The sequence below is a fragment of the Saccostrea cucullata genome, unplaced genomic scaffold (genome assembly GCF_032062105.1).
Source record: "Saccostrea cucullata isolate Sc308-1 unplaced genomic scaffold, CSIRO_AGI_Scuc_v1 ctg1190, whole genome shotgun sequence".
Lineage (NCBI taxonomy): Eukaryota > Metazoa > Mollusca > Bivalvia > Ostreida > Ostreidae > Saccostrea > Saccostrea cuccullata.
This window is the reverse complement of record NW_026925953.1, coordinates 55-72143: the sequence shown is the minus strand read 5'-3', so window position 1 is coordinate 72143 and position 72089 is coordinate 55. Positions and strand designations below refer to the sequence as shown.

The 72089-nt window shown below is 32.9% G+C and overlaps 4 protein-coding genes across 7 annotated transcripts; 2 read left to right on the top strand and 2 right to left on the bottom strand.

Annotated features, from left to right (window-relative positions):
• Positions 1 to 32896: 32896 nt before the first annotated feature.
• On the top strand, positions 32897 to 35290 carry LOC134270150 (probable serine/threonine-protein kinase DDB_G0271682). Its single transcript, XM_062752325.1, has 4 exons — positions 32897 to 32900; positions 32990 to 33239; positions 34527 to 34782; positions 34907 to 35290. Exons 1-4 carry the CDS (start codon positions 32897 to 32899, stop codon positions 35288 to 35290), a joined length of 894 nt encoding a protein of 297 aa, XP_062608309.1.
• A 4205-nt stretch (positions 35291 to 39495) lies between these two features.
• Positions 39496 to 45999, top strand: LOC134270149 (PIH1 domain-containing protein 1-like). Its single transcript, XM_062752324.1, has 10 exons — positions 39496 to 39582; positions 39835 to 39904; positions 40005 to 40072; positions 40409 to 40526; positions 40742 to 40885; positions 41938 to 42031; positions 42218 to 42301; positions 42492 to 42579; positions 43116 to 43259; positions 45762 to 45999. Exons 1-10 carry the CDS (start codon positions 39523 to 39525, stop codon positions 45798 to 45800), a joined length of 909 nt encoding a protein of 302 aa, XP_062608308.1. The 5' UTR covers positions 39496 to 39522; the 3' UTR covers positions 45801 to 45999.
• Positions 46000 to 48375: 2376 nt separating this feature from the next.
• LOC134270152 (transmembrane protein 39A-like) lies at positions 48376 to 55677 on the bottom strand. Of its 3 annotated transcripts, none has more exons than XM_062752329.1 (9): positions 55525 to 55677; positions 54450 to 54660; positions 54113 to 54196; positions 53654 to 53808; positions 53170 to 53440; positions 52132 to 52152; positions 50261 to 50445; positions 49052 to 49172; positions 48376 to 48878 (listed from the first exon to the last, which is right to left on the bottom strand). In XM_062752329.1, exons 1-9 carry the CDS (start codon positions 55599 to 55601, stop codon positions 48654 to 48656), a joined length of 1350 nt encoding a protein of 449 aa, XP_062608313.1. In that variant the 5' UTR covers positions 55602 to 55677; the 3' UTR covers positions 48376 to 48653. The 3 variants fall into 3 exon arrangements, with proteins under 3 accessions (XP_062608313.1, XP_062608312.1, XP_062608314.1); XM_062752328.1 differs by lacking the exon at positions 52132 to 52152 and adding an exon at positions 51170 to 51199; XM_062752330.1 differs by lacking the exon at positions 52132 to 52152.
• Positions 55678 to 56479: 802 nt separating this feature from the next.
• On the bottom strand, positions 56480 to 70976 carry LOC134270151 (radixin-like). Of its 2 annotated transcripts, XM_062752326.1 has the most exons (13): positions 70833 to 70976; positions 69211 to 69294; positions 67620 to 67715; positions 66243 to 66347; positions 65062 to 65231; positions 64692 to 64775; positions 64366 to 64512; positions 64160 to 64256; positions 63635 to 63908; positions 63171 to 63331; positions 61305 to 61521; positions 58745 to 58848; positions 56480 to 58295 (listed from the first exon to the last, which is right to left on the bottom strand). In XM_062752326.1, exons 1-13 carry the CDS (start codon positions 70839 to 70841, stop codon positions 58131 to 58133), a joined length of 1713 nt encoding a protein of 570 aa, XP_062608310.1. In that variant the 5' UTR covers positions 70842 to 70976; the 3' UTR covers positions 56480 to 58130. The 2 variants fall into 2 exon arrangements, with proteins under 2 accessions (XP_062608310.1, XP_062608311.1); XM_062752327.1 differs by lacking the exons at positions 69211 to 69294; positions 70833 to 70976 and adding an exon at positions 68952 to 68985.
• Between the last annotated feature and the right edge of the window lie 1113 nt (positions 70977 to 72089).

The window sequence follows — 72089 nt, the reverse complement described above, 5'->3', positions numbered from 1 at the left end:
GGACATCAAGCAGTCAAACTGTTGGTATGATTGTATTCAGCATTGAGTCCTCTACCAAAATTGTGAAATTCAGGGTCCCAGGGTCAGGGGATCTAGTGCTAGGACGGGGCTATAAAGATTATATAGTGAAAATGCATTATTTCTTTGAAATTCTACGTTTCCCGCATTGTCCATATACAGCACCGTTGAAATACCACGCCGCGGTGATTCTATAGTCTTCACTGAGGTTGGATATTAACAAATTAACTATTAACTGCGACTCTCCATCCCTCTTTTAGTTCTTTTATGTCGGATCTCTTTCTCATTATAAACGCTTCAGCTTGAGGGCTGCGCAATTTGACGGTTATTGGTTGAGGCTGGTCCTTTTGGGTGTATCGCCAGCACATCAGTTTCCGATACAGCCACACCCACCTCTCATAAGGCCTCGTTAAGCTTTTCTTTTACGTTTTCGTCTTTTGTCTCGAGAAACCCATGAAATTTTATATTTGTCTTTATAGAATACCGTTCATTATAATTTGCTTTTGTGGCAGCGATTTTAGACAACTTCTCGACTTCTTCCACTCTATTATGCACATCGTTTAGAGCGTCATTACTTTCATTTAGCTCCCTCTTAAGCTCCCATTTTTCTTTTTTAAGTTGTTCAATACCCTGTGTTAGCTTCTGATTGTCTTGTTTTAGTTGCAAAATTTGTTCGTTCATTTTCTTTTCAAAAATTCTTAAATAATCGCAGAGTAGCTCCTCTACAACATTTTTGATGATATCATTTATGTCGTCAACTTTGAATGATTATTTCAGATCGTTTTTTTTTACTTCAGTAAGTTGCATCTGAATTGAGAGCATTTACTTTGACGCTTTTTCCAACGCTTTTTCAGATTTCTCCTGTTTTTTTTTTATTTTTGTTATTTGGAATCTGAGTTGTTTTTAGAGACTGTTTAGGACTGTTTGTTGACTTGTGTGAGTTAGAATCTGAATTTTGGATAATAACACCACCAGCCGACATAGTCAAGTATTTGTCTATCGTGTTAATATTCATATATCCGGTTGTGCTCCTGGGCGTTAAAAAAATTAACCAAGTATATAGTGAAGTTGAATATGACTGCTTCTTTCAAAATTGTGAATCTCATGTCCCCAGGGTCATGGGTTCTAGTGCTAGAGCGGGGCTATATAGATTATAAAGCTAAAATGCATAATTTTTTGTTATTCTTCTTCTCTGCGCATGGGCACTAAATAAACTAACCAAGTGCATAGTTATATTAAATAAGGCAGCCTCTACCAAAATTGTGAATTTCATGGCCCCAGGGTAGGAGTTCTGCTGCTAGGGCAGGGTTATAAAGAATATTTAGTGAAAATGCATAAATTCTTTGAGATTCTTATTCTCTGCTCATGGGCATTAAGGTACGCCACAATAGATAGGCCAAATTTTTTCTCAAATTCAATTTTTTTGAAACTTTGATATTTTGTTCTAGGATACAAAATCTCTCTTTATATATAATATAAAAGAAATTCAAGCACACATATTTTGCCCACATTATCTGAAATATGGCCTATGAAACCCTTGTAAGAAGATTGTGAAATCAGACACTCGACTTGAGAATGAGCCTTATTTTAGAATAATCAATTGATCTTATGCAAGTTTGTGTTATAATTTTGATAAAGATAACCTTTTTTGTACTTTAACTTAGTAAGTCATATTGATAATGGACCATTTGAGCAAAATATTAAGTAAAAAATAGAATATACTTAGAGTCGGAATTGAAAATTCAATGTAAATATCCTAAACTTAAAGTTTTCTAAAAAAAAAAATGTATCGTTCAATTTTTGCAAGAAATTAACAAAATGATTAAAATGGGTCCCAGAATAAAATGTGTATTTATATAGAAAATTGAACCAGCGGTTTCTGATATTTTGGCGATTGAAGAAATTTAAATGGCAAAAAAATTTGAAAGATTCAGTAGATGACGTTACAATATTTGACCTTTGACCTCTTGATATGACCTTGACCTTTATAGTACACAAAGAACTGAGACTCCGTATATGTGTGTCCAAATATTAGCCCTCTACTTTTTATTGAACAAAAGCTACACAGCATTTTATATCAGACCGTTACATGCTTGTTTATTGCACTTAGATAGCGTAAACACATTCCAAAATGTAAGCTCCCAAGTGACCTATATATAGGATTCTCTGATTTTTTCACAAAAAATGACGCAGTCATAACAAAACATTTTATTTTTCTTACAGGGGTCTTTCATTATTGTATATATTGTAAAATTATTTTTTTTTCTCCAGTATTTTAGAAATTGGTAAAAATAGAATCCAGGGGTGTTTTGTACAACCTTAAATAAACTTACTAGGTGCATAGTTATTATGAATAAGGCAGCCTCTTTCAAAATTATGAATTTCATTGCCCCAGGGTCAGTGGTTCTATAAATGAATTATTTCTTTGAAAATCCTCTTTTCTGCGCCTGGGTTTGAAACCAATGAACTACGTACATAGTTGTACATAGGAAGGATGCTTCTTTGAGATTTCTGAGTTTCAGGGCCCCTGGGTCAGGGCTTCTTGTGTAAGAATGGGACTCTTATGTTTATATAATGAAAATGCATGAATTATTTGAAAACTCGTTTTGAAAACGGACTTTTTTCATACTAATTGTTAGTCCATTATTTATACCCTAAATTGACGACAGATGTTTCCTTTATTTCCCGATCGTGGCAAGGAGCACACGGCGGGTGTGACCGGTCAGCAGGGATGCTCACTCCTCCATGGCACCTGATCCCACCTCTGATGTTTCGGAGATCCGTTTTTGCTCTGCTCCTAATTTGTATTGTTTTATGGACTTTGAGATTGAATACTGTTTGTTATATCCATATCCTTCTTCCTTTGCTCCTGTTAATTATGCCAATGATCTAAGTACATATTTATGATGAAGAAAGCTGCCTCTTCTAAAATGTTTAATTTCCGGGCCCCTGAGTCAGAGGTATTTGGAAGGGTGGGGTACATAGTCTGAAAATAAATTAATGCTTTGAAATTTGGTATTAATCAATTATATATGATGAAATAAATTTCGTGATAAAATTTCTAAAATTTTGAAATATGTAGCCCCAAGGTCCATGGTTCCTGTGGGATAGGGTGCACAATTGGTTACAAAGTGGAAATGCATTTTCTCCCTGCTACTCTGATCTACCTCTGGGAATTAAGTAACCAAAGTAAGCATTCTAAGTGTATAATATGATAAGCAATGGTGTCTCTTTCAAAATTGTGAATTTCATGGCCTCTGGTTTAAAACTTGAATCAAATTCAATAGTTGGAAAGTTGTTACGGGATACTCAGGTGACCTATAAGGCCCATGGGCTTCTTGTATTTCATCCATTCAAAAGCCAGTAGTGATGGTCATTAAGATGTGACTTTATTTTGATGTTTTGGAGGTCCATGTTAGGTCTGGTCCTATACTCACCGTCAATAGAAACGCAACACCCTAATTTAAGGGTTGAAAATTATGTATGGGATATAACTATGTACCAAAAAAGTTAGGACATCTTATACTTTGCCAAATCAGTTATTTAACGGTTGAATGATTTTCATTCCATTACCGGAAATTGATTTTTAGCCTCCTGAACAGAAATCAAAAATTAGCATTTTTAATAAAATTATTAACAATATTTTGGGTTTACAAGGTTTTGTACCTGTTAATCATAAGTCTTGTACTAAAATTCCGGAAAAATATCCTTCTTTCTTTTCCGGATGTGATGCCTGTATTTCCTCAAAGTAACTGAAAGCACGCATTTTCATTGCTAATGTTGGAAATTCTCCAAATAAAGAAAAGGGAGAGCTACAGATGCAAATATACACTACATGACGACTTTTCGGGCTTGTATGTTTCAAAAGCATGAATGACAGTTCCTCGTCCGGAAATCCAAGGTTTACTACACTACGCCAAGTTAGAGAAAATTCAACCTCAGTATCTGAAAAACAGGCATTTGAAGATGCACAAAAATATTTATTTCGCTCAGATTAAGACATTGATAAACCTACTGCATGGTAGATTTCAGGATGTGTTTGTTGTATATGGCGGACTAGAAGGTTTTAATTGAATGGTTGGAAGGGGGCATGTTTTAAAAGTTATGTGTAACTTTCTAAGGTCTAAAGATATCATTTGTAAAGTTTAAATGAAGTATCATTGTTTTGTAAATTTACTTTTTACATTAATGTATTCATTCTTAATTTTATCTTTAAACCTTATTAAGTAACACATAACTCTAAAACATCCCCCTTCCGACCATTCAATTAAAACGTGCTAGTCCGCCATGTACAACATAAGCAGCCCGAATTCTACCATGCATTAAGTTTATCAATGTCTTAATCTGAGCGAAATAAATGTTCTTGTCCTTTTTTAAATGCCTGTTTTTCAGATACTGAGGTTGAATTTTCTCTAACTTTGCGTAGTGTAATAAACCTTTGACTTCCGGTCAAGGAACTGTCATTCATGCTTTGAAACACACGAGCCCGAAAAGTCGTCATGTAGTGTATATTTGCATCTGTAGCTCTCCCTTTTCTTTATTTTGAGAATTTCCATCATTAGCATTGAAAATGCATGCTTTCAGTTACTTTGAGGAAATACAGGCGTCACATCCGGAAAAGAAAGAAGGATATTTTTCCGGAATTTTAGTACAAGACTTATGATTAACAGGTACAAAACCTTGAAAACCCAAAATATTGTCAATAATTTTATTAAAAATGCTAATTTTCTTTCTGTTCAGGGGGGTAAAAATCAAATTCCGGTAATAGAATGAAAATCATTCAACCGTTAAATAACTGATTTGGCAAAGTATAAGATGTCCTAACTTTTTTGGTACATAGTTATATCCCGTACATAATTTTCAACCCTTAAATTAGAGTGTTGCGTTTCTGTTGACGATGAGTATATTTTGTATTGTTTTATGGACTTCTGGTTTTGAATTCTGTTCATTATCTCAGTATGTTTTATAAATTCGTTCTATTCGCGTTTCAATTTTGAAGCCTCTAAATAACAGCAAAGACCCTTAAAATCGGCGTTGCATTATGATGATAACTATTTTACTACCACGGGCATACGACGTTTACATTTCTCAGCTCATTCGATATTCAACATCATGTTCCGAGTGCGATCGGTTTTTAGCTCACCTGAGCCGAATGCTCAAGTGAGCTTTTCTGATCAAAATTTCTCCGTCGTCGTTGTCGTCGAAAACTTTTCACATTTTCATCTTCTTCTCAAGAACCAATTCTCAAGGCCAATTTCAACCAAACTTGCCACAAAGTATCTTTAGGTGAAGGGGATTCAAATTTGTTCAAATGAAGGGCCACGCCCTTTTCCAAGGGGAGATAATTATGAATAAGAGAAAAATTAATGGCATTTTAAAAAAATCTTCTCAACAACCAATGGGCCAGGAAAGATAAAATTCATGTGGAATCATCCTCAGGTAGTGTAATTTAAGTTTATTCAAATCATGACCCCGGGGGTTAGGGTGGGGCCAAAATGGCCGATCAAAGTTTTACATAGGAGTATATAGAAAAAATCTTTAAAAATTTTCTTCTCAAGAACCACTGGGTCAGGAAAGATGAAACTCATGTGGAATCATACTCAGATAGTGTAGATTCAAGTTTGTTCAAATCATGACCCCCCAGGGTAGGGTGGGGCCAAAATGGCCGATCAATGTTTGACACATGAATATATAGGAAAAATCTTTAAAAATCTTCTCAAGAACCACTGGGCCAGGAAAGCTGAAACTTATGTGGAATCATCCTCATTCTGTAAATTCAAGTTTATTCAAATCATGACCCCGGGGTTAGGGTGGGGCCAAAATGGCCGATCAAAGTTTTACATCGGAATATACAGGAAAAATCTTTAAAAATCTTCTTCTCAAGAACCATTGAGACAGGAAAGATGAAACTCATGTAAAATTATCCTCAGGTAGTGTAGATTCAAGTTTGTTCAAATCATGACACTCGGGGCTAGGGTGGGGCCAAAATGGCCGACCAAAATTTTACCTAGGAATATATAGGGAAACCTTTCAAGGATATCCGATCCTCAGCCAGGAAGGATAACTCCAAAAATTAATATTTAATTTGAAATGCATCAAAATGAAGCTTGAAAATTAACTTTATTCATGCAACGATTTCCATTTTATTCATCTTTATAAGATTCAAGGTTTTGGAAGTCTTAGAAAAGGTCTTATAAAAGTTGACATTTGTACACTTTAAAAGGAAAAAAATTAATACAGTTTTAGAGAAACAAGATTTTCTTGAATCCAGCCTCAGATACCAATGCTTATTAGCATTATATGAAATAAGATGTGATTTATGGTGTCTTGCAATGATAGCAAAACCCTTTTACACTATGTATTATGCAATACATGACGGATACAGAGGACAAAAAAAAAACAAATAATGATAAAAATCATGACAATTTCTCTAAATGGTTGGATACCTATCATTTTTTAACCTAAAATATATTTGTTGATCAATTTGCAATTAGAAAATGCATTGCTGATATCCCAATCCGCTTTTTCTGCAAAAATATTAGAGATTTAACAATTTAATCAAATATATGATTAACTATAATCTTTAACATTAAAGAAATACTGTGGATAAATTTATATAACTTTGTGTATTCAGAGATACTTTTATAAGTATTTTTGATTACTTAACTGCTAATTTTAAAAATATGAGGATCGGACTACCTTAAAATCTTCTTTTCAAGTACTTCAAAGCAATGCCTAGTAATATTTATATGGAATCATCCTCAGGTAGTGTAGATTCTAATTCGTTCAAACCATGATTCCCTGGGGTATTAAAATTCAACCCCCAAACTCAGTAAACTTTCAGTTCTGATCTGATATGTTCTTTTTCCTAACCGATGTGCTCAGTTGAGCTCTGTGGTCTCTGTGCCTCTTGTTAAACTGACGATGGATCCTGAAAGATCAGTTGATATTACAGGGATTTAATCAACGTAGTTTAAAGTTTTGTATACACTCTCTTCAGATCTTCAGTCACCAAATGACAGCAAACCCCCTTAAGGACAGATGATACAAACAAAAAATGGATGCCTGGATTGGTATATATTTTTGGCCTAATTTCAAAAACTTGCAAAAAATGATTTTATTCATTTAAACATGCAAATAAAATTTTTTGGGAAATTTGTTTGTATCATCTGTCCTTAGAATTTTTTGACTGTTATATTAATTGTTTAAATTAAAAAATCGTAATTTCTTGCAAATGATGCAAATAATAAATTTCTAGAATACAAAGAAATTGTAAATCTTCTGTGATGTTCAAAAGTCTGCCCTTCTGAAACCATCCCTATTAATCCATACAAATATTTTATTATTTTTCATTTTAAATTCCATTTTTGTGCCAGTTTAAATATAAAATCAAAAACTATGCGGTAAAAAATATTCATTTTATTCATTTAAACATGACCCAAATTGTTATTTTCAAATTTTTTGGGAAAAGTTTGTTTGTATCATCTGTCCTTAACGAGGCCGAGTCTAATTATTTCTGCCCTAGGGATTTTGCTAATTTTTTGATAATTAATTTTTACTGTTATATTAATTGTTTAACGATTAAAAAATCGAATGTTTACCACCCCAATTTCTTAGTGGATCCCCTGGGGTGTTAAAATTCAAGCCATCTGATATGTTCTTTTTCCTATAATATTTATAAGCGCTGTGGCCTCTGTAAACTTTCAGTCTCTTGTTAAAACTGATGGATCCTGAAAGATCAATTTTGCAAATGATGCAAATCTTCTGTGATGTTCAAAAGTCTGCCCTTCTGAAACCATCCCTATTAATCCATACAAATATTTTATTATTTTTCATTTTAAATTCCATTTTTGTGCCAGTTTAAATATAAAATCAAAAACTATGCGGTAAAAAATATTCATTTTATTCATTTAAACATGACCCAAATTGTTATTTTCAAATTTTTTGGGAAAAGTTTGTTTGTATCATCTGTCCTTAAAATGTTGTCAAATTTTACTATTGGACCCTATGGGAATATGTTGGAAAATCGCCAAATTATTACATTTTTTCCCATATTTTTTGTACTTCTGCCCTAGAGATTTCTTTTTAATTCCAGTAAATGAAAGTAAATGTAAAAAGTCACCAAATTCTGAAATTTCAAAAAAGTTCACCATCTCGATTGGTCTAGGTACTTATTACTAAGTTTTTTTTAGAAGCCAAATACCTCTAAAATTGCCATATTACGCTATAAATATACATCTTTGCTGATGAATATCGGTGCATACAATTTTTTTCGGCATAAATAGCAATTTTTAGATTGCTAGTATGTTTCTTGGGAAGTTATGTCATCAGTTTTTAGTATAATATCCATGGACGTCTTGAACATACAAGCGAGTCCTGCGTCATTCTTCAGCGTCATGCATTGCTTACAAAATCCGAAAATGTGACGTTGTTAGAGCCATTTCAAAGTTCTTTTTCCAATAATTGTCGTAAAATCACATTTTCAGATCAGTAGGAGTTGCAAATAATGTTAATTTTGTATAAAAATTAAAATAACTTTCAAAAGGTGTACTGTCACACAAATGACTGCATGAAATTAAAAAGCTGCGCAAAGTGATGCGCACTCGAATTAGACCCGGCCTAGTTGAAATGGATGTCAAAGTGTAATATTTTTTGTTCTATATTGAGAAGAAATGGTTCATTGATTTTCTTGAGCAACCTCTTTCTTTCAGAGACAGGACATCCAAGGCAGTGTGGGGAAAAGTAGTGATTTTGTAAGTTTTTTTTTTCTTTTCCCCCGAATATTGTTTATTGAATCCCTTAAAAGGCAGTAGTGATAGACAGTATAATGTTAATTTTCTTTGATAAAAGTATAGTTCGTTTAATATGAGTAACGATTTGGTTTAAGTTTAAGGAGCCTCCAAATGGCATGACCCTGCTTGAAAAGTGGGAGGGTATATAGTGATCAGGATGTCCTCCGTCCGTCTATAACATATACAAGGACACCTTTAAAGGATATTCGATCCTCAGCCAGGAAAGATAACGCCAAAAATTAATATTCTATTTGAAATGCATCAAAATGAAGCTTGAAAATGAACTTTTTTTCATGCAACAATTTTCATTTTATTCATCTTTATAAGATTCAAGGTTTTGGAAGTCTTAGAAAAGGTCTTATAAAAGTTGACATTTGTACACTTTAAAAGGAAAAAAAATAATACAGTTTTAGAGAAACAAGAAATTCTCGAATCCAGCCTTAGATACCAATGCTTATTAGATGAAATAAGATGTGATTTATGGTGACTTGCAATAATAGCAAAAACCTTTTACACTATGTATTATGCAATACATAACGGAAACAGAGGACAAAAACACCAAATAATGATAAAATCATGACAATTTCTCTAAACAGCTGGGTACCTATCATTTTTTTTACCTAAAATATATTTGTTGATCAATTTTCAATTAGAAAATGCATTGCTGATATTCCATTTCGCTTTTTCTGCAAAAATATTGGAGATTTGACAATTTTCCCTATATAATATGATTAACTTTAATCTTTAACTTTAAAGAAAAACTGTGGATAAATTTACATAACTGTGTGGATTCAGAGATACTTTTATGAGTATTTTTGATTATTTAACTGCTAATTTTATAACCTGAGGTTCGGACTACCTTTAAATCTTCTTTTCAAGTACTTCAAAGCCATGATTAGTGATATTTATAAGGAATCATCCTCAGGTAGTGTAGATTCTAATTGGTTCAAATCATGATCCCCTGGGGTGTTAAAATTCAAGCCCCCCTACTCAGTAAACTTTCAGTTCTGATCTGATATGTTCTTTTTCCTAACCGATGTGCTCAGGTGAGCGCTGTGGCCTCTGTGTCTCTTGTTAAACTGACGATGGATCCTGAAAGATCAGTTGATATTATAGGGATTTAATCAACGTAGTTTAAAGTTTTGTATACACTCTCTTCAGATCTTCAGTCACCAAATGACAGCAAACCCCCTTAAGGACAGATGATACATACAAAAAATGGATGCTTGGATTGGTATATACTTTTTGGCCTAATTTCATTGCAAATGATGCAAATAATAAATTTCTAGAATACAAAGAAATTGTAAATCTTCTGTGATGTTCAAAAGTCTGCCCTTCTGAAACCATCCTTATCTAGATAAATATTTTACCATTTTTCATTTTAAATTCCATTTTTGTGCTAGTTTAAAAATAAAATTAAAAAAACTATGCGGTAAAAGATATTCATTTTATTCATTTAAACATGACCCAAATTGTTATTTTCAATTTTTTTGTCAAAGGTTTGTATCATCTGTCCTTAAAATGGATGTCAAACTGTGATATTTTTTGTTCTATATTTAGAAAATGCTCCTTCCAAGTGAGCGTATATTCCAAGATAAAATTGTTTTTATTTGATTTATGCGCTATCTTTCAGATTATGCCAGAATCCATGGACGTGAGTTCTTTGAAAGTAGGAATTCCGTAAAAAAAAAAAAAAAAAAAAAAACAAATTATCAAAATTCACTCCGTTTAAATGATAAATCTAATGATAATCTCAATGTTAAAGATTTCAAGTTGCTCAAAGGAGGTTTAAAGACTAAGGGAGATTTCTGACCAAAATTTATATCACCGAAATTAGAAAAAATTGTTCATTGATTTTCTTGAGCAACCTCTTTCTTCCAGAGACAGGACACCCAAGTCAGTGTGGGGAAAAGTAGTGATTTTGTAAGTTACTTTTTTTTTACTTATTTTCCCCCGAATATTGTTTATTGAATCCCTTAAAAGGCAGTAGTGATAGACAGTAAAATATTAATTTTCTTTGATAAAAGTGTAGCTCGTTTAATATGAGTAACGATTTGGTTTATGTTTAAGGAGTCTCCAAATTGCATGACCTTGCTTGAAAAGTGGGAGGGTATATAGTGATCAGGATGTCCTCCGTCCGTCTATAACATATACAAGGACACCTTTAAAGGATATTCGATCCTCAGCCAGGAAAGATAACGCCAAAAATTAATATTCTATTTGAAATGCATCAAAATGAAGCTTGAAAATGAACTTTTTTTCATGCAACAATTTTCATTTTATTCATCTTTATAAGATTCAAGGTTTTGGAAGTCTTAGAAAAGGTCTTATAAAAGTTGACATTTGTACACTTTAAAAGGAAAAAAATTAATACAGTTTTAGAGAAACAAGAAATTCTCGAATCCAGCCTTAGATACCAATGCTTATTAGCATTATATGAAATAAGATGTGATTTATGGTGACTTGCAATAATAGCAAAAACCTTTTACACTATGTATTATACAATACATAACGGAAACAGAGGACAAAAACACCAAATAATGATAAAATCATGACAATTTCTCTAAACAGCTGGGTACCTATCATTTTTTTTACCTAAAATATATTTGTTGATCAATTTTCAATTAGAAAATGCATTGCTGATATTCCATTTCGCTTTTTCTGCAAAAATATTGGAGATTTGACAATTTTCCCTATATAATATGATTAACTATAATCTTTAACAATAAAGAAATACTGTGGATAAATTTACATAACTGTGTGGATTCAGAGATACTTTTATGAGTATTTTTGATTATTTAACTGCTAATTTTATAACCTGAGGTTCGGACTACCTTTAAATCTTCTTTTCAAGTACTTCAAAGCCATGATTAGTGATATTTATAAGGAATCATCCTCAGGTAGTGTAGATTCTAATTGGTTCAAATCATGATCCCCTGGGGTGTTAAAATTCAAGCCCCCCTACTCAGTAAACTTTCAGTTCTGATCTGATATGTTCTTTTTCCTAACTGATGTGCTCAGGTGAGCGCTGTGGCCTCTGTGTCTCTTGTTAAACTGACGATGGATCCTGAAAGATCAGTTGATATTACAGGGATTTAATCAACGTAGTTTAAAGTTTTGTATACACTCTCTTCAGATCTTCAGTCACCAAATGACAGCAAACCCCCTTAAGGACAGATGATACAAACAAAAAATGGATGCCTGGATTGGTATATATTTTTTGGCCTAATTTCATTGCAAATGATGCAAATAATAAATTTCTAGAATACAAAGTAATTGTAAATCTTCTGTGGATGTTCAAAAGTCTGCCCTTCTGAAACCATCCTTATTAATCTATATAAATATTCTACTATTTTTCATTTTAAATTCCATTTTTGTGCAAGATGGAATTTAAAATCAAAAACTATGCGGTAAAAGATATCCATTTTATTCATTTTAACATGACCCAAATTGTTATTTTCAATTTTCTTTGTCAAAGATTTGTATCATCTGTCCTTAAAATGGATGTCAAACTGTGATATTTTTTGTTCTATATTTAGGAAATGCTCCTTCCAAGTGAGCGTATATTCCAAGATAAAATTGTTTTTATTTGATTTATGCGCTATCTTTCAGATTATGCCAGGATCCATGGACGTGAGTTTTTTGAAAGTAGGAATTCCGTAAAAAAAAAAAATATCAAAATTTATCAAAACTCACTCCGTTTAAATGATAAATCTAATGATAATCTAAATTTTAAAGATTTCAAGTTGCTCAAAGGAAGTTTAAAGACTAAGGTGGATTTCTATCCAACATTTATATCACCGAAATTAGAAAAAATGGTTCATTGATTTTCTTGAGCAACCTCTTTCTTCCAGAGACAGGACACCCAAGACAGTATGGGGAAAAGCAGTGATTTTGTAAGTTACTTTTTTTTACTTATTTTCCCCCGAATATTGTTTTTTGAATCCCTTAAAAGGCAGTAGTGATAGACAGTAAAATATTAATTTTCTTTGATAAAAGTGTAGGTCGTTTAATATGAGTAACGATTTGGTTAAAGTTTAAGGAGCCTCCAAATGGCATGACCCTGCTTGAAAAGTGGGAGGGTATATAGTGATCAGGGGCCCGTTTTACAAAAGAACTTACGACTTAGACCAAAATCTAAACATTGCTGTAAAATTTTGCGAAATTAATATTTCTCTTTGAAATTGTTTTTGTAAAAAAATCTTACCACATTCCTTTTAAAAAGTTTAAAATGATTTGGGATATAATGTTAGTTAAAATGTTATATGAAGAATAAAATTTGGTCTTAAGACGTAAGTCGTTTTGTAAAACGGACCCCTGGATGTCCTCCGTCCGTCTATAACATATACAAGGACACCTTTAAAGGATATTCGATCCTCAGCCAGGAAAGATAACGCCAAAAATTAATATTCTATTTGAAATGCATCAAAATGAAGCTTGAAAATGAACTTTTTTCATGCAACAATTTTCATTTTATTTATCTTTACAAGATTCAAGGTTTTGGAAGTCTTAAAAAAGTTCTTATAAAAGTTGACATTTGTACACTTTAAAAGGAAAAAAATAATACAGTTTTAGAGAAACAAGAAATTCTCGAATCCAGCCTTAGATACCAATGCTTATTAGCATTATATGAAATAAGAAGTGATTTATGGTGTCTTGCAATGATAGCAAAACCCTTTTACACTATGTATTATACAATACATGACGGAAACAGAGGACAAAAACACCAAATAATGATAAAATCATGACAATTTCTCTAAATGACTAGATACCTATCATTTTTTAACCTAAAATATATTTGTTGATCAATTTGCAATTAGAAAATGCATTCCTGATATTCCAATTCGTTTTTCTGCAAAAATATTAGAGATTTGACAATTTTCCCTATATAATATGCTTAACTATGATCTTTAACATTAAAGAAATACTGTGGATAAATTTACATAACTTTGTGGATTCAGAGATACTTTTATGAGTATTTTTGATTACTTAACTGCTAATTTTATAAATCTGAGGATCGGATTACCTTAAAATCTTATTTTCAAGTACTTCAAAGCCATGATTAGTGATATTGATATGGAATCATCCTCAGGTAGTGTAGATTCTAATTGATTCAAATCATGATCCCCTGAGGTGTTAAAATTCAACCCCCCCCCCCCCCCCTTACTCAGTAAATTTTCAGTTCTAATCTAAATATGTTCTTTTTCCTAACTGATGTGCTCGGGTGAGCGCTGTGGCCCCTGTGCCTCTTGTTAAACTGACGATGGATCCTGAAATATCAGTTGATATTAGTTGATATTATAGGGATTTAATCAACGTAGTTTAAAGTTTTGTATACACTCTCTTCAGATCTTCAGTCACCAAATGACAGCAAACCCCCTTAAGGACAGATGATACAAACAAAAAATGGATGCCTGGATTGGAATATATTTTTTGGCCTAATTTCATTGCAAATGATGCAAATAATAAATTTCTAGAATACAAAGAAATTGTAAATCTTCTGTGATGTTCAAAAGTCTGCCTTTCTGAAACCATCCTTATTAATCTATACAAATATTTTATTATTTTTCATTTTAAATTCCATTTTTGTGCCAGTTTGAATATAAAATCAAAAACTATGCGGTAAAAGATTTTATTCATTTAAACATGACCCAAATTGTTATTTTCAAGTTCTTTTGCAAAGGTTTGTATCATCTGTCCTTAAAATAGATGTCAAACTGTGATATTTTTTGTTCTATATTGAGAAAATGCTCCTTCCAAGTGAGCGTATATTCCAAGATAAAATTGTTTTTATTTGATTTATGCGCTATCTTTCAGATTATGCCAGGATCCATGGATGCGAGTTCTTTGAAAGTAGGAATTCCTTTAAAAAAATCAAAATTTATCAAAAATCACTCCGTTTAAATGATAAATCTAATGATAATCTCAATGTTAAAGATTTCAAGTTGCTCAAAGGAAGTTTAAAGACTAAGGTGGATTTCTATCCAACATTTATATCACCAAAATAAAAAAAAAATGGTTCATTGATTTTCTTGAGCAACCTCTTTCTTCCAGAGACAGAACACCCAAGACAGTGTGAGGAAAAGTAGTGATTTTGTAAGTTACTTTTTTTACTTATTTTCCCGCGAATATTGTTTATTGAATCCCTTAAAAGGCAGTAGTGATAGACAGTAAAACATTAATTTTCTTTGATAAAAGTGTAGCTCGTTTAATATGAGTAACGATTTGGTTAAAGTTTAAGGAGCCTCCAAATGGCATGACCCCGCTTGAAAAGTGGGATGGTATGTAGTAATCGGGATGTCCTCCGTCCGTCTGTAATGTTGGGGGTACACATATCCTATCTGCAACTCCTCTTTTACCACTGAGTGAAATTAATGAGACTTTCAAAGAATCATTGTCCTATGGTGCCATTTTACTTTTTGATCGAACACATATTTTCGGTTTCTCTGAGCAAAACATGGGCACTGTCATTCTTTCTATAATATTAAAGGATATCCATCTTTTAGCCGGAATTCCTCCTATACTTCTGAATAAAATTTTATGAGACTTTCACAGATTCTTAATTACATGTATATACTGCTATTTTGCACATCCTGTTTTACTTTTTTCATGTTTTTATCCTACACTTATTCGGGTCTCCCAGAGCAAAATATGGACTTTAACATCATAACCGTATCGGAGGCGGTGGTATCATCCAGTGAGCTCATGGCTCACATTTCTTCTGATTTTTTTTATTAAACTTCCAAATAAACGTAATTAGGTCTTTCCACCTTTCTGTGGAAAGACCTATTGATTTTTAGGTCTTTCCACCTTTCTGTGGAAAGACCTATTGATATTCTTCTGTTTCTTTTTTTCCTTTTCCTTTTTCTTTATTATTTTTCCGCCGTGTGATTTTTTGTTTCAAGATTTATCGAAAAGATTTTTATATCATTAGAATACACTTCGTAAAAGATTTTTGCAGTTGACCCTGCGTATAAGAACTTCGACCTCTTCCGAAGTTATTACCCCTTTCGCAAAAAAACTTGTTATCGCTACTCCTCGGAAACCGTAAACTGTAGAGAAATGAAACCTTCAATATTGTCTTCGACTAATTTAGTAGACACTCCAATGATTCATTGCGAAAGTATTCGTTGACCCTTCAATGAGTTATTGCCCCTGAAACTTTATGAATTTTAGGAATAATTAAAAATTTTCAAAACGAGAAGTCGTAGAGACATGGGACCAGCTGCATAAGATTCATTGACCTTTGATCTTAAAATTCATGTAAAGGTCAAAGGTCAAGGTCATTCCAAAAATGAGAAATTTACCTCTTTTGATATCTCTTTTGTCTTTCAACATATACTTAATGTCTATGCATCATTAATATGTACTCTTAAAACTGTTTCAAAGATTTCATTCATGTCCCCTAACATTAACCCTTTGAAATGTTATTGCCCCTTGTGCGAAAAACCTTGTTATCGCTACTCCTTCGAAACTGTAGACCGTAGAGACACCAAACTTTCACTAATGTCTTAAGGGTCTTTAGCCCTAACTTCACTATATAATTGCAAAAGGATCTGATGACCCCTTATATGAGTTGTTGCCCTTTATCTTCTTTGTACTTACTATTAAACCTAATAACTTGAAAACTATAAGTCGTAGAAGCATGGGGTTAATTGCATTATGACTCTTGACCTTTGACCTTGAACATTTTATCAAGGTCAAAGGTCAAGGTCATTCCAATTTTTATTATTTTCATTTTTTCTATACTTTAAGACAATTTTGGTTTCTTTTTTTATGGAATTTATTTTTTAAGGAGTCAGATATAAAAAAAAATTGAAATTCAAAGAAGGTGGAAAGACCTCTTATTGTTCTGTGAACAATAAGTCTCCTAGTCTTCTGTTTTTTTTTTTATTTTTTATTATTTTTCCGCCGTGTGATTTTGAGTTTCAAGATTTATCGAAAAGATTTTAAGTTCATAAGAATGTACTCCGTAAAAGATTTTCGCAGTTGACCCTGCGTATATGAACTATAACCCCTTTCGGAGTTATTACCCCTTTCGCAAAAAAGCTTGTTATCGCTACTCCTCCGAAACCGTAAACCGTAGGGAAATGAAACCTTCACTAATGTCTTTGACTAATTTAGTAGACACTTCATTGATTCATTGCAAAAGCATTCGTTGACCCTATCAATGAGTTATTGCCCTTGGAAGTTTTTGAATTTTACAAATAATTAAAAATTTTCGGAACAAGAAGTCGTAGAGACATGGGACCAACTGCATAAGATGTAATGACCTTTGACCTTAAAATTCATGTAAAGGTCAAAGGTCAAGGTCATTCCAAAAATGAGAAAATTAGCTCTTTTTGTATCTCTTTTGTCTTTCAACATATACTTAATGTCTATGCATCATTAATATGTACTCTTAAAACTGTTTCAAAGATTTCTTTCTTGTCCCCTAAGATTAAACCTTTTCAAAGTTATTGCCCCTTGTGCGAAAAACCTTGTTATCTCTACTCCTCCAAAACTGTAGACCCTAGAGACACCAAACCTTCACTAATGTCTTAAGGGTCTTTAGACCTAACTTCACTGTATAAGTGTTAAAGAATCTGATGACCCCTTACATGAGTTATTGCCCTTTAATTTCTTTATACTTACTATTAAACCTTGTATCTTGAAAACTATAAATGGTAGAAGCCTGAAGTCAATTGCATTGTGACCCCTAATCTTTGACCTTGAATATTTTGTCAAGGTCAAAGGTCAAGGTCATTCTAAAAATGAGAAATTAAACTCTTTTTATATATCTTTTGTCTTTTAACATGCGCAATCAGCCTTTGCTTCATTGATATGTACTCTTAAAACTATTTCAAAGATTTCATTCTTGTTCCCCAAGATTTAACCTATCAAAAGTTATTGCCCCTTATGCGAAAAACATTGTTATCACTACTACTTCAAAACCGTAAACCGTAGAGGCATGAAACCTTCACTAATGTCTTAAGGGTCTTTAGGCATACCTTCATTGCATAAGTACTAAAGGATCTAATGACCCCTTATATGAGTTATTGCTTTTTAACTTCTTTGCACTTAAAATTTAAACTTATAACTATAGAACTAAAAGTTGTAGAGGCATGGGGTCAATTGCAATGTGACCCTTGACCTTTGACCTTGAAGATCTGTTCAAGGTCAAAGGTCAAGGTCATTTAATTTTTTTTTATTTAAATTTTCATTTTCTTTTTTTTAAGCCATTTCCCTTAAAATTAAATTAGAGAGTAAAATATAAAACTATCAGAAATTTAAAAAGGTGGAAAGACCTCTTATTGTTCTGTGAACAATAAGTCTCCTAGTTATTAAGATTTTTTTTATATATGTATTATCTTTCAGATTGTGCAAGGACCCAGAAAGGTGAGTAGATTTTTCCGTATTAATCTTATCTTTAGTCAACAAGTAACCATATCTCATTTTAGCTTGACTGATAACTCATGAGTTGTTGCGTTCAGACGGTACCTTCAAAACGTGAATTTTTTATTCTTATTTTTTTAGTTTTCTTCAATATTTTTTCATATATATATCATAGACATTGTATAACTTTGATATCAGAAGAATGAGATTAATGTACAGAAAATATAACTATAAATAATTTAGAATTCATACATCAGGGTTTTTTCTAATAATATTAGATAAAATATGTTAAGATTTAGAAAATCAGCAGAGAAAATTCTAACAGAATAACAAACAAGTTTTAAATCCGTTAACTATAAATTTTTAAATCTATTAAAAATGGTATGTTTTATTATACCGCCGCTTGAAAAATAGAAGGGTATATAGTGATCATGGTTTTCATGCAGTCCGTTCCTTACGCTTTTGGGCACCCATCTCTTAACCAAAACTCCTCCTATCCGTCCGCGTTGAATGAAATTTGGTAAAACTTTCACAGGATGCTTTACATAGTGTCATTGTCCAACTCCTTTTTTACTTTTTTTTTATCTGACACTTAATTTGGGTGTGGCAAAACATGCCAAAACTTTGCCATTTTAATCAAATGGGAGGCCAGGGACCTATATACTAGTATATAGGTCCCTGGGGAGGCTTATTTCGATCTCCCAAATCAAAACATGGACTTTGTCATTATATTCGTATAGGAGGAGGGGAAAGGGTATCATTTTGTGAGTTCATGGTTCCCAGGCCCTGGGATCATGAAACATCTTAGGCTTAAGTCAAAATGTTCATGTTGTACTAAGATTTCGATTAAGTCAAGAAGACAAAAATTAAAGTATTTGTCAATATTGCTTCACATAAGTGTTGTTATCTGCAAATTTACATATTCATTCAATAATTAATAAACATTTTACAAGCGATTGATATTTTGACTTAAGTCTAAGTTTCTTTCATGATCCCGGGCCCAGAACTTTTAGTTTTTAAAAATATATTTCATTATCAAAATATAGATTATCATGTGATATATTAAGTAAATACTAGTAACCAAGATCGTGTTCAGCGTGTGACTCTAAAATGATCAGTGTTCACCATGTTCACTACCAACGAAAACATACTCATTGCAAAGTTGTAATAACACTACAATCAGCGATCTACAATGAACAATAAGAGGGAATTTCAGTCTTATATATGACATTTTTATGCCATCTACTAAACGTTATCCGGATTTTTTTAGGAAAAAGGAAATCCACCTATAGTATTTATGGATTTCCCTGGTGTGGATACGGAAAGTGGGGAGCTGTTTAAGCCATATCTTAAAAATATTGACAAATGCCATACATTTATTTTTGTGATCTCTACGCATAAGGATCACGGGGTAAACAAACAAACAGTGAGTACATTACAGGTATCTATATCATAGCGGTCCGGATTTCTTTCTTTACTGTAGATTATAAACTTCACATTCAACATGTAACATTGTAAATAGGAATCAAAATTAAACTGCTTAGAATAGGGTTAGGAACAACATTTTATGAGGTTATTAAGACAATGTATGCACTTAAGCGAATCTTGCGTTCGTCTGGATAGTAATATCACATTTTTTTTTTCCAAATAAGAGTGGGTGTAAAGCAAGCTGATAATCTCAGCCCTAACTTATTTAAAATATTTATTAATGATCTCCCAGAGTATCTTAACTCAACTCCTGATCCTGTTATTTAAAACTCACACCCCCTTCATTGTTTGATGTATGCTGATGACATTGTTTTACTGTCATCCTCAGCTAATGGTCTACAGCAGAAATTAAATATCCTACAGAGATACTTTAGTACTGCAAGGACTTGTGTTTTAATATTAATACTTCAAAAACAAAGATCCTTATTTTTAATAAAGCAGGCAGTTAATTAAAATTAAAATTCTTCTTTGATGATGTTGAACTTGAATGTGTGTCCAACTACAAATACCTTGGGATCTCATTCTGCACCTCTGGTTCATTTTCCCTCGCACAAAAACAACTATATATCAAAAATCTCGAAAAGCATTTTTCAAACTCAAAAAAGACATAATCTCATTAAACCCTGATATTAAAACCATTATTCATATATTTGACCACACCATCAAACCAATACTGTTGTACTCCTCTGAAATCTGGGGTTGCTTTAATCCATTTACTAAAAAAATCACAGATTCTAGCTGTACCATAGACAGAGTTTATTCAAATTTATTACGTGAAAAACTCCATCTTAAATTCTGTAAATCAATTCTTGGTGTACATAAATCCACAACAAATTTTGCTGTTTTGTCTGAATTGGGAAGGTTTCCCCTGCGCTTTGACATATTAAAAAGCATGCAAAGTTACTGGCACAGACTAGAAAATATTGGCCAATCATTTACTTTATTGCATAATGCATTCTCTGAATCGAATTTACTTTTTAAGCAAAACACATCTTCATGGTATGGCTCAATCAACTTTTTTTCTTTCTAATATCATTGGAATTAAAGATTTGTTTTCAGTAAAAACATATAAAACTAGATGCTGTCATGAGACAGTAATACCCGCACTATGGTGTTTGCCTCTAAATACACACTCCTTCATATTGGACTTTCCAAGGAAGAAGTCAAAATAATTCTATAATTATCACCGTACATGTATTCGTCAAATTGAACATAAAATTTTCAGGTGACCATATGATCTATGAGCCTCACATATGTATTTTGAATACTTAATTCATTACCAGTCTGAAATAACAGAATTTAATTAATGATTGAAGTAAATTACTTAATTAGATTCAGATAAATATTTTGCCCATAATTTGGAACTTTTTAAATTTACTTTCTCAACGACATATTATTTTAGTACAAAGCGTTTTTGATGAATTTATCAAAATGTGCAAACTGATTTTAGTACTTGGTGGGAAAAAAACCCATTGAAAATACAACCCGATTAATTTGTCAAAGCCTATCTCTCTCTCTCTCTCCCCCCCCCCCCCCCACACACACACACTCTCACTCTCACATTTTTTAAAAATAGACCTAGATGGCAAAGTTATGTTAAAACATAGTTTATTATGATAGTTTGAAATTTGTTCTTGTACTAAACAGTTTTACGTGTGAACATCTTATTTTCTACATTCACATTGGGTTTGCGTCACCCATTATCATATTTATAGATATCACCTCTCGGCACACCTCGGCCGATTCATACTAGCAACGGAATCAGCAAAGGTTTGTCGAATGAGATTATTTAGCACATGTATGCTGACGATGCAGTGTGGTCAGTTAAAATCATTTGTGTTTAATTGGATTATATGGATTATATTTCATGAATTCGTTGTCACGACCTATGACATTCGGTAAGTACAAGATTTAGTATAGATTGCATAAAAATAAATAAATGCAAATGGTTAAGTTGAAGTTCAAAAAGGGTCAAAGATCATCGCATGCCACAGTCGACAAATTTCACATTGTCAAGTTATCTCCCGTTGCGGACATTCAGTATATACAGGCGCAGATCCAGAATTTTTTTTTTTTTTCAGAAAGGGGGGGGGGGGGGTGTCACACCTCAGTCAAAAAAATCAGCCCAAGATTTCCTGAGAAGCAAATAAAAAATAATAATAAAAACAATGATGGTGGAGTCCCTGTTTTCTAAGGGGAAGGATGTCCAAAGTCATATTTATTCTCTACAATACATAGTCTTATTTAAATAACTGCTAATTCCAGGGGGGGGGGGGTGTCTGATCTCCCTAGCCACTGACTCCCTGTACCTGAAATGACAATTGATCTAATGACTCCATAATAGTAGAAAAAATTTTCATTTGACTATATATACATATTTTGTTTCCTATGTTTATGTATGTCTGTCCACAGAAACTTTAACCTTGCCCATAAGTTTTAAGTGGATTGGGCTATACACATGGCTTCAATATTTCATAGGTAAGTTTCTTTTGGCAAAACCTTTTAATGGGTACCACCAATTTTGACCTCTTGATCTCTTGACCTTGGAGTTTGACCCACTTTTACAAGAAAAATACCTTAAACTTGGCTCAAGTTTTGAACAGGTGGTGCTAGGACTTTCATGCTCTAACATGTGTAATCATTGTGAACTTTCAACAGGTATAATTATTTTTGACCTAGACCTTAGAGTTGAACCCAATTTAACTTTAACCTTGGCAATAACTTTTGAACAGGTGAGGAAGTTCTAGGGATTTCTCTCTTTTTTCACATGTGTATTCCTTGTGACAAGACTTTCCCTTTGATACCAACAATTTTGACCCTTTGACCTTGACCTTGGAGTTTGACTTACATTTGAGAAACTTCAACCTTTGCCAAAAGCTGCCATAACAGTTGCTGTCACAACAAACAAACAAATTACTAAAAAAAACACAGTATACATGTACATATTTTATATTCAACAGATATACATCTGGTCATATCTCTAGTTCTCCCTTGATATAAATTTTAAAAAATAATTATGATAAGAGTTGAAAAGGTTGTGCATATTAAAATATACTAAGCTCTGCGGATGAATTAGATATACCAATTTAGATATACCAGTTTAGCTTAATTTTGCTACCCAAAGCACATTGATTAACTACCGGTATTTATAAGCATACTGTTTTCTGAAATGTACTGATTTCTGTTGTCCATCCGTTTGTCTGCAAACTTTTCACATTAACTTCTTACGAACCACTGGGCCAATTTCAACCAATTTACATTTAAATATGCAGGGGACTTTTTCCAACATAAATCTTCTTCTCAAGAACAGCAAAGACATTTATTGTCCCCCATTTTCGCTAAGGTAGGGTACATTAAATCTCATTTGTTTGTCAATCTGCCCATCTGTCACAATAAATTTAACCTTGCAATTGGTCATCATGGTCGTATATTTTGAATGAGAAGAGACAGGACTTTTATATTAAACATGTGTATTAGTATTAAATGGGACAATACCATTCTAAATACACTATGATTTTTATTACCCATGACCTTGAAGTTTGACCTAATTTCATAAACAAATTAATTGCTTTGAATTAATCATTTTGAAAGATAATTGAGAGGGCATTCATATTACCTGTGATAAGACCTTTCCAAATGTATCATGACTTTTTGACTCTGTGACCTTGACCTTGAAGTTTAACTTAGTTTTCATTAATGTTGTATTTCCTTTTCATTGAGAAGAGATTCGACTTTCACATTTCAAGTGAACATTACCCATAACAAGATGTTTCCCAACATGCTATGATTTTTTACCCCTTGACCTTGATGTTTTAACAAAATTTCAAAAGAGTGAACTCTCCCAAAAGAGGATAAGACCACTGTTTAAAACGAAAAAGGAGTTTAGGGAAGACTGGGCTTTTTCCATAAAAAACGTCATTTTTCGACCCTCATTTGACCCCCCGGGCAAAATCAAAATTCTGAAACCTAACTGCACATCTACATGACCCCACCAACCATCTCCCAAAAGATGATTAGGCTGCTGAATAAAATGTAAGAGGAGTTCAGGGAAGATGGGGCTTTTAGCATAAAAAAACGTCATTTTTCGACCCCCATTTGACCCCCCGGGGCAAAATCAAAATTCACAAACCTTACTACACATCTGCATGACCCCACCAACCATCTCCCAAAAGATGATTAGCCTGCTGAGTAAAATGTAAGAGGAGTTCAGGGAAGAAGGGTTTTTTTGCATTAAAAAAGTCATTTTTCAACACCCATTTGACCCCCCAGGGCAAAATCAAAATTCCGAAACCTTACTGCACATCTACATGACACCACCAACCATCTCCCAAAAGATGATTAGGCTCCTGAGTAAAATGTAAGAGGAGTTCAGGGAAGACGGGGCTTTTTGCATAAAAAAACATCATTTTTCGACCCCCATTTGACCCCCTGCGGCAAAATCAAAATTCCAAAACCTTACTGCACATCTACATGACCCCACCAACCATCTTCCAAAAGATGATTAGGCTGCTGAATAAAATGTAAGAGGAGTTCAGGGAAGACGGAGCTTTTTGCTTAAAAAACGTCATTTTTCGACCCCCATTTGACCCCCTGGGGCAAAATCAAAATTCCGAAAGCTTACTGCACATCTACATGACCCCACCAAACATCTCCCAAAAGCTGGTTAGGCTGCTGAGTAAAATGTAGAAGGAGTTCAGGGAAGACGGGGCTTTTTGCATAAAAAACGTCATTTTTCGACCCCCATTTGACCCCCTGGGGCAAAATCAAAATTCCAAAACCTTACTGCACATCTACATGACCCCACCAACCATCTCCCAAAAGATGTTTAAGCTACTGTGTAAAATGTAGGAGGAGTTCAGGGAAGAAAAGTGTGACAGACGGACGGACGGACGGACATGAGTAACAACAATATACCCGAACTTTCTTTAGAAAGTGCGGGTATAATTAAAACTGTCGTTAGGAACTGTTTGCTTAAACACTACATTAAACTAGATGCTGTCATGAGACAGTAATACCCGCACTAAGGTGTTTGCCTCTAAATGCACACTCCTCTAAAATTAGGCTTTACCAAAGAAAAAGTCAATATAATTTAATAATTTACATAATAGCTAGGGCCTCCATGTATTCATCAAATTGAGCATAATATTCACAAGTGAACATGTGACCCATGGGCCTCGATCTTATAGGTACATGTATTTCATATTCATAATTCATTACCAGTCTGAAATTAAACAACAGAATTCAATTAATGATGTAAATTAGGTTTGAAACAAGGGGGGGGGGGGTAAATTTTTGGCCCATAATTGGAACTTTTTAAATCTATTTTCTCATATAGATCAACAACAAATATTATTCAAATTAGTTTAAAGCGTTTTTGATTATTTTTTCCAAAATGTACAAACTTTTTTATACTTGATTAGGCAGAAACACCTTGAAAGCTGCCATATACCATGTATACCCAATCAATTTAGTCAACCCCCACCCTTCTCCCATCAACACACACACACGCAAACACACCCTATTTTCCTGTTTTTGGAAATAGGCCTAGATGGCAAAGTTAAGATAAAACATCTTTTGAAATAATAATTTTAAATTTGTTCTTATACTGTAAATGTATATGAAGACCTGCATCACATTGGGCTTGCGTCACGTACCTAACTTAAGTACTAGTTTTACCATAATCATTTTTAGATAGCACTGCACGTGCAGTACTAGGCCTAGTGTTGTGTACACATCATTGCATGTATGTCAGTTGGAATTATTTTGTGTTTAATTGGATTATATTTCATGAAGTTGGAGCTATGGCAGTCGGTAAGTACACGTTTTGGTATAGATTTGGGTAAAATAGTCTGAAATGCAACTGGTTAGGTTAAAGTTTAAAGGATCAAAGGTCATCCGATGCTGCAATGAGACGAATTTCACATTCTAAAGAGTTATCGCCCGTTATCGACGTTACATTCAGTTACAAAAAACAGAATTTTTTTCTGAGAGGGAGGGGGGACTTCCAGACCAGAATTTCCTGAGAAGCAAATAAAAGGAGAAGTTATGGTGGTGTTTGTTTTCTAGGGTGGAGGGCATCCAAAGTCTTTTTTATATTATAGTCCTGCAAATTCGGGGGGGGGGGGGGGGGGGTCTCAAGATACACTTCCAGTCCCTGTAAACAGTAATGGCAAATGATCATGTGACTCCTAAATAGTGGGAAACTTTTTCCATTTGACAATACATAATTTTGCGCTTTTTGTGTTATTATGTTATGTAAATTTAATGGTGTATAAAGGTTTTGAACCCCCTGGAGGTCATCCTCACTCTCCTAATGATTCTAACTGGAAATGTTCACAATATGACTGCATTAAATGAAATAAAAGTGCATCAATGATAAGATTGCTTGACATTTCATTCATCAACCTATCCTCCTAGAATTAGGAATGAAAATCATTCAAAGAGATGGACCACATTAAAGTATTTGTATATAGGCTATTAACATATTTTTTTAAAAATGTAAAACAAGCAGTAGTTTGCATACATGTCATGAATATAAACAGGGGTCTGGGATGGGGTGAGGGGAAGGATCGAGTTCCTGTCTCTTTACGTCTTAATGGTTGAAAACTCCTAAAATGAATGTTAACCTCAAATCCGACTTGTCCTCATTATTTTTCAAGTGGGGGTGTCTCCATTTGAGTGAAAAATTCCTGAGAGGGATGTTTAACAACAAACAAACAATTAAATGACATAAAAACACAATATTGATTTGCGTTAAGAAATATGCAGGGGATTTTTTCCATCATCAATCTTCTTCTCAAGAACAGCAAGGGCATTATTTTCACAATTGTCCCCCGTTTTGGGGGAAAGGGAAAAACATAAAGTAAACCGTGAACATTAAAATCTTATTTGTCTGTCAGTCTGGCCATCTTTGACAGTATGTGCATCTGTCACAATAAATTTAACCTTGATCATAACTTTTGAATAATATGAGATAGGGCTTTCATATTTCACATGTACATTACCACAAAACTTTCTAAATGTACTATGATTTTTTAACCCAAGTGAGACCTTGACCTCAAAATTTTACCTACTTTCCAAAAAATAACATTTTAAATTAATCATTTTGAAAGAGAAAAGATATGGCATTTAAATTATACATGTATATTACATCTGAAAAGACTTTTCTAAATATATCATGACTTTTGACTTTCTTGACCTAGAAGTTTAACCTACTTTTCAAAAATATTATATTATATATTTATATATATATATATATAACTTTTGATTGAAAAGAGATGGGTCTTTCATATGTGACATGTACTTTACCTGCAACAAAATATTTCGAGCATGCGATGATTTCCCCCCTTTGACCTAATTTTCATAAAGTGACATATGATAGGGATGCATATTTGATACACAATCTGCCATAAATTATGGCATCCCATTCACTTAAACACAGAAAGCAAAGGACCACAATTCTTTGAATTTGCATGTATAATCTTGATATGGAAACATCCTCATATAATGTATATTCAATTTTTTTATGCTACGCCATGATTAGGAATACATGTATTAGTTTTTGTCATGTCCGTCCTCCACCCTTCCATCTGTCTTTCCATCGAGCTCAAAGAAATTACTTTCTAGATATTTTATCAAAGTTCATATATGCTGATGCATATACTGATGTAAACTATCCAACTGTGGCAATATTTTTTATGCCCCCGGATCAATAGATCCCGGGCATATATTGTTTTTGTCCTGTCTGTTTGTCTGTTTGTCTATTTATCTGTTTGTCTGTTTGTCTTTTTGTCTGTTTGTCTGTTGTCAACTTTAACCTTGGCCATAAGTTTTGAACAATAAGAGATAGAGACTTCATTTTTGGTATTCATACTCCACTATTAAAGTCCTTTCAAATGACATCAAGGTCAATGACCTTGTGACCTTGACTGTGACCTATATGCTAAAAATAGCTTTTTCCACTGTTTGTCATAACTTTTTAACCATAGGAGATAGGAACTTGATATTTGGTATGCATACTCCTCTAATAAAGCCCTTTCAGTTGAAAACAAGGTCAATGATCTTGTGACCTTGACTGTGACCTATATGCTAAAGTAGCATTTTGACCAAAAAAATAGCTTTTTACACTTTTTGCCATAACTTTTGAACCATAGGAGATAGGAACCTCATATTTGGGAAGCATACTCCACTGATTAAGTTCTTTCAAATGACACCATGGTCAATGACCTTGTGACCTTGACCTTGACCTAGATGCTAAAAATAGCTTTTTACACTTTTTGCCATAACTTTTTAACCATAGGAGATAGGAACTTCATATTTAGGATGCATACTCCACTGATTAAATTCTTTCAAATGACACCATGGTCAATGACCTTGACTGTGACCTATATGCTAAAAATAGCTTTTTACACTTTTGGCCATAACTTAAACCATAGTAGATAGGGACTTCATATTTGGGATGCATACTCCACTGATTAAGTTCTTTCATATGACACCACGGTCAGTGACCTTGTGACCTTGACTGTGACCAATATGCTAAAAATAGATTTTTTGAACTTTGTTTCCGCCGGGCACATAGTGTTTCACAAACACATCTTGTTTACCTTTACTTTCCTTTGACCTTTACTTAACTTTTCTTAAAATTAGTGTTTAGCTTTATTTTAGAGAAACCATAATGATTCAAGTTGTGTAATGAAACTTCACATGATGATACATACTGATGTAAGCAATTAAAGCTTTACAATGCTTCACTCTTTTTTACCTTGACATTTCCTGTGATCTTGACCTCACTGTCTTAGACTAGATCAGTTTTGAATAAACAGTTCAAGATATATTAATCAAACTTCATATGCTAATACATACTGATGAGAGCTATTATTGCATTAACTTATTTTGACCTTGAATTTTCTTTTGACCTTGACCTCACTTTTTAAAATATGTGTTTATCTAAGTTTCAAATAAACCATTAATTATATTTTTATCAAAATTCATATGATAATAGTAAATTCACACTGATGTAAGCTTTTTAGCTAGAACAACATTTTGACCACAACCTTTCCTTTGACTTCTCTTTTCTTAAAACAAAGTGTTAAGCTCAGTTTCATTAAATCATTCAAGATATTTTTATCAAACATAATAAGCTAATATGTATTAGTGAGAGCTATTCAGCTGCATCAAAAACTTCATCTTGCACATTCCTGTGACCTTGACCTCCCTCCTCTTTAATATGTATTTTGCTTAGTTTTAAGAAATAATTTAAGACATTTTTATGTTTAACATGCACTTATACATAATTTGATGAGAATTTATTATCTATATCCAATTTATTTATATTTTAGTTTCAATTCTGAAAAAAAACTGTTTAAGATATTTTCATCAAACTTTATACACAAATACAAATTTTAGTTTTTAGTTTTTAGCTCATCTGAGCCGAAGGCTCAAGTGAGCTTTTCTGATCATATTTTGTCCGGCATCCGTCTGTCTGTCTAGCTGTCTGTAAACTTTTCACATTTTCGACTTCTTCTCAAGAACCACTGGGCCATTTCAACCAAACTTGCCACAAAGCATCCTTGGGTGAAGGGGATTCAAGTTTTTTCAAATGAAGGGCCATGCCCTCATTCAAGGGGTGATAATTGGGAATTAATGAAAATTTGGTGGCATGTTTTAAAAATCTTCTTCTCAAGAACCACTGTGCCTGGAAAGATGAAACTTATGGGTTAACATCCTCAGGTAGTGAATATTCAAATGTGTTCAAATCATGACCCCCGGGGGGTAGGGCAGGGCCAAAATGGCCGACCAAAGTTTTATATAGAAAAATATTGGAAAATTCTTTAAAAATCTTCGTCTCAAGAACCACTGTGCCAGGAAAGATGAAACTTATGGAGTAACATCCTCAGATAGTGTAGATTTAAGTTTGTTCAAATCATGACCCCCGGGGGTAGGGCAGGGCCAAAATGGCTGACCAAAGTTTTACATAGAAATATATAGGAAAATTCTTTAAAAATCTTCTTCTCAAGAATAACAAAGCCATAATTCATCAAATTTATATGGAAGCATCCTCAGGTAGTGAAGATTCAAGTTTGTTCAAATCATGACCCTGGGGGTAGGGCGGGGCCAAAAAGGCCGACCAAAGTTTTACATAGAAATTTATGGGAAAATTCTTTAAAAATCTTTTTCTCAAGAATGACAAATTCATAATTCATCATATTTATATGGAAGCATCTTCAGGTAGTGTAGATTCAAATTTGTACAAATCATGACCCCAGGGGGTAGGGCGGGGCCAAAATGGCCGACCAAAGTTTTACATAGAAATATATGGGAAAATTCTTTGAAGAAAAGCAAATCCATGATTGATCATGGGATTACTTTTGGATTTTAACTTTTCAATAATAAACCAATTTCTACTTTTTCTTAGCTTCAGTACTCAGGTGAGTGATGTGGCCCATGGGCCTCTTGTTTAATGTACCATTAGTAATACACATCTGGCGGGACATTCATGTCCTATAGACATATTTCTATTTTTTCAAATCATCACCTCAGGCTAGGGTCAGGCCACAATTAGGGATCAAAGTTTTATTTAGGAATAAAAGGAAACACATCTTTAAAGTTCTTCTTTTCAGGAACACCAAGAGCATGATTAATATGGAAATATTCTCAAGAGGTGTAGATTCAAGTTTGTACAAATCATGACCACCAGGGTTAGGGAGGTGCCAAGATAATAGAAAAATATTGTAAGAATTTTGATAAGATGGACAATGACCAAATACTAATATGGTTAATGACCAATGAAAATGTTGAAATTCTTACTCAAAATTTGTAAAATGATTCAGAACAATGGAATCTGATTTCTGAAGAATTGTATCTTTTTGCATTACATTTCATTACAAGTTATTTACCAGGATCCTTTATACCCCAGGCTGTCTTGGCTACCTGGAGTCAAGACTGACAGTCTGTATTGTCATACTGTTGAATAGGCACCGTCCCTTGGTGCCCCAAGTAGTCGGGCCAACAAATTAAGTTTTCCTCCTGCAAGCTGTCTTAGTTGCTTGGGGTACAAGACCGAGCAAGCTGGATTTTTTTTTTTTTAAGTTTCGTTTTATCCAGACTGCTCAATAGGCATCGTCCCTTGGTACCTTATGCTACCAGGCCAACAAAATATATACTTTTTTTAATTCTATCAATTAATAATATGATTACATGTACTGTTTGCTATTATCCGTCTGATCATTGTAGTATAAAGTAGCTTGTTTTTCTTTTCCGTGATATTGTATGCTGTGTGCAGTTGAATCTAATTTATGTAATCTTTACATAGCCACGGCTTTCCAGTATAAATCAATTACATTAGTTTATTTCCCTCATTTACTTCATCCTCTAAAACCATATTAGACTTCCAGAGTGAGGTGTTCATCTTTATGTCGCGGGTTCGAATCCACAACGGAACATGTACATTCCATTTTTTATTTGAGATGCAAACAATATATATGTTTTTTGTTTTTTTTTAAATGTCCTTTTTTCTATTGCTCTGATGAATAGCATACAACATAAATGAATGAATGATGCCTTGTGCAACATCTTTATAATTTAGTGAAATAATTTACACACCCCCCCCCCCCAATGTAAACATAACTTATGAAGCTTATAGGTTCTTTGGATATTGGTGACATTAGTCAGGCAAGCTTTTTGAAAAGCTGTTACTTGTAAGATAATTAAGATTAAATAAATGAAGGATATGACGATATAACGAACAGTATTCAATATCTAAGTCCATAAAACAATACAAAACAAGAGAAGAGCAAACACGGACCTCCGAAACATTAGAGGTGGGATTGGGTGCCATGGAGGAGTGAGCATCCCCTTTAAAAAGTTGGCAAAAAAGATGGGACAAAAAAAAGACACAAGTTTGTAGTTGTAGATGCATCATGCAATAATAATTCACACAATAAAGCACGTAGCTCAGAAAAAACAATTACAAAAACACAATGCTTAATTATAATACCAATAGAAAGAAAGTAACTCTATATTACAGTATTCTTTTCAAACTTGTTTTCAAAGTTAATAAAATCTCATTTATTTTACTTATTTCTATTGACGGTAGTTACAAAAATTGATGTCAGATATATCCAAAGCAATTGCCCAGGAACGCACAACTCTGGACCCAGAATCAGCTTTATTTCTTTGTACTAGCTGCCCTAAATATATTCTGGAAGATAAAGAAGAGAAATTGAAACTTACTCACACAATACTCCACAAAATTCAAACATGCTGGCCAATGGTTGTGGAAAATCAAATTATGTTCAGCGAGGATATAAGAGAGGTTGGTTTCTTCTTGATTTCAGAAATTTTAATTTTGTATTACTTTTGTGTAATGTGTCTCATAGGCGCTTGGGTCAAGGATACTGTATTTTTTCTATATAATGTATTGTCGAGGAAATTCGAACTATACTCGTAACAATTTTTTTCAGTGTGCAGTGTTAATTTTCAGTTTTTTGTAAACCTTTCTGCTTCATATACACTAGAATGTCACGGAAATTCGATTTTATGCACGCTTTAAAAACGTTGTTTTTTAGTATACAGTGGGATATGTCATTTATGATGTGTCTACATGTAACAGAATTAAAGACCAAAATCTACCATGAACATTCTGCAGATCAAAAGCATTATTATTGTTTAGTTTTGATTTTTCTTTCTAAATTTTAGATTTAAATTAGCTTATAACATGGCTTTGACATGTATTTTTGGTCCTAGTGTTCGTTAATTTTTGTTTTATGCCTATAGGCCTCTATCTATACTTGTATTTAGCGTAAGAGTAATTTTATATTATATTTAGCGCTTTATAAAGTGTTTTTATCTGTTTGATTATAAAATAATTAGCCCTTTTACAGATGTGAGTGAAAGTGGAAGCTCTGTTATAACCTATTATATAGTAAAAAAAAAAATTAATTTTTAGATGAAAATCAACTCTTCTTGTGTGGTAAAACTTCAAAATAGGGTCAAAGATTTCTTGTTAAACGCTGAACGTCTTCTTTTGGAGGAACACTGCATGTACGTAGACATTCGTGGTAACTTAATTAAAAATTATTTTTAATGCATTTTACGGAAAACAGTGTAAAATGTTAATCAAACAATTTGTCAAATTTTAAATTAATTCGGTATTTAGTTATGTTAACATACTATACGGTCAAATTTAGAAAAAGAAGAATTAAACTGCATTCCACGGAAACGAAATGGGTAAATAATCTGCATTTTTAGCACATTTTTGTTTGGAAAAACTAAATAATGTGTTCCTTTTTTTGAAAGGTGGTTAATATGCTTGTTAGAAAGCACAACTGCATATATCAAATTTGGAAAGAAATGGACATCTAAGGATGACCACGATAGCATTGATGATAGCATCCGTAAATCACTTGTTATTGTGCATTCTTATCTACAAGATCATCTAGGATCAAAAGATTCCGATACAATAAGGGAAATAAATTGCATTAAAGAGAAATACGAAAAGAAATTGGAAGAATGTATAAACAAGAACACTGAAAAGGACGAACTTACCTCTGGGGATGTCAAACAATTGTATAAAAGCGTTGGATCTAATATCAAAAAGTGCCTCAAGAAATGGGAGATGGAAATAAAATATTTGCTAAAACGGATGATGAGAAAAATTGAGCAAGAACATTTATACGGAAAATTTCATCCAACAGACAACAGTTCCGGAAGCTCCTTGAACATAAGTGAAAAGCTTATTTTTCCCCTGACGGTTTTATTTCTTTGGCCTGTTGGATTAGGTGTTGCTGCTTTTGCTGTCTTTGAATATGTAAAATCAATAGTGGAGAATGACAGTATTTCAAAGAAAACCCTCATCAGTAAGGTTGTAAAAAGAATGGACGACAATATCAATGCCAAGTTAAACGAGATCGTACATGAATTAGGACGACAGAAAGATGATCTTATGAATATGATAAGCCAAAACAAGAAAAGAAGCGTTAGATCATCGATTGTACCATCAAATTGCACGAAAGTATTTGAACAATTTAACGAAATCACAAAAAAACTTTGGAATTTATATTTTGATTCAATCATGAAAAATGACTTCCTTCCATCTGATATTCAACTAGGAGAAAAACTACTAGAAAACGTATTTGCTGCAACAATTAGATCCGGAAACAACAGTGGAAAAGAAATGGCTGTTAAGAAAATTGAAATAAAATTCTTAGTAAATTCATCAAGCGAGGAAGTTGCCTTACCGTGTGATTCCTCAATATTTCGAGAAATATACCTATTAAAGTGAGAGCTTTTTTTTCAAGATAATGTTATTCTTTTTATAACGATAACTTTAATTTCAACTTTCATGTATTTAACATTAAGGTTCATAAACCCTCTGCTCACTCATATAAGATTTTGCTTGAACCTTAATGATTTTCCAAAAGAAATGTTTTTTATAAGTAAAATACAAACAATTATAGCATAGCTTGCGGGGCAAAATTCGACTTCAACTTTGGAAATCTATAAAGAAATAATAGACATTTATGTCATTAAGAGTTATCTCTCTTATCAGAGTATCAATGAACCTTAAGTATTCATTCTATCTTTATCAGATTTGACACTAGTTTTGATACAGGTTTGGTTAAACTATACTGTTATTTTTTTTTTTTCAATATTTTACCATGATACAAAAATGGCCTTTAACTAAAGTCAGAAACAATGTCTTAAGCCGATATTGTGAAAGAACCCCATGTATCTCATTTTTTCTACATGTGCGTATTTGTTTAACAAATATAAATAGATTAAATACTCATGTTTCAAATATGTGTAGAAACTTGAACCTGTTTATGATCTTAAGAGACACTTGTTATATTGTAGGCACTTATCAATGAAGAAAGAAGATGAAGATTATCCGTACTTTGTGCATTACGATGGGTCTGCGGTGTGCAAGGAAGAAAATACGCTACAATTTGTAATAAAAAAGTACAAATGTAGTCTGGAAATAGTTTTGGATGAGTCAAATCTGATAGACGAAAAAACGAAATTGCAATATGCATTAGAAGCCGCCCGAGGCCTTCGATTTCTGCACAATAATGAAGTTATACATGGAGCTGTGAAACTTTCGAGTTTTTTGGTATGTTGAACATTTTAATTATTTTGTATTCCCTCTCCCGACCGAATGCCAAAAAACAGCCCAACCTGAGCCTTTTTAATCCTTCAGTTATTCATATTAATAACTACATTTATATCTGCTTTAGGTTGATGAAAACAACCATGTTGTGATATTTGAAATGGGACATTCAAACCATGTTGGTTCTCTCCGGACAAATTTCCCCCACGAGTCTCTGACATATTTGGCTCCAGAACTTCGAGATCCCTCTGCAGTCTTTTTACCCACGAAATCCTCTGATATCTTTTCATTTGGGCTGTTGCTATGGGAATTGTATAATAGGAAACCTATTGAAGATAATTTATTTGTTGAGAAGTTAAAAGAAACTGAAGGTGATATAGTCGATTTAATCAGAGCATGTGTACATAGAAATCCTGAGGTTCGACCTACCATATCTCAAGTTGTATCCAAACTATACATAATTACTCAATCACTCCCAGAGCAGAATGGAGAAAGAAAAAGAAAAGAATAGTGATAGAAATACATCAAGACACTATAAAAAAGCAAACGCAAAAGACATTCACAAGGACATGAAAAAAACACAGATAAAGACCAAAAAGTATCATGTAAAATACACATATTGTCAGGAAAGGAGTAGGCAAATTGCATTATAAAATTGCAAAACAAAAGTATTTGTTTCTGTTGCTTTTTGAAACTTTTGCTACATATTTCAAAGACCAAGGCATGGTTTCAATACAAATATTGCCCTGTATTTTTTCTAAAATTGAAATTTGATGAAAGAGACTTTCAAAAATTCTATCGTTTTTGAGTTATTGAAATTCCACGCAGTAAAAATATACAAATCGTTTATTTTTCCAAAATAATCTCCTAAATGCTAATCATGATGTCAGAACGTGTGTATTTTCAGGCATTTTCTTTTTTTAAAGTTACAGAAAACATCGATTTTTGCGGAATTTTCTTTCAGAAAACAAACAGTGCATGCATCGAACACAAATAAATTTTCAAAACATTTTACGCAATACTAGTATATAAAAAATTGAAGCGGGCGACGGTGACAGACACTTTTTTCTAAAGGAAAAGAAGCACATAAATAAGTCATTTTGAAGCTTTTCTGAAAACTTAGAAATGCACCAAATTAATATTAATGATTTTATATTTTCAGAATTGTCCTCCTTATTATTGAATGATTTATCATATTCATCTTCTCAACTCGTATTAAAATCAATTTCATTAACTTTTTAAGAACATGAAATTTTTATGGCATAATGAAGCCCAAACCTAATTCTTTTAAGATTTTGTTAAGGGTATGAAAATTAAAGTCCATGCACGAAATTCAGTGATTTATTGGTAATTGTCAGTACAAGGCAAGAAAAAATGAGTGTGTGTATAGACTTTTAGAAAATCTGCAATATTTGATGGAGAGCTTGTGAAAAAGTAAAGATTGTTCGAGTTTGTTGTCATCATTAAAATCATCTAAATTGTGATGTACATTTACACTTATAGAGTATATATGAAGTTATTTATCTTTTCTATATTCATTTTCTGTATTTTTACATTGTATTAAATTTGTCAAAAACGTTCATTAAAACTGGAATGACTAACTAATGATAGTTAAAGGAATTAATTAAATTTGATTAAATTAAAATTTTCTCTCTGTCACGTGTTTCACTTGTCCAGATACAAGACAGATTTAGAGCTCCAAATCTTTTTTATGTAAACAGGACTTGTATCCAAACACTTTCCCTCACATACACTCAAACACGCATCAAATTCTACATTTATGGTTTCAGAAACATTATAGGTAATCGGGAGACTACAAAGCGAACCATTACAAATGTTATCTTTAAGTAAGGCAAAGTCCAATAATTTTCTACTTAACATTCTAGAAGTTTACATCCTGAAAAGCAAAATTTATGCAATTTTGATCCAGTAGAGCTTGCAGAAACTATCCCAAAATGTCAAACTACCTGGTAGTCACTCATAAAGAAAAGGTAATTCAAATCCAGTTTCTGAAACAAGTTAGAGTGTTCATCCCTTGATGCATTAGCCTTGTAAGTTTGGTTCAAATAGGCCTTAATTTTTACTTTAAAATGAACCTGCTACGACAGTTTTAACCTGGTCACTCATCTGAAAAATGAAGGTCAAAGCCAGCAAATCCAAAGCAAGTCAAGTAGTGTTCATACTAAGATATGTCACCATAAAGATTTGGTCAAGGTTTGGCCAACAGTTACTTTAGAATAAACCTGCTCCGAAATCTTAAACCTGATCACTCATCTGGAAAATATATATGTCATATCCAACATCCATCAAGTAGTGTGCATACGTAGAGGTATTACTGTACAATTAAGTTTGGACAACATGGGCCTTATAGTTACTTGGAAATGATACCTGCCACAAAAACCTTTTTAACCTGCTCCAAAAACATTAATCTTGTCATTCCTTTGCTGACATTGCAGCATCTAAAACCTTAAAAGTAGCTGGTACAATGAAAAACAGTAGAAGTATATATCTTCCTTGCATCTCGACCACAGGCACTTGTGACAAGACCTTTCTTTGCATATCACCAAATTTGATTTATTAACCTTGACCGTGGAGTTTGACCTACTTTTCAAAAATACCACACTTTTACTTTGGTTAAACTTTTAAATGGTTGGTGCTACCGGACGTTCATACTTCTCGAATGTATTTTGTGCGAAAAGACCTTTCATTGGATTTCAACAACTTTGACCCTTTGATCTTGACAGATTGATCTACTTTTTAGGAGTTTTAACCTTAGCCAAAACTTTTTACCGGTATGTTATAAGGTTTTCATACTTCACATATGTATTTCTTGCGAAAAGATCTTTTCTGGGATACCAACAAGTTTGACCTTTACCTTGACCTAGGAGTTTGACCTATTTTCAAAATAAAAATTCCTCCGGCCTCCACTAAAATTTGTACCCCCGTGTGTCACACACTGAAATTGAAGTCCGTCCCCTTTATTTGAGTTGGAATTCTCGGAAACATTACAGTGTCTGGAGCAAAATTATATCTAGAAGTCCCTCACATAAGTCAAACGAAGTTGAATGATAGATCAGGCACAAATTTAGCATTTCAAAATCAGGCTATTGAGAATGCATGTCAAAGGTTGGAATATTTTATTTTTTCTATTTATGAAAACAAATAAGTATACAATTCAAATGTAAAATTATTGAACACGTAAAAATAAAAATTATATACATGTATAAATAATTTACAGATGAAAATGATACAAATGGAAACTAATACAAATAAAATAAACAGAATATAAACATGATAACTGGAAAGTTTTACAATATACATTGTAAGATATTAAACATGATAAAACACACATAAAACAAATAAAAATTATACAAAGCAAATAGAGAACTATACAATACAAAAATTTTAGAATACAAATGGAAAACTTTACATGCAATGCAAATAGAAAAAATCGAATATTGCAAACGTTTGACATGTCATAGGGATTGTGCAACATTTTGAATGCTTCCAAATGTTCCAACATTAGGCCTATATATTCCTCGGTTTTTTGGTAAATTGGGAGGGGGGGGGGGCAAATTATTTTTTTCTTAACAATAAAAAATGTGTTGGGACTAAGGGTCCGTGTAACACTTAACAATTTAAATTTCTTAATTGATTTAGAGTTTTTGAATGTTAAAATTAGTTCAATTTTTTTCTTATTTAAAATTTACTTCAAACTTCTAAATCTCAACTTTCAAAACGTTTTGGATCTTTTGAAATTTGGTATTTTGATTCAAACATGCAAATTTCAAATAACCAAAACACTTTGAGTTTTTAGAATTTTACTTCAAATATCCAAAGTATCAAATTCCAAACCAGGTTTGAATTTTAAATGAATGCCAAAAGTGCTTGTGATAAAACAAAAAAGGAAATAGATATTCAGAATATTGAATTGTTACAGACATAGTTTCAAAATTCAAATAGGGTTTGGAAATTTGATATTTTGGATATTTGGTCCTTGTAACACTAAACAATTCAAATTTCTAAAATGTACTAAAATATTAAATTTCAATATACCAAATCAGTTTGAGTTTCTGAAATTTAGAAATTTGAACTAATATATTAACATTCTAAAACTCTAAATCATTTTAAAAATTTGAATTGTTAAGTGTTACACGGATCACTAAGCCAATGTTTTGAAAAACTGAACACAAAGTTGTCGTCTTCAGTTTTTCCGTTTTTGCGCCACGGCGTCGCTTTAACTTTTAGACTTTTTTTCAAGATGGCAGCTTCCATTGTCCTAAACCAGTTGTGACTGTCTCCAATGACTCATTTAATGAGTATTACATGTGTTTGGAATATTTTTTCTGTATGATAATGGAAATAAGTGATATATAAAAGTTTTTTTTAACACATATGTAAAATGCATTCTTTAAAAGCAATAAGGAATATTCATAAGAGACTCTTTAGTAAAATCTAAGTAAAATTTTACGAATATTTGTACAGTAAAAAAAAAAAGGATTCATAATCATAGGTAATGTGGAACATAAATTTTGATTTTTATGCTCAGTAAAATGTCAATTTCAAATAAAGTTACTGGCCATGTTTATACAGTTGTACTTACTGCCATGATTATATTTGAATTGTCTCATTTTAAATATGTGAAATTAAAACATTCCCACTTTATTTTAGATCAAATACTACTAATAAATCTGCATTACATGACTAGATATGTTCAAAGACTTCATGTAGGCACTGTTAAATATGCTGGAACCAGACACAGATGAAACTGAAGCTTTAATGAAAAAGCTTATTCTGCAATCGGTATCTTATTAGATTTTATTTACAATAAAACATGCTTTAACAAACTGCTGGGGACAGACAACTTTGCTTCATTATTAATGTACTAATTGTTACATTTTTTAAAGCTATTGGGAATGAAAATCACTTTGCTTTATAAAGCATATAAGATGCATGTTAAATTTAGTTTAAAATTTAATCTTAAAATATATTTCAAATTATGGTTTGTGTAAGCACCTATAGGAAGCACCTATCAGTTGTAATTTTTTTCGACAGGGACTGCAAGATGGCATTGGCACTGATCCAGATAAAAAAGTTTCTTGGACAACAGTAGTTCCCACACCAGGTATGGATTTATAAATATTCTTATGAATTATTAAGTGAACATTTCAATTGTAATGTGAAATTTAAATGGGTTAATTGTACCAATTTACATTGTATTCCAGGTTTCTGTTTGAAAACAAAGAAAGAAAATGGTGAGAAGGTTTTCATAAATGTGTGCCAAGCAGAAAATGTAAGTGGAATTTTGCTAATAACAACTTTTCTACAAGATTCATGCTTATAATAAAAGTCAAGCTGTATTGATACATGTATTAAAGTTATCAAATTACTTGAACATGTTTATTTGCATTTGCTTAGCAAGAATTTGGAATAAACCAGTTTTTTTTATGTTTACCATTTCTATCTTTAAAACTTTTGGGTTCAAACTTATGGACAATTTTACAATTTAGATGCATGTTAAAAATGGTAAACTGAAAAGTTCAAATGAAAGATGAAACAAAATACATTGTACTGGATAATATGTAAAACTGTACTTGCAAGGATCGGCATTCTGTGTTATATTTTACAGGTACCACAGCCAAAGGACATTACTGAAGAAGAATTGCTAAAGTTGTTGGAATCTGAGGATCCATTTGGATTCCGAGTTCCAATGAGTATCGGGGAACCACATGCAGAGATAGATAAAAGTAAGTAAGCTCTGTGTCATTCCAGAATTGATGAAATTACAAGTTTTGATTATGTTTATAAAGCTTACTAAAACTTTCAACTATAAGGAAATGGCATTAAAATACATGTGTACATAGATTCTGAGTTTTTTAAGCCCTACTATAAAAAAAGATGTTTGATTCACTTTTCAGAAATTGGAAATTTTTTATCCACCATTGAATTTGATCCGTTTCAGGTGGACAAGGGTGTATAGCCTATGATGTTGTGATACACCCAGGCTTTATGGAGAAGATGAAGGACAGTGAAATCTTTAAAACTTTCTTCTTATCTGTGACTTTGGAGGGCCTGGAGGAAAAATACTCCATAGCATTGTCCAGAGGTTAGTATTATGTCAAAAGTCCTGGAGGAAAAATACTCCATTGCATTGTTAAGAGGTGAGTTTTTATGTCAAAAGTCCTGGAGGAAAAATACTGTAAACCAACTATTATTCGCGTCATCTTTTATTCGTGATTCGTAGGGTTGAAATCAGTCTGTGACGATTACTTTTAGTGACAGAGGAAACATCATTTACAAATACTAAGCAAAATTATTTGTTCACAGCAATTAATTTTCACGAGGTTAAGTTGGTTGGAAAACTCGTGAATATTTCTCGCACACAAATAAAAGTTGGTTTACAGTACTCCACAGCATTGTGAGGAGGTAGGTATCATGTCAAAAGTCCTGGAGGAAAAATACTCCAGTCCAGTGGTGGGTATCTTGTTAAAATCCTGGAGGATTGATTGTATATTGTTTAACGTCCCTCTCGAGAATTTTTCACTCATATGGATACACCACCACTTGCTGGTGAAGAGCTGCAAATTTTGTCATATACTCGTCACTCAGGGCCATTGAGCAGGGAGGGATCTTTTTCGTGCCAGCACCTACTGCAACACGGGACCTAGGTTTATACAGTTTCATCCGAAGGACCAGTCTCCACATCCCACAGTGGAATTCAAACCAGCGACCTATGGATGAACTCCTAATTTTAACAATTCTAGAGCAGACGCTCTATCCACTGCGCTACGCAGGCGACAAGTCCTCCTCAGCATTGTGCACAGGTGGCTATGTGCAGAGGTGGCTATTATGTCAAAAGTCCTGGAGGAAAAATACTCCATAGTATCATCCAGAGGTGGGTATCATGTCAAAAGGCTTAGAAGGGAAAATCTATATTTTTGACTGTAGGTAAGGATTATGTATAAATCATAATAATATTCATTCCTCAGTTGTGAAGATCAGTGAGAAAATCAAATAATTTCATGTACATAAATTCTTATAGCGCATATAAAAGCAATCAAAATACCAAGAATATTAAAGTACTAATTCTGAGGAATTTGCTAGTCCATACAATATTGTTTACTTGAGACGTAATTATTCCTTACATTCTTTCTTCAGACTGGGTAATCCTTAAGAACAGGAAAAGTGTAGGGAGACTCCAGGAACAGAATGTCAGGACACAGTCAAAACCAGTCATCATGGAAATGGGGGAGTAAGGGAAATAATTATCTCGTAGGGTAGGGAACTCGTCAATGCAGAGAATCCAGAATAAATTTCTTATTGCTACGAAAGCAAACCATGTCTTGCACGTTGTAAGACAGGTGCTTGCTAACAGGTGCTTTCTACCTCACTGTGAGAGTTGATTAAGTCTAATTTTGTACCTTTGTTTTTGTTACAGCCAGTCAACATCTGGAATAGGAAAACCATTAATTCAAGAAATGGACACACCTAAGCCTCTATCTCAAGAAGAACTCAAAGCCAGGTAAACATTGACTTACTTTAACATGAAAATAATTTATTTATAAGAGAACTTTGACTAAAAATATACATGTATATATAAAGATCTAGTGCATATTCACACTTGAATGTTAGATCTATACTCTTTCAAATTCTTTTTATATAGCTATCTGATTTCACAAACTTACATGTACATGTTAATCTGCCATTGACAGAGGTCAGAAACCAGAATTCCGTATTATACAGGACCCACCAGAAGGTCACCCAGATTTCTTAGTGGCTGAAATCAGTCTTCCACATGTGGTTAGTATATATTCAATTTTGTACATATAAAGCTTTTTTTCATGTATCTTTTTTCGTATATAATATACAAGTATTTGTATTGCACTTTTTTGTGCACAATAAATATAATTTTTTTTCGAAGGGTGGCACTGGTTGTCCACCAAATTTTTTGGGATCAGCTAGCTATAGACCAACAGCTAGTGTATTGTTATTTTTTTTAGGTACACCAATTACAGTAAAAATGATTATACCAAACATGCTTATAATGAAATATAAAATTTTTTCAAAGGGTGGCACTGGTCGTCCATCCAATTTTTTTGGATCAGCTAGCTATAGACCTGCAGCTAGTGTATTGTTAATTTTTTTAGGTACACCAATTACAGTGAAAATGATTATAGCAAACATGCTTATATTGAAGTGATGCATACAACAAAGTTATTTTCCTTCCCATTGACTTTAAAATCAATCCAGTTTGGATTGATGTCATTATGTACAAACTCAAATTTTTTGCACTTTTGTTAGAAATAACTGTGTTAATTATTTTAAATTTTTGACAGAAAATGGCCAACACGTTAACTATTGACGTGGGAGAGGACAGACTGGTCCTGGAGACAAGATCCAATAAGTACTACCTAGACATTTACTTGCCTTATCTACTGGTACAGGAGGACTGTGTGGCTCAGTTCAACCGAAAAACAAGGGTAAGTTCAAGTGTACTGTAAAACAAGGGTAAGTTTATCTACTGGTACAGGAAGAATGTGTGGCTCAGTTCAACCGAAAAACAAGGGTAAGTTCAAGTGAACTGTAAAACAAAGGTACATTCAAGTGTACTGTAAAACAAGTGTAAGTACTACCTAGATATTTACCTACCTTCTCTACTGGTAGTCTGGTACAGGAGGACTGTGTGGCTCAGTTCAACCGTAAAACAAGGGTAAGTTCAATTGTACTGTAAAACAAGGATAAGTTCAGTTCTATTATAAAATCATTAATTTTAGTTGGAACACGTCATATGATTGGATAAAAGATTTTATCCATTTTTGCATAACGTAACTTGCCTACGTCATAATGAGTTACATCAAAAACGTATTACTCTGCTTGACGTTACTTTTAAATGTTATATTTGAAGCCTTTTTCTGGAGGAAAAGTTGTCTCATTGTCAAAATTAAATTATAAGGAATGAAGCTTATTTCAACATATGTATTATATGATATAACTCTGGGCAGTTTACTGTAGTGTATACTGCCCCAAGTTATGCTATATCTTATAATAAAAGTTGAAATAAGCTTCATTCCTTTAACAAGGGTAAGTTCAAGTCTACTGAAAAACAAGGGTAAGTTCAAGTCTACTGTAAAACAAGGGTAAGCTGAAGTCTACTGTAAAACAAAGGTAAGTTCAAGTCTACTGTAAAACAAGGGTAAAGTTTAAGTCTACTGTAAAACAAGGGTAAGTTTAAGTCTATTGTTAAACAAGGGAGAGTTCAAGTCTTTACTGTATAACTACTTACTAGAGAAAGTCTTTTATAAAACAAGTTTATATACATGTAATTGCAAAACAAAATTTCAAGTCTACTGAAGCTGGGAAATTATGCCAGAGATGTTTATACTTCTGTCTCTTTGAAAAAATCAAGAGGTGTTTATTACATCTAAGGCCCTGTCACACCAAGCTGCGTTCACACGGAGTCATTACGGCGTTGTTAAATTTTTAAAATCGCCGTGGAATCGCAGGAAAATTGCACAATTTTCTATAAAATTTTCACAATATGAAGATGTCACGGCGTCCCTACGGCGACGGACGCGATTCTACGGCGATCTTACGGAGTTCCCACGGAGATCTCTCGGCGATTGACTACGCTTACGCGGAGTTTTCACGGCGCGTTAGGAGTTTTCACCTCGTGTTCACGGCGTTCTCACTGCGCTGGCTGCGTTCACAATACGTTCACAATGCGTTCTATACTCATTGACATATATTCAGAAGGAATGTAAAACATTTTGTTTAAAGATTCAACTACACGATGAAAAGACTTCTAATCATGCCAAGAAATATTCTTTTTAATTAAAAATGTTCTATTTAAATAATTAAGTACTAAATTTTTATTAGTTTTATGATTAAACTTCTTTTTTCAATTTTTTCGGTTCAGATGTGTTGTTAGATTTTCTTTGATTTTATTATGAATGTAACAAAAAATAAACACACTGAAAAGTTTTCTACAATATTAACAACAGAACAAGTTCTGGTGTAATTTTCTCTTCCATTTTTTTTCACTTAAATGCTCCTAGTGCAACAAATACGTTGGAATTATTGCTGATCAAAATATGATCTCATTGCTCTTGTTTTGTGAGCTGTCTGACAACGCCCTAACAACGCCGTGAAAGCGCATTGTGATCGCCAACGGACGCTGTAGAAACGCCATGGGAGCGCAATGATCGCAGTGACAACTCCGTGCTGTCGCAGTGTAATCGCAGTCGAAAAAATCACAAGACGACAAATCTCATTAGAAGCGCCGTAAAAACGCGATAGAAACGCAGTGACATCTCCAAGGACTCCGCGACATCTCCGTGAGGTCTCCGTGGAAGTGCAGTCTACTATCACTGCGTTCGTACCGCGATCATGTGCGTCTTCACGGCGTTCGTACGGAGCTCCCACTACGTTGTTGGAGATCTCACCGCGCTGCTACGGCGATCATGCTACGTTTCTACTGCGTTCTTATCAGACCGCGATCACACGGCGCGTACTTTGTGCATGCCCAAAGTGATCGCCGTCCCCTGGCGTTCTAGGAGACCCTATGCGACCCTACGGCGCTCAGTGGAGATCTCGCCGCGTTGTCACGGCGCTGTAGGAGACTCTACTGCGATCACCTCGGCGTTTTGCATTTTTCGAGGACGCCGTGAGGACGCAGCCCTGGTGTGACAGGGGTTTAAGTGAAAATCCTAGAGTACCAGTATGTTTTGTACCTAGCAGAATAAATAAAAAGTTTTAATGTTCAAATTATTTGTAGAAAGAAATGTTCAAACATATATACTGGTTAATTCTGCAGCTTAATCTGATGTATCTTGGTAATGGTATGCATTTGGATACTTCACTAATGGAGTCATTGGTTTTCAAATAAGTTTCAGATTAAAATAGACCTTTTACATTAAATGGTTTGAAATCTTTGTACCATGTAATGTTGTCTAAAATATTGAGAATATTTTTTTTTCTTACAGATTCTTACTTTAACATTACCAGTTCAGCCAGAAAATTGAACATCCCATCTTGGGGCCATTCACCGGCTTATATAAAAAGATCTCAATGAGTGCACATAACTTCCTCAAAAAATAAAATTGTGACTTTACATGCTGCTGTCCAATGTGTGTCAGTTACCCAAAACAGCAATATCTGTGATGAAAACTTATCGAACTCATTGAATTTGCATTTTTTTCTCAGTAAATTTATTGACAAACATCTTTATTGTCATTGTCATAAAAATGCACACCAAGGATTTTTTAAAACAAAAGAGTGGCAATTGCAACTTCTGCAGCTTTAATTAATAACAACGATGTACTTTGAATGTGTTACATGGTATCCATGACAATCCCTCTTTTCAGAAACTTTGAAATAAATTTAGTTTAGGAGACTTGGCTCTTTTATGTAAAGTATGGAGATGAGGTTAATCAAAAAATAGAATGTGACCTTACAACCACAGCCACCTGTCGTTACTTGTTATTCTTAAATTAAAAAAAATACACCCATACCAAATAATACACAAGGCAAACATTACACCATCTTGATTTTTTCTAGGTTAGGTATGGGGTTATTTTTGGGAGTTGAACTATGTTCAATCTCCCATGGTTATCACGTATTGAACATGCGCAGTAGTTTGTGTTGATTACATAGAGACGAAAGCGAGGCTACTGTGTCGGCTGATTTACTCCGATGATATTCAACAGAAAACATGCATAAACATCCGCGACAAATAGTTCATGTCATTTTCTCCTGAATTAATCTAATTTCCATAATGTAAGTAAATGTAATGATAAAGTAATCTTATTTTGGATATAAGAATTCGTTCAAAGTACATATGTAAAGCTAAATTATAAAGAACCATGAAAGTTTTTCGTAACCATAATTTAATAAAACGGATGAATAAACAAACATTGTTTTGTTTAAAGTTAAACTACATATAATTCCGTTCCCCGGTATTTCAAATTTTGTGTAATGAACATGTTATTTATTTTTTTCCGACACTTTCTTTTGTGCCCGTCCGAATTTCCTCTGTCTTGTAAACAAACTTTCATGTTTCAGAAATGAGGTAAATAAAAACGAAAATTAATTTATTATTTTTTTTAATTGAAAACAAAGTGTAAACGAATCATTTTTGCATGTTTGTGATTTTTTTTTTTTAAATATTTTTTTAAAAAAGAAGAATTATCGTTCTTGAATTCCACTTCGGCTTTCGCGCGTTGCATTAAGGGAAGGAAAACCCTCGTTTGGGGGTATACCCCCGTTTGAGGGTTCGACTAGACTGGTAACGGAACTCATTTTTAGTGTAGCGTCATATACACTGAAAGAGATACGAACGACAACTCTACATACTGACGGCAAACGTTAAATTTAGTCATATTCAAACTTTTCATGAACATTTTCTTGGTTTAATTGAATTCGTTAATGCATAAAAACTTTAGGAAACATGCGTATTTATTACTTAATCAGCAGTATCACCTGCAAAAACGTCTCCATATCAGTGAAATATTCTGGAGAGGGACGTTAAACAGTATACAATCAATCAATCACCTGCAAAAAGCGGTAAAACTAGTACTCTGTTATAAATATTAAAACCAAAAACGGACACCGATGTTTTCGTAAAATCGCGATTAAAAACAACAAAATTAAGTATATTTTTTAAATAAAAGAAAACCCTCATTTACATACCAGATAATTTGTACGCACACAAACTCTCGCATATACCACTGTTTTTATGTTTCGTCAATAAATATTTGTTTTTAACTTGGTATTGCTCTTTTCTTCACAATATTAAAAAAGATTAAGTTCTGACATACTCCATGTATAATGTTCGTGCTATTGAAATACATTTTTATACACAGAGAAGTTTTATACAACAAACCTGTTAGCTCTTAAAAGGATGCCGTGTTAAAATCCACATTTTATCAACATTGATATTATTCCTGCGAAACTGAAATTTTCATAACATATGGGTAAAGGTGCAAAGGAAAAATATATTACATTTGAAGACTATGATCAGTGATATAAATGATCAACCATCTCTAATATGAATATAATGGCAGTTTGCATGTTTTGCAATGGGAAACCCAAAATTTGTGTAGGATGAAAAAGTAATAGAAGCACATTTACGGCGATATGTAATAAAGATTCTATGAAAATTTGTTCAGTGGTGTGAAAGGAGTTGCGGATAAGAGATGGGTATACCTAAAGTGTAACAAACAGATGGACAGAAATCATGATTAATAAATTCCCTTCCGCTTTTCAAGCAAGGGGTATAAAAAAGGACTAATGTAGGCTGACAAGCATTATGGCCCATGCATATTTTTGCTATTCAATGTCTCTGAACGTCTTTCTCGATCAAGATTGTTCCAAATCAATAAATGGGAAACAGTTGTCTGTATTTGAAAATACTAATACATGTAATATTGTTCACTCACTTAACCTCCCGATCAAAGATTTTATTTACACCAAGTTCAACTCCCATGAGTGCTTTCAGTACTTTGATTTATATATATGTATAAGAAAAAATATAACATACAGTATGTAATTTATATCCTCTCTTGAAGATAAAAAAAAAAAAATGCAAGAAGATTCAACGCTGCAAATATATTTATTTATGTAAAATACTTAAGACATGCTCAGCATGAATATTATTATTTTACATCTTGTACAACAAACATAAGTTAATTAACCATCCCATGCACATTGAAGATGGACTACATATGTTCATTGAGTATGCAGAAAAAGTGCATTAAATAGAAGTTTTCAGTTTAAAAAAAAGCTCACACTTTTGGTGTCATTTTGGCATGGTCTGCTTCAATAAATAAATACAAATACTTTTAAAGTGTTTTGTCATGTAAAGTCATGGTAAAATGTCACTTCTCTTCCTCAGATATTTCCTCTTTATAAGCTTTGGCTAAAATAATTCTGTCCCTTAAAAGCTTGAACAGAGTATAATAATTACAAAATAAAACAAGAGCTATGCAGACAATATGGTTCCATTCTGTGCTTTGCAGGAGACAGAAAAACTGGTACCCCACCAGGAGCCATGTTAAAATTAGTAACCAGTTTACCACTCTCATTGGCTGATGAAAAAGAAACTGTAAAGAACAGAAAACATGAAATGAAAAGTTAAGACAGTTTGAAATTTTTATTCTAAAGACTCTTGAAGGATCGAGGACTCATTTTTTTTTTTTTTGGAATTCTAAACAGTTTACCTTTCATATTGGTTTAAGTGATGAAAAATTCTGCAAAAACAGATGTTGATACTTACATAAAATCTCCCGTGCATTCCATTGCCGGGCTCTGCTGTAACATTGATTCCCTCCGCTTTAAACAACCCCTTAACATGTTTGACTAGAGCACCTTGTGGCCAAACTGTTAACTCTGACCACCTGAAATAAGAATATATACAGCTTCATAATTTAAAAAGCCTCCATCTTGATTAAGTATGGATGAAGTTTAAAGATGAGAATAGAATAAAGGCACCCATTTAAATAAATAATTGACACACACAAATGATATATACACGGTGTTTCAGAAAACATGCAACCATTTACTTTCCTCACCATATTGATTTGCAAACAGGAACATGTGAAAGTATTATATAACATTATGCTAAAAGGGCTAAAGTTTTTATTAATATAAAAAAAATAGAAAATAATTACCATTTTAATTAATTATGACGTCATATTTGACATCACTGAAAAAAGAGAGTTCAACATTTTTAATGTTGAATTTAATAAAAAGCAATTATCAGGAATTCCAAACTGCTGAATCAGAGCATATCACCAGTTTGTATAATTACAGAAATGCATGAAATAAGGCTTACAGAATGCAAAGGACTTATTGATAGCAATGAAAAGTGGAAGTTGTATTTTAAATCTGTTAAATTTTACAGCTAATGGAATAGTTAAATTTGATCAAAGAAAAGGGGAAAAAATGAAGAAAAATTAGAACACAAGAAAACATGTTGAATGTTACTAAAGAGGCATTGTTCAAGAGACTCAAATGAAATCCTTTAATTAAGTGAACTCAAAATAGTTTGAAAAATGAAACCTATCATTTTCCTAGAGACTCTTTGCAATAGTAATGAGAACTTTCTTGCATCGGATAGATTACATTCTTTCAGCAAAAATGACGCCATTTTGAGCATAGTTTTTAACTAAGTGAAATTTTACAAGTTTCTTTTTTATTTTGTAATTCATGATCTATTTGCTGTATGAACTTTATTTTAATAAGAATAAATCTTGAAGTTGTGACTTTAAATTAGATATATTGGTGCATGGTATTGGTCAAAACACCAGTAAAATCTAATCAATCAAAACGGTTGCATGTTTTCTGAAACACCCTGTATACATCAGTTATCAACTGATGAAGTAATTAAGCCAGTTTAACTAGAATAAGTGAAACAACGAGTTCAGCTTCCACTATCATTTAACCGATCACCCCAATTTGTGGTCTCCCTAAGTCATAAACCTACGCATTATATGGTACATGGGCGTGTCTCCCCTCCACTTTCTGCCAGCGACCCAAATGAAGAGCTGTCCTGTGTAACAGGTCCAGATACTTAGGGGGCAGGTAATGTACTATCAGCATCAGAAACGCAGACAGCCATGTGACCACCACGTGTTGACCCACCCACCATGTGTCGTAGTACAAAGTGTTCTGAAAATAGCAAAATTACAAATTTATAATTTTGTATATCACTGAGAATTAAAGTAATCTGCAAAAAACAGTATGTTTAATGAGTTTGACTGTGGTGTAATTTGTATTTTTAAAAATATACGCATACATTGACAAAGACATTAGATGGTATCAAAATATTTGACCCTGTATGCAAAAACTGTACACTCTTATAACTGATTAATCTTCTTTTTTGATAATGTCCTTATTTTAAATTTTAGTATGGAACTTAATCAAAAACCTCTTAATATTACATTTAACATACTTAAAAGAATCTTTTTGCCTAACACACAGAACTGCCTACAGTCTCTTCTTATTAAAAAGCTTTACAACATATGAAGATACACGTAATTAAATTAACACAGAAAAGATACCAAAAGGTTCAGAGAGTTGAAACAAAAACAAAGTTTTAAATTAATGTAAATGATCTACACATATATATTTGTACAATGTACTGGTATTCTTATGCTTAATCAATAACGGTAATGCATGCAGTTCTAGAAACTCTGGTAAATGAGTTTTAACAAAAAATAAATTTACTTTATGCATAAAAGAGAAAAAAAGGGCTATAAATATAAAGCAACATTAAAATAAATAATGAAAAATATTTTAATATTTCTAAAAAGACAAATAATATAAAGTTTTTAAAAAATAAAATCTGTACAAATGAAAGTAGACGACATGACTTATGCAGAGAACCACTCACCCAACACGATTCACACGTGTTTTGTACATGCTAGAGCAAACGAGATCAATACATGGTCATTCTACATTTAAGTTTATAATCTCATGTCTAATACCTAAAGAATGGTAACCTTTTAGAATCAACTTGTTACAAACTTTCTAAATCTCTTTATGATCTGTATTTAATTTTTTTTTTTTTAAAAGTAAAATAACATTCTCCTTACATATTTTTTCTAAAACTTTTATCATTTATACAGCAAAATTCTTAAACTAATTAATTGATGATCCTCAATGAATTTGCTTCAAGGTTTTGATTAATGAAATAAGCATTCAAAGTAACAAATTTAAGCATTTTTTTCAACTTTACCAGCAAACATATACTAGTATCACATGAAAGAGAAAGATGGTTTATCCTAAAACATAATTCAATGTCCTATCAAAAAGGAAAAGGTTGTAAATACAAAATACATCATTTTTATATAGCTATTCCTTATATTTTCTGTTTATTAACTACTCATAAATAGATTCTAAACATCAAGTACATGTGTATGTCTTTCAAACCAGATGAAATCACTTTTATGTGATGAACTTTAAATCAAGATATTTGTTGGCAGGTTTAAAGGCATAAGCTATCAAAACAATACTATGTATATAGTACATCTTAGAAATATGCATGCTCGAAATTAGTAAATAAAGGCATAAATCTGTTTCATGCTATGTAATAGAAAAGGACAAAGTTCTTTCCAGTTTGATAAATATAAATGTTTCATGCTATATCAAATTGACCTGTTCAGCATTTATACCAGACTCCATTAAGTTTCACAATGTATAGCAAAAAATGCGGACCCAAGATTAGTTCAGTGTGCATTTGGCCAGAGATTAATAAAAATTGCTGAATTTGAAACTGATGATTTTAATTTAAGAAAAAACCTTCCTCCTTTTTTTTTTTTTAAAGAGAAATGAATTTTTGAAATGAGAAGTTACCTCAGGGTTGTTAAGCTGATTCTGTGATTGAAAAATTGAATTGTACTAAATATTCTTTGACAATGTAATGTATCAAAAGCATGTAGCCAGCTTTATAAACTGGTGCATTTTTATTAATTCTTAACTTTGTTTGATAATAAATATTATTACAGGGACTGATTATATTAAAGAGGTGGTACTCCTTTTAATCTAAAGAGTTCTACTACAGAAAAAAAATGTAAAAAGCAAAAGTATAAACATGAGTGTTAAAAAAGTCTTATATTCCAAATCCCTATTTATCATTCATGGGTGTCTTAAAAGCTTGGTCAATCTGCTACATATATATACATATTAATACAAGGGTAGGATAATCATGTGAACAACTGCTTCCCTATTCTCTGTGATGTATGCAGCACTTTTCATTTAACATCTAGCTCATTCAGGGCTTAAAATTTTCACTGGTCACAAATTTTTGCTGATCAAATGTAACTGTCTCATTGGGCTAACAGATATGGAAAAGAATGACCCAAAACTTGTGCTTAAAAAGTACAGTTTTAATAGTTATTTTACGATTTTTTTTACAAAAAATATGATTTCTTCACACTGGATTCTTTATCATTTCTATAAGTGCAACTTGGAGATTGTGCAAATAAGTATTTATAATATATAATAGGTCAAGGATAAGAGGAATCATGTGTGCGTTTTGTAGTATATAAAACTTGGACACACTAACCTTTCTAGTTAACTAACCCAACTGTAAATGAATTTTAATATTCATGAAATCACTTTTACTCAATTAAGTACCAGGTACTATTACAATCCAAATTTTACTTAGCCCAGACCAACAGGGAAACAGTAAATTTGAGTCCTGTCATTATATAAAACTGCTGGTTTTAAAAACCAAAACATAGATATACTTAGTAGTTTTTTTTCAGGAAAATGTTTTATTGGTGCTGTAATTCATCACAGATAACAGGAAATTTTCACTATTAGTCAATCACATGGATAATTGGGTGCAGTTACAGGTATAAATATACTTTTTTTGGTATTTTTCCTTACCTGCGCAAAACAGAGTGGCACAAAAGTCATGTAGTATGCTGTAAGGAGGGAATTGAACAAAACTTGCTTGATCCTGTTATTGAAGTCGGACTTGAATTGGTCGACCTCTGACCTAATTACATCAGGGGTCAATACACAATTATGGTACAAAACGACCTCCTCATCCTCCTTTTTGTGTCGTGGTCGATCGCACACAGGTGAAGGCCACACAAGACTTTTATGGTACAAAGGTTTTATGGAAGGACCAAACAGGAACACATATGTTATAGCTCTAGAAAAAGAATAATACCATTTTTTTTTTATTATAATTGTACCTATAAATAAGTATATACAAATTAATTTTTATGGGAATCCACATGAAATGATATCCTCATTTCCAAGTACTGTAATTTTTTTGAAGATAGGTCAATACTGTTTTCTCTTGACTTTGTGAGTCAGAGGTCAAGTTAATGATAATTAAATATTTACTACTAGTAATACTTACGGACAGGAGAGAAACAGACAGTACAATGCTGAGTGGTTTGTAATGACCTGGTAGGCTGTGTACACCAGACCAAGAGCATTAACAGACAAGAGTACCCCTTTAACTAGCTGAACAACCCAATATACTACACTCTTTGTGGACCTAGATCCATATATCTGAAAAGAGAATTTAAAAAGCAAAATATTTAAGATCATTGATTTCATTTTTGCATACAATTCCCTTTTTGTTTCAATAGAAGAACAAAGATATACATAATTATGTTACCATACCACTAATGGGGAAACACAAGTATCAACCTTTCACAAGTTTTCTTTATATTAGTACTGAATGATATTAATTCAACACTGGATTCCAATGACAACTGATTACTGCAAATATGACTTAAATTTACCAAGAAATAATTAAGATTGTAGATTAATACTTGATATATACAATATAATTCTACTGTACACGTGTTACCTCTTGAACAAAGCACCAAACTATTCTTCTGCACATCAGGAAACATAAAAACAGTACGAGATAAACATCGATCAAATAGAAATTCTGTAAACAAAAATAAAAAAGAAAAATTACACAGATCTGTATTCAGTAGAAAATCTAATTTTTTTCAAATATATAAAAAAAATTAATGTCATTATAACCACTTTTCCCCTAGTACGAAATATCTGACATTTTCCAGGCTTTTTTACGATTTTGATATATTATGTTTTCTCGGCACATAAAATATCAAAATCATGAAAAAGCCTTGAAAACATAAGATATTTTGGACTACTTTTTCCTGTGAAAATGAACTTACCAGGGCATAATTGGCATGACTATGTGGGAGCCACCACACGGTGCGGTACAGATTAATGTACTGAAGTCCCATGGCTATCACTCCAAAGAAATATAACATGGCCTCAAATGACATGTTGGGGTCACTTGGGATTTCTGGGAGATAGCAGTGTTTAGGGAGAACAGCCATCTGTGCCAAGGGCACCATGTTTGAATCTCTATCTTCTGTATGGCTGAAAAAAAATTCTAAAATTATTTATGTGAAAAGAATGTAGCTTTGATATTTTATTTCACAAATCTGTTTGTATCTTTAGTGCAGAAAGTTCAAGGTGTGAATATTTCAACTACTAAGTGCAAAAATCTATCTAGCTGCTGTAATTAGTATTTAATATGCTTGAATTTCTTTCACTACTATGTACTCTCTATATAGATTTTACCAATATCATATAAATTTACTTGACAGATATTTACATGAAATATTATTATAAATATAAAAAAAAACAAGTGCAAAAAGGTGAAATTGTGTAATTGGTCCTGTAGGGCTGTTACGGAAACTGCAGCACTATTCATCTGCAGGGCAATTTAATAGCATTTGGCAGAGTTTTTGTTGATATATGACATCTTTTAAATAAATGATATTACGACTTGAGATCCTATTTCACCAAAATATATCATTTTGGCACGCAAAAGAGCAGTAAAAGTTATCAGAATATCGTGAAAGCATCCATTATGTATATGTCATGTTTAGAAAACCCACTTATCAACTATTCCATACCTCTTATTTTTTTAATTCCCCTGATTTCATCAAATTCATTATAATTCTTTATATAGAAAAAATTGTAAACATTTCTTTTTTAGACCCCCTCCCCATGTAATTTTATATTGTAATTCTAATTTATAAATTTTGACATAGGAGCTTAGTTCTCTTCTACAAATAAATGGGATAGTCCCATTTATTTGTAGAATAGAACTAATCTCCTTTGTCAAAATATAGGGGATTTATCTAAACATGTGCCAGTTCATTACAACTAGGCTACAAGCTACTGTTCTGTCAAAACGTCAGGTCTTCGATTAAGTGAACGTTTTTAAAACATTACCTCCCATTCCCTCCTTTACTGCTGCTATTATACGAATTTGACTGTATACGGGATAAAATACGCCGTCCACTTGGCATCTTTATGTCTTGTTTTCCATAAAAGTACAAAAATATGGTCTTTGTTTTCTCAAATAAAAATTACGGGAAATCCTACAATGAACGAAAACACATACGGTAGAAACCAATCTGAAGGGATATAATAATTCCGGAAAGATTTTTTTTTTCATTTTTTTATCCAAGGTTTCTAATTTATTTCAGAGAAAATTTGCAGATTTAATAAATATACCAGTGAAAATTCAGTTGTAGATAAGCTATATATGGCAAGACTTGTCCATGGTGCTAGATATCCAAATATTTTGTCTTTTCTGTACATAGTCTTCATTTCCAATTGTTCCTAAATAAGAGGTTTATATACACCAATATTGATATTTGTATTTTTCCTCACCTCATGAACAATAGGCTCAAATAAATTCCTATTCCCAACACTCATGTGTCAAAAAGACATCATATTATAGTGACTTTTTTTAATGGGGATTTAGAGACAAGTCACTGTGCTTAGGTCTTTTGGATATGACTTGAAAAACAAAAGTCCAGTGCCATAGGTGATGAAATGACAAAGAACCTCACTGCAGAAAGAAGTTGTTGAGAAGACTGTGACCCAAATTTATTACAGACAGACACACACACACACAAAAGTAAAACAGTATACCCCCTCTCATTTGGAGCTGGAGTCTGAATTAGTGCATGGTGACATTTCTATATTTGTGTAAAATTCTTGAATGGGACAGAAAACACCATGTACAATTTTTCAGTTGAACACTTCGTGTTCCACAAAGTAAATTGACCCATTTCTGCTCCACCACAGCATTTTCTCCTTCTTCATTGAAGATCTATCTGCATATTTACCCTAAAGGCTCAAGCACCTTCATCAAATCCATAAAATGAAAACAGCATGCTTGCATTGTCTGATGATTTTATTCAGTATATATATATTGATTATATATCAATTCAATCATGACAAATGATAGTATGAGACAATTTCCAATCAAGTGCTACACGTATCACAAGAAGATTGTTCTACTAAACAGGACACTTGTTCATAAAAATAAATCAACCCTACCATTACTGGAGAAGAAAAAACGACTCTGCTCCGTACAGAAAGAAAATGTTTCCTAATGCCTAAATACACCAAATGTATCCTGAATTACAGAAATGCATCATAAATGTATCTACCGATTAACCTTGTTGAAATTTATTTACAGATTCATTTAGAAAAGAGAAATTAATTATTCAGGAAAGAAGTTTTTTAATATCAGGCAAGAATGTATCACAAGTTTTTCTAGCAAGGTGCTCCTCTAAGTAAAAAAATATAAATATCAATACATATCTTCAGGAATTATATACACAGAGACCACAGCACTTGACCAGTAATAGATGAAGTGACCGACTGGAATGCTGAAGATGAAAACACCAATCCACTGCCTTCATAAGGTTAACACCCAATCCCCTTACAATATCAAGATTTCCTAGAGAAATATTCCTTTCCCCTGCATCAATTCAACGCCATTTAATGAACAGCTATGCTATGGAACTCATGTTAAACTAGTGCGATAGCAATAAACAAAGCTTAAAACGTACATAATGGCAGTATATATAGACAGGAATGAAATAAGCCCCAAATTTTATCTAAGTACAAAATATATGGATGACAAACTGGCAAGCTTTTTTTTTATTTTACCTTTTTGACTTAAAAGTGACAAATTTCCTCCAACCTTTTTTAAAGAAATCCCCTGACAATTAAAAATTACTTTTTTCTGTCAGAACTGGTCACCAAAGAGTCAATATAATATCACATCTACAATATCTGAATTGGACCTATAAAGTGAAGACAGTCTTTGGATTCCTGCATTTGAGAACCTCATTATCCACCTATTAAATAATCACCGTGACTAACTTAAAAATGCAGCCATGATATCAAATATTCAAATAATATATAAAAATCTCTGCATACACTGAAAATTTCAAAACTAGTAAAGAAAGAAATAAATATACTTGGGAATACTTAAGTCACTAACAAACATCAGAGGATACATAACTGCATTACATTGTACAAAAAATATAGACAATCTGGTTACATTAAGTTACACTTTATAAAATAAATCTACTAACTTTAAATCCCACCCTCCCCAATGTTTCTGAGTTAACCACTTAAACCTCATTCATTGGAAGAAAAAATATACAATGAAAACTTTGTAACAAAAAAGCTTGGAAATAGTGATGTATTTTTGCCACGCCATGCTCTCCTGTACAATGCTGTATTAAACTAATTACATGAATGACAAACATTAGACAACCCATTATTCATGTGGTGATACAACTTTCTGGTTAAAAGCAATTCCTCCTTAAGTCTGCAGTAATCAAAATTATCTGTTGAATCAATCTGGAAATAATTTTTTTGTCCGTCTTTGATGTGTCACCTGTCATAACACTATGTTGAGAGACCATAATATACTGTACACACTCCCCTAGCCCAGGTAAAACCTCGGATAACAGACATGATATGGTCAGTAAAATATATAATTTGTTCCTATTTATGCAGGTTTTTCTCTACAAGGCCTCGAATTGATCCACCCGGTGTTTGGTATTGCCGCTGCGAATCTGCTTCAGTGTCTTATACTTGTCACGCCCTTGTTTCACGTTTTGTTCATGCAAGACATCGTTCAATGTGGCCTTCTGGGCATCTTTGGATTCTTCTAGTTCTTTTTGTAATGCCTGAAATTTGGATGATATAAATATTTTATGCTGAACATGATTATTTCTATAAACAATTTTTAAAATTATCTCTGAAACTTATTTAATCAAGTCTGGGTTTTTTTTCTCTTCAATATACAGCCACAACAATCTGAAGCCTAACTTACAACTGAATCAAGTTCTATTTATTTTTTTCCTTTTTAAAAAAGCAGTCCCTTCAAATTTCATTTTTTTTTCCTTTTTTAAAAAAGCAGTCCCTTCAAATTTCAAAGTTACTAGTAGTATATCATTACAATGAGAAGACACATGATAAGTGTTTCATTTGACAATGACCCCCAAAAATAAAGTAAAATTCTTAAGCATTATTTGTCTAAGATGATTGCCATGTGTTTTCTAATAGGGAATAGTGGTTTGAAATTCATAATACTGATACTGGAAATATAGGTAGGGGGAACTTGAGGAATCCTGACCTCTAGCTGTTTCTGCAGTGTGATGTTCTTCTCAGCTTCAGTGATTCGTTCCTCCTCAGGCCGAGCCATCTCTGCTGCATTCTCATATTCATCCAAGTCAGCAGCTATAATAAAATTAAATGTTGTACTCTCAACATTTTACCTCTCTGTTTAATGTACTTATAAGAGCCATTCTCTGTAATGATTTGAAATTTTATATAGGAGCTGTGGCACGCATAGTCTCATTTCTCCATCTCTATGATGAATGTCATTGATACCATAAACTGAAATCAGGCAAAAATTGGTTGCTATGTTTTATAGTTACCATGGCAACATGTCTTAAAGTTCGAAAAATGGCATTTTTAAACATGTTTAAGCCCCATAGTTAACATTTGCGGCAAAGCAAACAATTGTCAATGACTGTTTCCAAAAGTTGAAGGTCAGATGTCTCAAATGCATGATAAACATGTTTGTTAAATCAACTATTACATACGTTACTATGGTAACAAAGTATTCAAAAGTAAAAAAAATATTCATTGAATTTTATTAAGTTACACTAAAAATAAAAAGCAATTATAGGATGAAATGTGACCAAATAATAGAAAAAGAGCCTTGAAACACATACCAAGAAAAAAATATGATATTTCATTTTGGTTGGCAATGGTTGCCAAGGTTTTTATACCACAGAGAGCCTTCAAAGTAACACTATGTAAAATCTGATCCTATCTAAAAAAAAAGCACATTTCCTCATAACTAATGATAATTTCATAAGTTGTAACATTCCATTTGAAAAAATTCAGATTTACTTTAAATAGAGCAACAAGCAGAAAATATATGCTTAAAAACCTGAAAAATATTTTGTTTCCTTGAAGATTCCCAAAACTTTTATGATTGATATTTATTAACAGCTAGTTTGACTTTTAATTTTGACTATCATCCAATCTCTAAGTGGATGCAAGAAGTCACACAGGGTTTAATATTGATATAAAGTTCACAAAATAACATTTTCCCTTTTGTAACCATAGCAACAGTGTTGTTTTATTTTTTTACCAATATATATATTCAACTTCAGTTCTAACAGATAAGTACTATTCAAGCTGAGTCCTTTAATTTGTTTCTTGATTATATGGCAATTTAATTCTTAATGCAGCGGAAAATAATTCACTTTTAAGCACTGGTACTTTGTTTCCATGGTAACACTACAAAGTAGCAATTATACTCAATTTTTCTTATGGTTTTGGTGTTGCAATGTCCTAAGGATGCATATTTGCCAGTCTTGAATTTTCATGTTTTTCCTCAAGACAGCATTACAATCTTAGTTACTGGTTTTGCATGGTTACACTGTGTTACCATGGCAACCATTGAAGTTATTTATAGATAATATTGCAACTTATATACTTAAGGTCAAACATTTTCATTGTTTTTCTTAAGTGAGTTTGAGCAAATAACACCTCCATTAGTGAATACTAGCATATTTCAGCATTTTAAATGTAAACCCTACCTGAAATATTCTAAACAGTTTCTTTACAGTATAAGTGAAAAAGGTGTTATATCTGAGAATGGTTTGTTTGCTTTTTCTAGTTTTTATTAACCCAATGAAAATCTTGATTTTTCAATTTTTTCCGGCTGTTGCCATAGCAACCGAGACACGTACTATATTTGGCAATTTTGGTGAAGTTTCCTCAAAATCGGTGACCATGCGTGGCAACAAAGTTTAAGTGGTTACAGAGAATGGCTAATAATTCTTAAAATATACATGCAATATATATATTCATATCTAAGAATTTAAATTTAACCCTAAAAATAGCTTCAATCATCTGAATTAAAAATGTATCATTAAGAATACAAGATGTCTTTCATAAGGGTTGGAATTCAGAAAATTATTTATAAGCAAAGGTAACATTCATTTCTATTTTTAAGAAAATTTTAGTGAACAAGACACCTAATCCTATTTGTGCAAGATTTTCAAAATATATACCCTAAAGCATGTTATTAACTAGTGATAGATTTTTAAATTTCAACTTTTAGCAATTTTTGATAAATGATTCTAACTACATATCAAAATTATTTAATACTTGTGTAATTATAAAACAAGTTTCCAAGGAAATGACTTATGTTTTGATAACCATTTTTAATACCAAGTTTCAAGGAAATGACTTATGTTTTGATAACGAAATGCAGCAATATTCTGTAATAATTTTTGTGTTTGGCATAAAAGGTTTCACTGTATTTACAAATGTTATTTACACAGTTTAATTCACTTCCTTTTTAAAACGAACTAACAATTTAACCAATTATTTTTTGTAACCCATAATAATGCTTCCTCCTTGTCAGATTTTGTTAGATTTTATACTACATTTATATTTTGTACATTCTACAGATTATTTATTTCAAATGTCTCAAATATACAGGTTATTTATAACAAAACAAATCTGTTACAATTAGTTCGATGCTCTAGTCTCTGGATAGGATCTGACATTAAGTTTAAGACTCGTCAAAATCTTACTACTCTTTAGAGCAGACTTACCGATTTCACTATTGCTTTACTCTATATATTACTCTATCTTTACAGCAGACTTACTGAATTCCTGTCCGTTTTCTCCGATGTCGTTCTCCTCAGTCTCGTGCTCCTTGACGTGGATGTTGGCCATGGCCTCCATCAGGGCCCGTTCTTTCTCCTCTCTCTCCTGTTGGGCGGACTCCAGGTCTGTCTGTAATCGACCCATCTCTGTCTCCTTCTCATTCAGCACCTCCATACTTCTTTCTATCTCCTGCTGGGCCGCTGCTAACCTCTCAGCCTGGAGGGAAAAAAATTATAAATTATCAACTTTAGAAAATTCAAAAAGTTCATGTCAACATGAAATGCAACTCAATGTTGAGTTTTTTTTTTTCCTTCTAAATTCATTCTTTGAATTCAATATTTGATTTTTATTTCCTGAAAAGGTCAAGAACTCCAAAAAAAGTTAATCAGGATAATTCTTTCATTTCATAAATCTTTCATATATGTATAGTTTTGTATACTGTATAAATTGTTAGTTTGTTAATTAGCATGACTTTGGTGTATATAAATAATCTCTATTGTATTTGTATTATTAAAGTTCCAGTATACTTTCTTTAACAATTTATAGTTATATTTATCCATATAAAATTCTATATATATCTGTTAAAAGTTATATAAATGGAAGGTGCTTATGCTGTATCTTATATAAAGTGGTGGTGAGAATTTTTTTTACAAATTCTTCTTTTTTTTGTAATAAAACTACATAGTTTCTGTTCTACTTTCTGATATATTTATTCCAAAGTGATTTTTCCCCTACAGAAACAGTTAGTTTAGGATACATCATATATGATACTGAATCCACAGACATACCATTCGTCTTTTTTCTGCGTATCTGTCTTGCTATAATGATAACGGTCTGGGTACAGCCATGTAACAATAGGATGTACACATTTTATCAGAAACTCACCCCACCCTACACAGTAACAGCAACAATTGCTTTAAATTCATGCACGTAGCAAACTTGTCCTGTACTTCCCCTTCATTTGAATAAAATGTGAAAAAAATATATGAATTTTTAAAACAGAAATGTGTGATAACAATTATTTCAAAAACTCTTATAAAGGATGATACTGTTGTGGCATTCTTAAAAAAAAATTATACTGTATGAAGCAGAATTTTTAGAGCTTTGGGAAATTATGTTATTATATGACTTTAGACAGCAAGTTATAGATCTAATTATCAGACGAATATAAGCAGCAAACTGAGCATTCGCAGCATTAACTATGTGTAGTTATTAAACCTGCCGGTATGTGTAATTTTTTATGAACAGAAATTAGTCAATTTGTTATCGATTTCTTATCCAGAGATTTCATGGCATCAGTTGGCCAACAGCCAGGATGTTTCAACTAAGCTAATTTGCCTCATATTCAAAATTTAGTATTGAGATTGACTGAAATGCAATTTCCTGCCCAAATACTAATATTTCTGTAGAAAAGTTGAAAAGTGGACAATCTGCCTAAGCCTTCACAATTTAATTTCATGAAAACAAGTCTGATTTAGCCAATGAATCTAATGTTTTATACCCCCAACTATTTGTTTCAGGTGTTATGTTACAGAGTTTGACTTGACCCCCTACCATCTGTGCCTTCATGTTTTGTACAGAGAATGTCTTGATCCCCTTTTTGTTTCAGGTTTTATGTACAGAGATTGTCTTTATATTTTCTTTCTTTATGTACAATGATAGTGTTGATCCCCTTTTATTTGTGCCTTCATGTTTCATGTAGAGATTGTGTAGTACCCAAACCACCTGTGCCTTCATGTATTTATATACAGATGTTGTGTAGACCCCCTACCATCTGAGCCTTTATGTTTTGAACAGAGAATGTCTTGATCCCCCTATTATTTGTGCCTTCATGTTTTGTGTACAGATATTGTAAACCCCCTTACCATCTGAGCCTTCTCCTCCTCGGAGGCATGCTTGGTCTCCTCGTACTGTCTCTGGAGCTCGTCAGCTCGGCGCCTCTGCTCCTCCAGCTCTTCCTGCTGAGCTTTGTAGGCCTCCATCTCATCATTGAGCTCACGGATCTTACTCTGCTGATCCTCCAGTTCTACAAAGAGTTCAAAGACATGAGATGGTGTCTATTACTAAAAATTTACATTTAATCAAGAGAATCTCATATCTTATCTATGGACTTAACACCTCAAACTTTGCTTTATTTTTATATCCACCATACAGCAAGTCATGTTTACTTATCTTTATGAATACCAAAAAAAAAATATAAAGATACAGGTATAAACATAAAATTTTTAATGAAGAGAAGTTTAAAATTTTATTTCTTTGAAAAGGTTGACATATGTAACCACATAGCCATTGAACTTATTTAGAAGAAATAATTTCACAATGAGTGTACCTTTGGCTCTCCTGGCATTTTCCTCCTCGTACAACTGTAACTTTTCTAGAAGTTCCTGTTGTTTTTTCTCGGCAGACTCACGTGCATGCCTTTCCTGTTCAAGCCTCTGTCGTTCCATTTGTTTTGCCAGTTTGTCTTCTCGGGCCTGAGCTTTCATTTGTTGGACTTCAATAGTGTCTGGCTTTCTTCTTCTCATGTAAAGTTCATGATTTCCCATACACAGCGCTAGAATTCTCTTGTTTATCCTCAGACGAGGTGCATAGAAAACAAAGTCCTAAAACATACACAATATTTCTCTCAAGTTTTGATGGTATAATAAGCCACATGCTTGTGATGAGGTGCATAGGAACTTGAAAACTTGGCTACAAAGAATGATAATCAGGCATTTAAAATTTGGACTTAATCAAATATTCTATGCTTAATTTTGAGCCTGTCATTGATTCTTTTTTTTGGCTGAGTTGATCAAGTCATTATATCTTCCCTGTAAATGTATTAATTTTAATTACATACTAAACAAATACTTACAGGTGCTTTTTTATCAATGGGCTTAATGACAAATTTCTTATCATTAAATGAAATATTCCTAATTTCACTCCATGGGAAGCCTATTTTAGGTGTTAATCTGCAAAAACAAAAAGGATTTGAAATCATTGCAATTCTATTGTAAGTATTTGTAAGAATTTTAATTATAAAACTTATTTTCTTAAAATATGATGGAATTCACCACTTACTTGTCTTCTTTATCATATACATTCAGACCAAGTGCATCTACTCCTAGTAAAAGTTCTGTGCCTTTCTTGTTTTTGATTTCAAAATAATTCACACCATACATTTCCAAATCTTGTGCTATTTTTAGGTACTCCATCATGGCATCTTCCCTGAAAAATGTATTAATTTTAATTACCAACAGGTTTTATGCGAAATTCTTTTGCCGATGGCTTCATATGTAATATTGTTTTACAACCATACATATCCTGCATAAAACTTTCAGAAAATTCTTGTTTCCTTTAAATTCTGAATGCAGAGGTGATGCCAATATTTTCCATGAGTTATGTACCTTAACATGCCTCTGTGTTCACTGAACCAGTTTTGTATCCTCTCCTCCCACTGCTCCTTTGATAATTTGTGCTGTTCATATACTCTATAATACAGAAAATGCATCAATCAAATGTATTAATCAAACATTAATCTTTCATGTTTCCATCACCTTATCATGCTTATCAATATACAGTGATTTATAAAGAAAAATAATTCCCATTACTTTATCAAATCTACAGACTATTTATAAAGAGTAAGATTACGACATATCAGAGTTTCCTCCCTTTAATATAGCACTGACAATGTACAAGAGAAAATATAATTTTTTTTTTTTTTTTTTTTTTTAATTTTCAGTGATACATTTGACTGTTTAAGACAGAGAGCCTTACCTCTGTGGTAGGAGCCTATCGTTGGACAGGAAGCCGGGTTTGTGTTTTTCGGGGTCGTAGTCACCATATTTGGCCTGGCAAGCATAGGAAGCTAACAACACGGAGGTTTCTGGGGGACAGTAGATTTCATCATTCAAGATGCCCTCCTTCACTTGTAGGAAGAACATTCTCTGTGAAATACAACAAGATGGATGAAGAATATAACATGATGCTAATACAACAGAAACTTTCTCATAATCTGTCTCAATTAGATTGTTCAACTGTTTCTTGTCATGTGCTTATAAAAAATAAAATATCTTTGTGTACAATACAAATAACATACCAGTATCATATAGATCATAAACTAATGCACTGTGTCAGAAAACTGGGCATCCAAGCATATATCACCCTGCCCATAAACCTATCACTTGGGGGATTTTTGTTTTCAATTTTTTTTTTCCATCATAAGCTTTTCACCTTTATTTAGCTTTTTAAAAAATATTTTTATATACAAGTATACAATTATACATAACAAACAGGTGCCAGAATGTTCAAATTCCTTTCTTGGGCGACAAAAATCATGCAACATTTAAAGTCACATTTGCTGAAAATCATTGCCTGCAACTTCATACTTGTAACTACTCTAAAAATAGGGCATCTTGACACACTTTCCCATACTATTGTGTTAGTGACTCAATATTTCCTGCTACAAAAGGCAGAGAAAAAACTGCATTAACTTCATTACGAACACAGTGGGTTAAAAAGTGGGTAGGACAGCGATATTCAATCCTGCTAATGTACATTTCCTATCTCAGATATAATACAATTTCTAGGAAGTGTGTATCATCTGATATAACGTGTTGAGTTCCCTACTGTAAATATTTATCAAAGGGATGAAACTTTTCAATATAATGAAATTTCTGCTGAGAAGTTTTTATATTGTTGGGTTCATAAATCACACAGGCTGCAAATTTTCTCCTGTTGGTGAAACAATGGAATCATGTAAACAAGTTGTCATAGAGAAATAATCCAATGCATTTTGTGACAAAACTTCAGAAAATTCATGGGGTAGGGCCAAAACTTCCATCTGTTTATGTCTCCTTTACTAGGGAATCAAATAAATCTGCCTTTTGTTGCATCAGCCTTGGATTGAGTCATTGGTGCTCTGCTTTATAACAATGCTGTTTCTACTGTTCAAGTACCTGTGTGATTTCCTGTATAAGTTCCTCTGACACATCCTCTGGGAAGAATTTGGCACGGAATTTGAATTGTAGGGGGGTTTCTTTTCTGACATCTTGACTAAGGACCTGCAATATAAAAATTAATTGTGTAAGATTAAGCTCTATTAAAATAGATGTATTTTAAGGAAGTATATGAGATGTTTTAGAGATTCTTGCAAAGTCATTTAAGTGACTGACACGCTGTAGTCATCAGCTCACAGTTACATCATAAACATGCTTATTATCAACTTTCCAGCATTATTTACAGTCTACAGGGTTTATGGCCTTGAATAAATGAATTTCTCTTAAGTTAAGTTCCTGCATTATGTACACACAAAACTAGATACACATGATGCAAAACAACCATTTTATTTCTGCAGGTACTTGAGAAAACCCTGTTTTGCTTCATTCAAGACTTCTCAAGTTCTCAAAGACCCCATTTATGATGAACTAACACAATAACTGTCTGTAACAAAGGCCAATGTTTAAATCTCTGTATTCACAAAAACTTGTTTAACCTGGCATCAAATAAATAACCGTCTAAACGAGAAGAAAAGGAGTTAACAAAAATTTGGCTACAACTATTCTCATTTTACCATGTGTACTTAATGTTAAATTTATAACCATGCCTTTCTATATATCTCTCTGAAGTCCCATATTGTTCTCTTGATCTGCTTATATGCCCTACATTTCAACCCAGTTCTACAATAAGTCAAGTCACAAGGTGTACCTGCATTTGACAACTTTTATAGACAGGTATGTCTCTCTGAACTTCATTTTATGTTGCTTTCATTTTTAAAATGCACTGAAGCATGTCCACAATATACCTTAGTCAGCGGTAAATTTACATTTGATATACATATCCCAGGCAAGTTCTCACCAAGAACATTCAACCATAAACAAGACATTAATAAAAGCTAGAAGCTGAGCTGGAATTCTCCCGGACATTGACTGGTCACTTCTATTGAAAACCTACTGAATTCTGGGTCAAGTAACACCTCCACTCCGCTTTAATACAGGTAACACTGGGACCGTTCAGGGAGAATGTCTAAATCATCGTAATAACACGGCACCCTGACAAGTCTATCTATTCTACTTTGAATACCAATCCTGTTAATTCACTGGATATATCAAACCTATGTAAATATCTGAGGTCTCATTTGTAAAACTTAAAACTTGTACACCATCAGGTACAAATGGAGAAACAGGAAACTAAAAGTGTATTTATGTGTGTTCTAACTATATAACCTACCAAAACACAATCTACACTCTACAGATAACTTCATTTAAGAGTTTATACACATGTTTGGAAATAAAAGTGCATATCGATTTTCCCCAAAGCTCAGCAACCATAGTTACCTTTTTGTTCAATTTGAGCCATGTGGTGTAACCTTTACTGTCAACATACTGTAGACCAAAGAACCAAATTTCTCGGAGACCAATAGTTTTCACGACCTAGAAAACAGAAGAAATTATTATGTAAAAGATAGTATATAACTAAGACTTGTTATCAGATTATTAAGTGCATCAAATCATGGCTATCACTGTAACATCAAAGCATAATTATCAGTACTGGTTGTCACTACACAAACACCAATTATACAGCACGTAGATGCTTCTTGTCAAGCTATTTTTAACAGTCACGAATAATTTAATAAAAAGAAATCAAATGTATGTCGCACTCAAGCACTCTAATTTCACAAGTATATTTATCCCAGACCCCACACACCATTCAGATTGAAAAAGTGATTTTATAAAAAAGTAACTGTGGTGGATATAAGGTTTATTAAAAAAATAATCAACACATGTAAAATATCTCTTACATCAGTATAAGAGTGTATTTGTAGATGTACATCTCTGGGTCAATAAATTATCCTCCTTTAATTAGTATTCAGTGGCCAGGGGTAATTATAGCAACAGCTGATACAGGCTGGTAGGGACAATTTTCTACATTCAAATGCTTGCTCGCAAATTCACTTTGAATATTTTATGTTTGGCTGAGATTGGTTGTTAACTGTGTACATGTATATGCACTTCTGTTACATAACAAGATTCTAAATGGTTCTTAACAACCTTTCCATTTAATGTGAAAACGAAACTTTTTCTCTACAAAACTAAAAAAAAAGATTCATACCATCTGGACTCTATAATTTTGCTATGTTAATGTAATTTGCATCAATGTATATATATCCTAGCTGCCTGACAGAAATGTTTGGCAATCCTTAGAAAGAGCCATTTATTTTTTTTTTCCTGTCAAACATCACCAGGATGTAATTATGCAACACTGAGCTGTATGAATTGTAATATAGTTCTGTTTGCCATCACTTTAAAGCCTGGCTCTTGAAACATGTGGTTTGGAAAAATTATATCATTTAGTTCCCATGTTGAGTCTATATCGGTTGTGCTAAAACAAAGATCTTACTGGTCCAAAGGTTGTAAAGAATTTCACCATCAGATAATTCATAAAGACAACAGCAATGGATTTGCCAAATCAGAATGAAAGAGTTCAGGAAGTTGTGACATGGGTCATATTTGGGGATGGGGTGGGGGAGGTTAAGACTAGATGGTGACATAAGATCAAAGAGCTGCTTGCCAGTGGTGCTGGTCAGGATGTTGTGACCTGACATGGGTCATGTCAGGGGTCATGTCAGGAGGGGACGGGGAGGGGTAAAAACAAGACAAGGGCATTACCTGATCAAAGAGCTGTTTGCCAGTGGTGCTGGTCTGGATGTTTTGACATGGGTCATGTTTGGGGAGGGACAGGAGGTGAGTGGGTGGGTGGGGGACAGGAGGTGAGTGGGTGGGTGGGGGGTGGGGAGTTAAGATTAGATAGGGACATTACCTGATCCAAGAGCTGTTTGCCAGTGGTGCTGGTCTGGAAGTTGTGATATGGGTCATGTTCTGGGGGGGGGGGAGATAGGGAGGGGTCAAGACTAGACAGATATATTACCTGATCAAAGAGCTGTTTGCCAGTGGTGCTGGTCTGGATGGCAAACTCCAGCTCAGCGTCCATAGTCGTGACCCGCACATTGTACTAAAAAATAAAGCATGTTACTGGCATCAGCACATTGAATATAAACATGTAAATTACATACATTTACATTTTTTTATTTTTTTTTTCTCCTATAAATGTCAAATTTAACCTTCAACCAAATTTATCGAGTGTCTGCTGGCTCAGCTTTTTCTAGCATTGAATTTTTTTTTATCAATAAGGAAATACATTTTTTTCCCTTGTCACATTATTGACAGAACAGGTTTATCTTTTTTTATCTGTTATATATTTTTATGATCACAAAATCTGTTCAACAAAATCTGACAAGTAACATTTGTCAAAAAAAGTTTTTCATCAAGGTTAAAAAAATAACAGCACTTTTTCTTCTGTTTACATTGATCAGACTTAACATTCATCCTATACTCATCTATAGAGAAGGGTCAGATAAGGTAAACACAATATGTTCTCTCCTGTTTACATAGCATGAAACATTGTACAAATAAATTCTTTGTCAGTTTACATTGGTTGACAAAAATAATCAAATTCAAAACCTCTTGAAGACTGTTCTATCACAGAACCCAATTCTTTACAAATATTGTAGCAAAAAGATTATAAAATAATCTCAATATTACAAATAAATAAACATATTGTAAATTTCTAGGAGCTCTATTTTCTTCTGCAGCAAGGCAATTGATTTTAATTTAACATGATTGTCACTAGGCTTTCAGGATATTGTTAGACTAACATGACTGATGTAGATATAAATACCATTACCTAGTCAGCCTAACCTACCCAGACCTACACCCCTACACCAGCTGTTATTTCAGTTTTTTCCTGGTGTGATGTTCAAGAGAACATTCACCTGGCAGTAAAATCAACATTGATACAGACATCATAACAATCACACACAAAATGTCAAAAACAGAGGGACCCTGTCTGCCAATAAAACCTGTTACTTCTCCCAGAAAGCATTGTGCAATTTATTCATCAGCATAACTAGGTACAATCTGCCAAGTCTATTATTTTCTCATCGGCTAAACGGGCAAAAGAAAATACTCCCTGCATTGTGAGTTGGCAGTAATTTTTTTTTTTGGTCATATTCATACTTTTATTAAAATATTCATTACCTTAATTAAAACACTGAGAAGTAAATTACAGCCACATTATTTATCAACAAAAGTATACGTGTTTGCACGAGACACGCCTAGAAATTGAATCATGGGATATCTTACTTTTCTAAGCAAATAATGAAGTGTTCTCTCATTGATGACTGGTTCGTACAAAGAATTATCTTTGACAACATTTAAAGCTCTGATAAAAATTAAATCAACACACCTTAACAGTTTACCGGTATGTGCGTTATTATCCTCTTGTGAATTAAAATGATCACTTCTGTACACATTTAAAGTGTAACAATAACTATGGAATCTTAATAATTAAAATTGACTGAGGGCTAGTCCATATTGGATTTAAAAATTCTTCACAAACATACCAATATAATTGTAAACTTTGTTTCCTTAAAATTTGTTTTCTATATTTCATTGATAAAACATGAACTAATGAATTTACAATGAACTTACCGACTTCATTTTACTTGAACGTTAATCAATTAAATTAAATCCTTCCTGGAATCTCAGTAAGAATTCAATGAAATTTTATAAACACAACGTAACGGGCTCCTACAGAATTTTCACTGCTGTACGTGTGACGCACTGTGCACCTGAAGGGGCTGTTACACAGAAAGTTCTACCAGTACAAAAAGTAACAAACCACAAATATGTGTTCTTCCGCGAAGAATTCTGTGTGGGACTTAGAGCAGATCCTACAGAAAATAGTGGCTGAAAGTGGCTACACCTTGATTACTGGACTCCTACACAGTTTGCGATTTTAAATGTCATCCATTATTTTTTTTTGGGTTGAGAAATAACAGTGAAATTATTATATGCTTGTCTGTGCTCTGTCTTCATTCATTCATATCTATATATGTATGTAAAATAAAAATCAACCATGCAAGACAATCATCTTGCTTTTAATGAGTGACTCATTCCAAAGGACCGTTAAACAACCCAAGATTTCATTAAACCAAATTGAATTCCTGTTGAAAATTTGCAATCATGTGCAATGAATTTTCTGCTTTTAAAATAGGAAATGTTATCAAAAGCTATTCCATACACTTATTCTGAAAACTTCCTGTGCCCTGCACATTGTTACACATCACAATGATGAGATTTTAATTTCATAAGACAGAAAAAGCAATGTCTAATTTCTTTGCTAGTATGAGGATAAATCTCTTGATATCTTAAGAGTAAAGGCAAACTCTAATAATCGCTACATGTAGCCCTCTGGAAATCCAGAAAACTTGGCAAGGATTACAGCTAGCTTTTTTGGTGGGCGTTTTCTTCAATCTAACTGAGGGTGAAAACCCAATCTGAACCATGACATTCTTGTTTCAACCCTGTGCTCGATTCAAATGTATTCAGTCTATAACTGCCTTTTTATGACTACTCATGAAAGCGACCTTTCTGGAAACACACTTCAAACTCCTTTTTACAACCTACATCATGTATTTACAATTTATCTGTGTATTGTGGCCCTAAGCATGTTAAGAGCGAACTTTTTTTTTCTTTTTATCAGATCTGCCTAGATTACTCTTCACTTGCACAACAGCAAACATGACTTTAATTGCCCCAGATGACTGCAGACTTTTGTAACCATAATACTGCAACACAATTCATCTCTCTCCCTTCCTACAGCCAACATTACCCTCTCTACAGAAAGTGAATGCAAGGACTTTCTTTATTGATCAGGGTGGGGCCTCTTGTCTTGACAACATGCCT

Excerpts from the sequence above, each read along its gene's own strand:
- LOC134270149 (XM_062752324.1), top strand. The coding sequence starts at position 39,523 with ATGCTGGAACCAGACACAGATGAAACTGAAGCTTTAATGAAAAAGCTT. Across the intron at positions 40,886-41,937 it reads CTCCATAGCATTGTCCAGAG|ACTGGGTAATCCTTAAGAAC; the intron begins GTTAGTATTATG and ends TTCTTTCTTCAG. Across the intron at positions 42,032-42,217 it reads GTCATCATGGAAATGGGGGA|CCAGTCAACATCTGGAATAG; the intron begins GTAAGGGAAATA and ends TTTTTGTTACAG.
- LOC134270151 (XM_062752326.1), bottom strand. Across the intron at positions 66,348-67,619 it reads GGCTCAAATTGAACAAAAAG|GTCCTTAGTCAAGATGTCAG; the intron begins GTAACTATGGTT and ends TTTATATTGCAG. Across the intron at positions 61,522-63,170 it reads AGGAGGAGAAGGCTCAGATG|GCTGAGAGGTTAGCAGCGGC; the intron begins GTAAGGGGGTTT and ends TTTTCCCTCCAG.
- LOC134270150 (XM_062752325.1), top strand. Across the intron at positions 33,240-34,526 it reads TCTGGGGATGTCAAACAATT|GCACTTATCAATGAAGAAAG; the intron begins GTATAAAAGCGT and ends GTTATATTGTAG. Across the intron at positions 34,783-34,906 it reads TGAAACTTTCGAGTTTTTTG|GTTGATGAAAACAACCATGT; the intron begins GTATGTTGAACA and ends TATCTGCTTTAG.
- LOC134270152 (XM_062752328.1), bottom strand. The coding sequence starts at position 55,601 with ATGCCAAGTGGACGGCGTATTTTATCCCGTATACAGTCAAATTCGTAT. Across the intron at positions 54,661-55,524 it reads AGTAAAGGAGGGAATGGGAG|CCATACAGAAGATAGAGATT; the intron begins GTAATGTTTTAA and ends ATTTTTTTTCAG. Across the intron at positions 53,441-53,653 it reads TGTCTGTTTCTCTCCTGTCC|AGCTATAACATATGTGTTCC; the intron begins GTAAGTATTACT and ends TTCTTTTTCTAG.